The 69,296-nt window shown below is 44.6% G+C and overlaps 25 non-coding genes and 1 pseudogene across 25 annotated transcripts; 2 read left to right on the plus strand and 24 right to left on the minus strand.

Moving 5' to 3' along the window:
• Positions 1–21,118: 21,118 nt before the first annotated feature.
• Positions 21,119–21,297, minus strand: LOC135026600 (U1 spliceosomal RNA; annotated as a pseudogene).
• A 3,474-nt stretch (positions 21,298–24,771) lies between these two features.
• Positions 24,772–24,935, plus strand: LOC135026479 (U1 spliceosomal RNA). The gene has a single exon (XR_010223096.1). It is a non-coding gene; the product is annotated as a U1 spliceosomal RNA (small nuclear RNA).
• Positions 24,936–25,087: 152 nt separating this feature from the next.
• LOC135026535 (U1 spliceosomal RNA) lies at positions 25,088–25,250 on the plus strand. Its single transcript, XR_010223150.1, has one exon. It is a non-coding gene; the product is annotated as a U1 spliceosomal RNA (small nuclear RNA).
• An 824-nt stretch (positions 25,251–26,074) lies between these two features.
• On the minus strand, positions 26,075–26,237 carry LOC135026558 (U1 spliceosomal RNA). Its single transcript, XR_010223173.1, has one exon. It is a non-coding gene; the product is annotated as a U1 spliceosomal RNA (small nuclear RNA).
• A 152-nt stretch (positions 26,238–26,389) lies between these two features.
• On the minus strand, positions 26,390–26,553 carry LOC135026477 (U1 spliceosomal RNA). The gene has a single exon (XR_010223094.1). It is a non-coding gene; the product is annotated as a U1 spliceosomal RNA (small nuclear RNA).
• A 674-nt stretch (positions 26,554–27,227) lies between these two features.
• LOC135026585 (U1 spliceosomal RNA) lies at positions 27,228–27,388 on the minus strand. Its single transcript, XR_010223192.1, has one exon. It is a non-coding gene; the product is annotated as a U1 spliceosomal RNA (small nuclear RNA).
• Positions 27,389–27,540: 152 nt separating this feature from the next.
• Positions 27,541–27,704, minus strand: LOC135026663 (U1 spliceosomal RNA). Its single transcript, XR_010223260.1, has one exon. It is a non-coding gene; the product is annotated as a U1 spliceosomal RNA (small nuclear RNA).
• Positions 27,705–28,378: 674 nt separating this feature from the next.
• On the minus strand, positions 28,379–28,541 carry LOC135026531 (U1 spliceosomal RNA). Its single transcript, XR_010223148.1, has one exon. It is a non-coding gene; the product is annotated as a U1 spliceosomal RNA (small nuclear RNA).
• Positions 28,542–28,693: 152 nt separating this feature from the next.
• On the minus strand, positions 28,694–28,857 carry LOC135026459 (U1 spliceosomal RNA). Its single transcript, XR_010223076.1, has one exon. It is a non-coding gene; the product is annotated as a U1 spliceosomal RNA (small nuclear RNA).
• Positions 28,858–29,531: 674 nt separating this feature from the next.
• Positions 29,532–29,694, minus strand: LOC135026521 (U1 spliceosomal RNA). Its single transcript, XR_010223138.1, has one exon. It is a non-coding gene; the product is annotated as a U1 spliceosomal RNA (small nuclear RNA).
• A 152-nt stretch (positions 29,695–29,846) lies between these two features.
• Positions 29,847–30,010, minus strand: LOC135026485 (U1 spliceosomal RNA). Its single transcript, XR_010223102.1, has one exon. It is a non-coding gene; the product is annotated as a U1 spliceosomal RNA (small nuclear RNA).
• A 674-nt stretch (positions 30,011–30,684) lies between these two features.
• LOC135026530 (U1 spliceosomal RNA) lies at positions 30,685–30,847 on the minus strand. The gene has a single exon (XR_010223147.1). It is a non-coding gene; the product is annotated as a U1 spliceosomal RNA (small nuclear RNA).
• A 152-nt stretch (positions 30,848–30,999) lies between these two features.
• LOC135026474 (U1 spliceosomal RNA) lies at positions 31,000–31,163 on the minus strand. Its single transcript, XR_010223091.1, has one exon. It is a non-coding gene; the product is annotated as a U1 spliceosomal RNA (small nuclear RNA).
• Positions 31,164–31,837: 674 nt separating this feature from the next.
• On the minus strand, positions 31,838–32,000 carry LOC135026536 (U1 spliceosomal RNA). Its single transcript, XR_010223151.1, has one exon. It is a non-coding gene; the product is annotated as a U1 spliceosomal RNA (small nuclear RNA).
• A 152-nt stretch (positions 32,001–32,152) lies between these two features.
• On the minus strand, positions 32,153–32,316 carry LOC135026475 (U1 spliceosomal RNA). Its single transcript, XR_010223092.1, has one exon. It is a non-coding gene; the product is annotated as a U1 spliceosomal RNA (small nuclear RNA).
• Positions 32,317–32,990: 674 nt separating this feature from the next.
• LOC135026513 (U1 spliceosomal RNA) lies at positions 32,991–33,153 on the minus strand. Its single transcript, XR_010223130.1, has one exon. It is a non-coding gene; the product is annotated as a U1 spliceosomal RNA (small nuclear RNA).
• Positions 33,154–33,305: 152 nt separating this feature from the next.
• Positions 33,306–33,469, minus strand: LOC135026684 (U1 spliceosomal RNA). Its single transcript, XR_010223280.1, has one exon. It is a non-coding gene; the product is annotated as a U1 spliceosomal RNA (small nuclear RNA).
• Positions 33,470–34,143: 674 nt separating this feature from the next.
• LOC135026517 (U1 spliceosomal RNA) lies at positions 34,144–34,306 on the minus strand. The gene has a single exon (XR_010223134.1). It is a non-coding gene; the product is annotated as a U1 spliceosomal RNA (small nuclear RNA).
• Positions 34,307–34,458: 152 nt separating this feature from the next.
• On the minus strand, positions 34,459–34,623 carry LOC135026522 (U1 spliceosomal RNA). The gene has a single exon (XR_010223139.1). It is a non-coding gene; the product is annotated as a U1 spliceosomal RNA (small nuclear RNA).
• Positions 34,624–35,294: 671 nt separating this feature from the next.
• On the minus strand, positions 35,295–35,457 carry LOC135026549 (U1 spliceosomal RNA). Its single transcript, XR_010223164.1, has one exon. It is a non-coding gene; the product is annotated as a U1 spliceosomal RNA (small nuclear RNA).
• A 152-nt stretch (positions 35,458–35,609) lies between these two features.
• Positions 35,610–35,773, minus strand: LOC135026660 (U1 spliceosomal RNA). The gene has a single exon (XR_010223257.1). It is a non-coding gene; the product is annotated as a U1 spliceosomal RNA (small nuclear RNA).
• Positions 35,774–36,444: 671 nt separating this feature from the next.
• On the minus strand, positions 36,445–36,607 carry LOC135026514 (U1 spliceosomal RNA). The gene has a single exon (XR_010223131.1). It is a non-coding gene; the product is annotated as a U1 spliceosomal RNA (small nuclear RNA).
• A 152-nt stretch (positions 36,608–36,759) lies between these two features.
• On the minus strand, positions 36,760–36,925 carry LOC135026511 (U1 spliceosomal RNA). The gene has a single exon (XR_010223128.1). It is a non-coding gene; the product is annotated as a U1 spliceosomal RNA (small nuclear RNA).
• Positions 36,926–37,897: 972 nt separating this feature from the next.
• On the minus strand, positions 37,898–38,061 carry LOC135026662 (U1 spliceosomal RNA). The gene has a single exon (XR_010223259.1). It is a non-coding gene; the product is annotated as a U1 spliceosomal RNA (small nuclear RNA).
• A 674-nt stretch (positions 38,062–38,735) lies between these two features.
• LOC135026587 (U1 spliceosomal RNA) lies at positions 38,736–38,898 on the minus strand. Its single transcript, XR_010223193.1, has one exon. It is a non-coding gene; the product is annotated as a U1 spliceosomal RNA (small nuclear RNA).
• Positions 38,899–39,050: 152 nt separating this feature from the next.
• Positions 39,051–39,214, minus strand: LOC135026680 (U1 spliceosomal RNA). Its single transcript, XR_010223276.1, has one exon. It is a non-coding gene; the product is annotated as a U1 spliceosomal RNA (small nuclear RNA).
• Between the last annotated feature and the right edge of the window lie 30,082 nt (positions 39,215–69,296).

The raw sequence follows: 69,296 nt of genomic DNA on the forward strand, positions 1-69,296 counted from the left end.
ACACTAGAATGAAAATTTAAAAGCCTCCTGTTAGTGCTTCATCTACACGGTATAGCCCTGAATTTTCCAATGCCTAGCTCTTTGCAAAAGAGAGATATTGGCAAGGAAAAGCTGTATTGTACCTTTGCATTTTTCTCCCAAACGAAGGACACTAGAATGAAAATTTTAAAGCCTCCTGTTAGTGCTTCATCTGCACGTTATAGCCCTGAATTTTCCAATGCCTATCTCTTTGCAAAAGAGATATATTGGCAAGGAAAAACTGTATTGTACCTTTGCATTTTTCTCCTAAACGAAAGACACTAGAATGAAAATTTTAAAGCCTCCCGTTAGTGCTTCATCTACACGTTATAGCCCTGAATTTTCCAATGCCTAGCTCTTTGCAAAAGAGAGATATTGGCAAGGAAAAGCTGTATTGTACCTTTGCATTTTTCTCCCAAACGAAAGACACTAGAATGAAAATTTTAAAGCCTACTGTTAATGCTTCATCTACACGTTATAGCCCTAAATTTTCCAATGCCTATCTCTTTGCAAAAGAGAGATATCGGCAAGGAAAAGCTGTATTGTACCTTTGCATTTTTCTCCCAAACGAAGGACACTAGAATGAAAATTTTAAAGCCTCCTATTAGTGCTTCATCTACACGTTATAGCCCTGAATTTTCCAATTCCTATCTCTTTGCAAAAGAGAGATATCGGCAAGGAAAAGCTGTATTGTACCTTTGCATTTTTCTCCCAAACGAAGGACACTAGAATAAAAATTTTAAAGCCTCCTGTTAGTGCTTCATCTACACGTTATAGCCCTGAATTTTCCAATGCCTATCTCTTTGCAAAAGAGAGATATCGGCAAGGAAAAGCTGTATTGTACCTTTGCATTTTTCTCCCAAACGAAAGACACTAGAATGAAAATTTTAAAGCCTCCTGTTAGTGCTTCATCTACACGTTATAGCCCTGAATTTTCCAATGCCTATCTCTTTGCAAAAGAGAGATATCGGCAAGGAAATGCTGTATTATACCTTTGCATTTTTCTCCCAAACGAAAGACACTAGAATGAAAATTTTAAAGCCTCCTGTTAGTGCTTCATCTACACGTTATAGCCCTGCATTTTCCAATGCCTATCTCTTTGCAAAAGAGAGATATCGGCAAGGAAAAGCTGCATTGTACTTTTGCATTTTTCTCCCAAACGAAAGACACTAGAATGAAAATTTTAAAGCCTCCTGTTAGTGCTTCATCTACACGTAATAGCCCTGAATTTTCCAATGCCTATCTCTTTACAAAAGAGAGATATCGGCAAGGAAATGCTGTATTGTACCTTTGCATTTTTCTCCCAAACGAAAGACACTAGAATGAAAATTTTAAAGCCTCCTGTTAGTGCTTCATCTACACGTTATAGCCCTGAATTTTCCAATGCCTATCTCTTTGCAAAAGAGAGATATCGGCAAGGAAAAGCTGTATTGTACCTTTGCATTTTTCTCCCAAACGAAAGACACTAGAATGAAAATTTTAAAGCCTCCTGTTAGTGCTTCATCTACACGTTATAGCCCTGAATTTTCCAATGCCTATCTCTTTGCCAAAGAGAGATATCGGCAAGGAAAAACTGTATTGTACCTTTGCATTTTTCTCCCAAACGAAAGACACTAGAATTAAAATTTTAAAGCCTCCTGTTAGTGCTTCATCTACACGTAATAGCCCTGAATTTTCCAATGCCTATCTCTTTACAAAAGAGAGATATCGGCAAGGAAATGCTGTATTGTACCTTTGCATTTTTCTCCCAAACGAAAGACACTAGAATGAAAATTTTAAAGCCTCCTGTTAGTACTTCATCTACACGTTATAGCCCTGCATTTTCCAATGCCTATCTCTTTGCAAAAGAGAGATATCGGCAAGGAAAAGCTGCATTGTACTTTTGCATTTTTCTCCCAAACGAAAGACACTAGAATGAAAATTTTAAAGCCTCCTGTTAGTGCTTCATCTACACGTTATAGCCCTGAATTTTCCAATGCCTATCTCTTTGCCAAAGAGAGATATCGGCAAGGAAAAACTGTATTGTACCTTTGCATTTTTCTCCCAAACGAAAGACACTAGAATTAAAATTTTAAAGCCTCCTGTTAGTGCTTCATCTACACGTTATAGCCCTGAATTTTCCAATGCCTATCTCTTTGCAAAAGAGAGATATCGGCAAGGAAAAGCTGTATTGTACCTTTGCATTTTTCTCCCAAACGAAGGACACTAGAATGAAAATTTAAAAGCCTCCTGTTAGTGCTTCATCTACACGGTATAGCCCTGAATTTTCCAATGCCTAGCTCTTTGCAAAAGAGAGATATTGGCAAGGAAAAGCTGTATTGTACCTTTGCATTTTTCTCCCAAACGAAAGACACTAGAATGAAAATTTTAAAGCCTACTGTTAGTGCTTCATCTACACGTTATAGCCCTGAATTTTCCAATGCCTAGCTCTTTGCAAAAGAGAGATATCGGCAAGGAAAAGCTGTATTGTACCTTTGCATTTTTCTCCCAAACGAAAGACACTAGAATGAAAATTTTAAAGCCTCCTGTCAGTGCTTCATCTACACGTTATAGCCCTGAATTTTCCAATGCCTATCTCTTTGCAAAAGAGAGATATCGGCAAGGAAAAGCTGTATTGTAACTTTGCATTTTTCTCCCAAACGAAGGACACTAGAATGAAAATTTAAAAGCCTCCTGTTAGTGCTTCAACTACACGGTATAGCCCTGAATTTTCCAATGCCTAGCTCTTTGCAAAAGAGAGATATTGGCAAGGAAAAGCTGTATTGTACCTTTGCATTTTTCTCCCAAACGAAGGACACTAGAATGAAAATTTTAAAGCCTCCTGTTAGTGCTTCATCTACACGTTATAGCCCTGAATTTTCCAATGCCTAGCTCTTTGCAAAAGAGAGATATCGGCAAGGAAAATCTGTATTGTACCTTTGCATTTTTCTCCCAAACGAAAGACACTAGAATGAAAATTTTAAAGCCTCCTGTTAGTGCTTCATCTACACGTTATAGCCCTGCATTTTCCAATGCCTATCTCTTTGCAAAAGAGAGATATTGGCAAGGAAAAGCTGTATTGTACCTTTGCATTTTTCTCCCAAACGAAAGACACTAGAATGAAAATTTTAAAGCCTACTGTTAGTGCTTCATCTACACGTTATAGCTCTGAATTTTCCAATGCCTAGCTCTTTGCAAAAGAGAGATATCGGCAAGGAAAAGCTGTATTGTACCTTTGCATTTTTCTCCCAAACGAAAGACACTAGAATGAAAATTTTAAAGCCTCCTGTTAGTGCTTCGTCTACACGTTATAGCCCTGAATTTTCCAATGCCTATCTCTTTGCAAAAGAGAGATATCGGCAAGGAAAAGCTGTATTGTACCTTTGCATTTTTCTCCCAAACGAAGGACACTAGAATGAAAATTTTAAAGCCTCCTGTTAGTGCTTCATCTACACGTAATAGCCCTGAATTTTCCAATGCCTATCTCTTTGCAAAAGAGAGATATCGGCAAGGAAATGCTGTATTGTACCTTTGCATTTTTCTCCCAAACGAAAGACACTAGAATGAAAATTTTAAAGCCTCCTGTTAGTGCTTCATCTACACGTTATAGCCCTGCATTTTCCAATGCCTATCTCTTTGCAAAAGAGAGATATCGGCAAGGAAAAGCTGCATTGTACTTTTGCATTTTTCTCCCAAAAGAAAGACACTAGAATGAAAATTTTAAAGCCTCCTGTTAGTGCTTCATCTACACGTTATAGCCCTGAATTTTCCAATTCCTATCTCTTTGCAAAAGAGAGATATCGGCAAGGAAAAGCTGTATTGTACCTTTGCATTTTTCTCCCAAACGAAGGACACTAGAATGAAAATTTTAAAGCCTCCTATTAGTGCTTCATCTACACGTTATAGCCCTGAATTTTCCAATGCCTATCTCTTTGCAAAAGAGAGATATCGGCAAGGAAAAGCTGTATTGTACCTTTGCATTTTTCTCCCAAACGAAGGACACTAGAATGAAAATTTTAAAGCCTCCTATTAGTGCTTCAACTACACGTTATAGCCCTGAATTTTCCAATGCCTATCTCTTTGCAAAAGAGAGATATCGGCAAGGAAAAGCTGTATTGCACCTTTGCATTTTTCTCCCAAACGAAGGACACTAGAATGAAAATTTTAAAGCCTCCTGTTAGTGCTTAATCTACACGTTATAGCCCTGAATTTTCCAATGCCTATCTCTTTGCAAAAGAGAGATATCGGCAAGGAAATGCTGTATTGTACCTTTGCATTTTTCTCCCAAACGAAAGACACTAGAATGAAAATTTTAAAGCCTCCTGTTAGTGCTTCATCTACACGTTATAGCCCTGCATTTTCCAATGCCTATCTCTTTGCAAAAGAGAGATATCGGCAAGGAAAAGCTGCATTGTACTTTTGCATTTTTCTCCCAAACGAAAGACACTAGAATGAAAATTTTAAAGCCTCCTGTTAGTGCTTCATCTACACGTTATAGCCCTGAATTTTCCAATGCCTATCTCTTTGCAAAAGAGAGATATCGGCAAGGAAAAGCTGTATTGTACCTTTGCATTTTTCTCCCAAACGAAGGACACTAGAATAAAAATTTTAAAGCCTCCTGTTAGTGCTTCATCTACACGTTATAGCCCTGAATTTTCCAATGCCTATCTCTTTGCAAAAGAGAGATATCGGCAAGGAAAAGCTGTATTGTACCTTTGCATTTTTCTCCCAAACGAAGGACACTAGAATGAAAATTTTAAAGCCTCCTGTTAATGCTTCATCTACACGTTATAGCCCTGAATTTTCCAATGCCTATCTCTTTGCAAAAGAGAGATATCGGCAAGGAAAAGCTGTATTGTACCTTTGCATTTTTCTCCCAAACGAAAGACACTAGAATGAAAATTTTAAAGCCTCCTGTTAGTGCTTCATCTACTTGTTATAGCCCTGAATTTTCCAATGCCTATCTCTTTGTTATCATGCTGTTAACTGGGTTCAGATCACAAGTTGTACGGTGTGATTGGTGTGGCTGGTATGAGTCTTACCCGGGATTCAAAATCCTTCCTTATTGTGTACGCTCGTCCGGGCACAGTATCCTAACTGAGGCTTGGAGGAGGGTCATAGGGGGAGGAGCCAGTGCACACCAGCTAGTCCTAAAGCTTTTACTTTGTGCCCAGTCTCCTGCGGAGCCGCTATTCCCCATGGTCCTTTCGGAGTCCCCAGCATCCACTACGGACTATGAGAAATAGAATTATCGGTAAGTAAATTCTTATTTTCTGGACTGTGTCCAGGATCATCCTTAGGAATAGAAGACGTGTCGTCGGGATCAGCTGCGATTTTGGAATATTAAGAATCCAACCGTGCTGCCGCAACACTACCTGAGATAGTGCTACCCCGACTACCAACTGTTCCCTGGATCTTGCCCTTATCCGGAGATCGTCCAAGTAAGGGATAATTAAAACTCCCTTCCTTCGAAGGAGTATCATCATTTCGGCCATTACTTTGGTAAAGACCCGGGGTGCCGTGGACAAACCAAACGGCAGCGTCTGAAACTGATAGTGACAGTTCTGTACCACAAACCTGAGGTACCCTTGGTGAGAAGGGTAATTTGGGACATGGAGATAAGCATCCTTGATGTCCAGAGACACCATATAATCCCCTTCTTCCCGGTTTGCCATCACCGCTCTGAGTGACTCCATCTTGAATTTGAACCTTTGTATGTAAGTGTTCAAGGATTTCAGATTTAAATTAGGTCTCACCGAGCCGTCCGGCTTCGGTACCACAAACAGCGTGGAATAATACCCCTTTCCCTGTTGTAGGAGGGGTACCTTGATTATCACCTGCTGGGAATACAGCTTGTGAATGGCTTCCCATACCGCCTCCCTGTCGGAGGGAGACGTCGGTAAAGCAGACTTTAGGAAAACGGCGAAGGGGAGACGTCTCGAATTCCAATTTGTACCCCTGAGATACCACCTGAAGGATCCAGGGGTCCACCTGTGAGTGAGCCCACTGCACGCTGAAATTTATGAGACGGGCCCACACCGTTTCTGTTCCTGGGAACTGGCTGTTTGCTGCAGCCTTTTTCCTCTCCCTCTGCCACGGGGCAGAAATGAGGAGCCTTTTGCCTGCTTGCCCTTATGGGGCCCAAAGGACTGCGCCTGATAATACGGCGTCTTCTTATGTTGAGAGGCTACCTGGGGTAAAAATGTGGATTTCCCAGCCGTTGCCGTGGCCACCAGGTCTGTTAGACCTACCCCAAATAACTCCTCCCTTTTATAAGGCGATACTTCCATATGCCTTTTGGAATCAGCATCACCTGACCACTGTCTTGTCCATAACCCTCTTCTGGCAGAAATGGACAGCGCACTTACTCTTGATGCCAGTCGGCAAATATCCCTCTGTGCATCACTCATATATAGAAAGCATATTTTAAATGCTCTATAGTCAGTAATATACTGTCCCTATCTAGGGTATCAATATTGTCAGTCAGGGAATCCGACCAAGCCACCCCAGCACTGCACATCCAGGCTGAGGCGATTGCTGGTCGCAGTATCACACCCGTGTGAGTGTATATACATTTTAGGATATTTTACTGCTTTCTGTCAGCAGGTTCCTTAAGGGCGGCCGTATCCGGGGACGGTAGTGCCACCTGTTTAGACAAGCGTGTGAGCGCTTTATTCACCCTAGGGGGTGTTTCCCAATGTGCCCTATCCTCTGGCGGGAAGGGGTATGATGCTAATAACTTTTTAGGAATTAACAGTTTTTATCGGGGGAAACCCACGCATCATCACACACTTCATTTAATTCCTCAGATGCAGGAAAAACTACAGGCAGTTTTTTCTCACCCAACATAATACCCTTTTTAGTGGTACTGGTATTATCAGAAATGTGTAAAAACATTTTCCATAGCCTCAATCATGTAACGTGTGGCCCTACTGGAAGTCACATTCGTCTCTTAATCGTCGACACCGGAATCAGTATCCGTGTCGGCGTCTATATCTGCCATCTGCGGTAACGGGCGTTTTAGAGCCCCTGATGGCTTTTGAGACACCTGGACAGGCACAGGCTGAGTAGCCGGCTGTCTCATGTCATCAATCTTTTGTAAAGAGCTGACACTGTCACGTAATTCCTTCCATAAGCTCAGCCACTCAGGTGTTGACTCCCTAGGGGGTGACAACTCCATTACAGGCAATTGCTCCGCCTCCACACCATTTTCCTCCTCATACATGTCGACACAATCGTACCGACACACAGCACACACACAGGGAATGCTCTGATAGAGGACAGGACCCCACTAGCCCTTTGGGGAGACAGAGGGAGAGTATGCCAGCACACACCAGAGCGCTAATAATATATATACAGGGATAACCTTATATAAGTGTTTTTCCCCTTATAGCTGCTGTATTGTTATACTACGCCTAATTAGTGCCCCCCTCTCTTTTTTAACCCCTTTCTGTAGTGTAGTAACTGCAGGGGAGAGCCAGGGAGCTTCCCTCCAACGGAGCTGTGAGAGAAAATGGCGCCAGTGTGCTGAGGAGATAGGCTCCGCCCCCTTCTCGGCGGCCTTTTCTCCCGTTTTTCTGTGGAATCTGGCAGGGGTTAAAATTCATCCATATAGCCCTGGGGGCTATATGTGATGTATTTTCGCCAGCCAAGGTGTTTCTATTGCTGCTCAGGGCGCCCCCCCCTAGCGCCCTGCACCCTCAGTGACCGAAGTGTGAAGTGTGCTGAGGAGCAATGGCGCACAGCTGCAGTGCTGTGCGCTACCTTGGTGAAGACAGGATGTCTTCTGCCGCCGATTTTCCGGACCTCTTCTTGCTTCTGGCTCTGTAAGGGGGCCGGCGGCGCGGCTCTGGGACCGAGCTCCGAGGCTGGGCCTGTGTTCGGTCCCTCTGGAGCTAATGGTGTCCAGTAGCCTAAGAAGCCCAATCCACTCTGCACGCAGGTGAGTTCGCTTCTTCTCCCCTTAGTCCCTCGATGCAGTGAGCCTGTTGCCAGCAGGTCTCACTGAAAATAAAAAACCTAAAACTAAACTTTCACTAAGAAGCTCAGGAGAGCCCCTAGTGTGCACCCTTCTCGGCCGGGCACAAAAATCTAACTGAGGCTTGGAGGATTGTCATAGGGGGAGGAGCCAGTGCACACCAGGTAGTCCTAAAGCTTTACTTTTGTGCCCAGTCTCCAGCGGAGCCGCTAATCCCCATGGTCCTTATGGAGTTCCCAGCATCCACTAGGACGTCAGAGAAACACTGATAGAGTACATTATATTTATGAATTAATTGCTTCCAGATTCTGCAGCAGCATCATCAGCACCACCAGTGTTACTCACAGTCACTTCACACTGACTGCTGCACAACACATCACTTAATTTCCGGGCCGCCCGCCACCTGGTGAAGAGACATGGGAGATGAAGGACCAGCAGTGCCACGTTGAGCGGAAGTATTGTGAATTAGTTACCCACACACTCCTTGTGACACCTGCTCCCCGTCTGCCCTCCCACCCGCCGCCTGCCGTCCGGAACCCGCACTGACAAGTAAGTCTCAGCAGAATGTGTCTGCCAGCAGCTCCCAGTCCCTCCTAGAGGAACACTGCCAGTGGTGTGGCGGCCGCGGCACACTAGGACTGAGAGACCGCAGCAGGAGGAAAGCACAGGTGGGCGGGAGGAGAGCATGGGCGGACATCACCATGTCACATTGCAAGGTGACGCCAGTCCCCCCAGTGAGGCCGCCGACGAATGCACTCAGCATAGTATTAGCAGCAGGCAGAGGGGGGTCGGGTGCAGCGGTGGTGGGAGGTACGGAAATGAGCTGCAGGCTAGGCTCCACCGATCACACACTCAGCGATCACTGTGCTACAGCAAGCGTGGCGTGCAGCGGTGCTGGACATTAGGGAGTGCCTGTGCGCACCAGGCACCCCCTGTACGCACGCCTATGCGCTACCACCACCCATATGCCACACTACATCACTATGCTACAGCCCTCCCATATGCTGCACTTCATAATTACACTATACCCCCCATACAACATACTACATCACCACACTACACTACTCACAATAAAATTAAAACATCCCAGTTCCTCATTCTTAATGAGCTCACGTGAGTTCTCTCCCCAACGGAGCTCCAGACCAAGTAACAATGAAGACACCAGCAGCGTGTAGGGGGCAGGCCTGGTCCACTTGTCAGGAGAGAGCAGTCACAGGAGGGTAAGAAGGGGGCGGGGCCTAGTCCTACAGATGGGAGAGAGCACAGACAGGAGAGAGCAAGGTACAGGGGTAGAAGGGGACGGAGCCTATTCTTACACGCTTTCAAAATTCGACTTTAAAATTCGACATTTGACAAATTCGACTTTTCTGCAATGGTACAAATGCGGCAATTCGACAAAAGTATATTCAATTGAAGTTTGTAAATTCGACAACAGTGCTTTTAAACAGTAAATTCGTCATTTTCAATCCGCCACACTTTGCTGGCGGAATCTAATAAAAAAAATTTAAAAACATGTTTTTTTTTTGCATTTTTTTTTTTTCTGGTAATAGCATATCTATTTATATTAGAAGGGATTAGGTACTTGGTTTGTCTTTTTTGGAGGCACAAGTATTATTTATATATTTTTTAAAATATTATTTATTTTTTAAATGGAATGTGAAAAACCCGAAAAAAAATTGCGTGGGTCCCCCCTCCAAAGCATAACGAGCCTCGGGCTCTTCGAGCCGGTCCTGGTTCTAAAAATCTGGGGGAAAAACGGACAGGGGATCCCCCGTATTTTTAAAACCAGCACCGGGCTCTGCGCCTGGTGCTGGTGCAAAAAATACGGGGAACAAAAAGAGTAGGGGTCCCCCGTATTTTTTACACCAGCATCGGGCTCCACTAGCTGGACAGATAATGCCACAGCCGGGGGTCACTTTTATACAGTGCCCTGCGGCCGTGGCATTAAATATCCAACTAGTCACCCCTGGCCGGGGTACCCTTGGGGAGTGGGGACCCCTTCAATCAAGGGGTCCCCCCCAGCCACCCAAGGGCCAGGGGTGAAGCCCGAGGCTGTCCCCCCCATCCAAGGGCTGCGGATGGGAGGCTGATAGCCTTGAGAAAATTTAAATAATATTGTTTTTTCTAGTAGTACTACAAGTCCCAGCAAGCCTCCCCCGCAAGCTGGTACTTGGAGAACCACAAGTACCAGCATGCAGGAGAAAAACGGGCCCGCTGGTACCTGTAGTTCTACTGGGGAAAAAATACCCAAATAAAAACAGGACACAGACACCGTAAAAATTTAACTTTATTTCCCACCTGCCGACACACCCATACTTACCTATGTTGACATGAAGCAGTCGGTCCTCTTCTCCAAGTAGAATCCACGGGTACCTGAAAATAAAAGATAATTATACTCACCTGATCCAGGTTCCAGATTAAATCCACGTACTTGGCAAAACAACAAACCGAACACCCGGACCAGACGGACTGAAAGGGGTCCCATGTTTACACATGGGATCCCTTTCCACGAATGCAGACATCCGAATCTCGCGAGAATCCGACAGCGGGATGATGACGTTCGTGCGCGCTCGGGCTAGCCGAGCAAGGCGGGAAGGTTCGAACCTGCCTCGGACCCGTGTAAAATGGGTGAAGTTCGGGGGGTTCGGATTCCGACGAACCGAACCCACTCATCACTAGTATGTACGTGAGTGTCAGGTGCCGTGCGCGTACATACGTGTCAGTGCCGTGCGTGTACGTACGTGTGTGTCAAGTGTCGTGCGTGTACGTGTGTGTGTGTGTGTCAGGTGGCGCGTACCTACATGTGTGTATGTCAGGTGCTGTGCATGTGTGTACGTACAGGCGTGTGTCAGGTGCCGCGCGTGTACGTACGTGTGTGTGTGTGCCAGGAGCCGCGCGTGTACATGCGTGTGGGTGTCAGGAGCCGTGCGTATACGTACATACGTGTAGGTGTCAGGTGCCGTGCGTATACGTATATACGTGTGTGTGTCAGGAGCCGCGCGTGTTCGTACATGTGTGTGTGTGTCAGGAGCCACGCGTGTGTGTGTGTGTCAGGAGCCGCGCGTGTTCGTACATGTGTGTCAGGTGCCGCACGTGTATGTGTGTGTGTGTGTGTTAAATTCCGCGTGTGTACGTACGTATGTGTGTGCCTGGAGCCGCGCGTGTACATACATGTGTGTGTGTGTCAGGTGCTGTACGTGTATGTGTGTGTCTCAGGTGCTGCACGTGTATATGTGTGTATCTCAGGTGCTGCATTTGTATGCGTCAGCTGCCACGTGGGTGTCAGGTGTTGAGCGTGTATGTGTTTGTGTCGCATCTGTATGTGTGTGACTGTCAGGTGCTGCACGTGTATGTGTGTGTCAGGTGCTGCATGTATATATGTGTGTGTTAGGTGCTGTTCATGTATGTGGGAGTGGCAGGTGCTACATGTGTATATATGTGTGAGTGGCAGGTGCTGCGTGTGTATACGAGTGTGTGTGAGGTGCTGCGAGTGTATGTGTGTGTTAGGTGCTCTGAGTGTATATGATTGTGTGTCAGGTGCTGTGCGTGTGTGCGTTAAATGCCACATGTATGTATGTATGTGTGTCAGGTGCTGCGTGTGTGTGTGGGTGTGTCAGGTGCTGCATGTCTGTGTGTGTGGGTGTGTCAGGTGCTGCATGTGTGTGTGTGTGTGTGTGTGTCTGTCAGGTGCTGCATGTGTGTGTCAGGTGCTGCATGTCTGCGTGTGTGTCAGGCGCTGCATGTCTGTGTCAGGTGCTGCGTGTGTGTGTGTGTGTCAGGTGCTGTGTGTGTGTGTGTGTGTGTGTCAGGTGCTGCGTGTCTGCGTGTGTGTGTCAGGTGCTGCGTGTCTGCGTGTGTGTGTCAGGTGCTGCGTGTGTGTGTGTGTGTGTGTGTGTGTCAGGTGCTGCGTGTCTGCGTGTGTGTGTCAGGTGCTGCATGTCTGCGTGTGTGTGTCAGGCGCTGCATGTCTGTGTGTCAGGTGCTGCGTGTGTGTGTGTCAGGTGCTGTGTGTGTGTGTCAGGTGCTGCGTGCCGTGTGCGTGTGTCAGGTGCGTGAGTGTGCGTGTGTCAGGTGCGTGAGTGTGTGTGTGTCAGGTGCGTGAGTGTGTGTGTGTGTGTCAGGTGCGTGAGTGTGTGTGTCAGGTGCGTGAGTGTGTGTGTGTCAGGCGCTGCGTGTCTGTGTGTGTCAGGCGCTGCGTGTCTGTGTGTGTAAGGCGCTGCGTGTGAGTGTGTGCGTGTGTGTCAGGTCCGTGTGAGTGTCAGGTGCTGCGTCTGTGTGTGTGTGTCAGGTGCTGCGTGTGTGCGTGTGTGTCAGGCGCTGCGTGTGCGTGTGTCAGGCGCTGCAGGGAGGGCGGGAAGGACGGACAGCAGGGAGGGCGGGGGGGGGACGGACACACAGCAGGGAGGGCGGGGGGAGAACGGACACACAGCAGAGAGGAGGAGGGGGGGTGGCCGGACACAGCGGGAGGAGGGGGGGTGGCCGGACACAGCGGGAGGAGGGGGGTGGCCGGACACAGCGGGAGGAGGGGGGGTGGCCGGACACAGCGGGAGGAGAGGGGGTGGCCGGACACAGCGGGAGGGGGGGGTGGCCGGACACAGCGGGAGGGGGGGGTGGCCGGACACAGCGGGAGGGGGGGGTGGACGGACACAGCGGGAGGGGGGGTGGACGGACACAGCGGGAGGGGGGGGTGGCCGGACACAGCGGGAGGAGGGGAGGGTGGCCGGACACAGCGGGAGGGGGGGGTGGCCAGACACAGCGGGAGGGGGGGGTGGCCGGACACAGCGGGAGGGGGGGGTGGCCGGACACAGCGGGAGGGGGGGTGGACGGACACAGCGAGAGGGGGGGGTGGCCGGACACAGCGGGAGGGGGGGGTGGCCGGACACAGCGGGAGGAGGGGAGGGTGGCCGGACACAGCGGGAGGAGGAGAGGGTGGCCGGACACACAGCAGGGAGGGCGCGGTGGGGAACACACTGCAGGGAGGAGGGGGGGGGACACACAGCAGGGAGGGCAAGGGGGGGGCGACGGACACACAGCAGGGGGGGGGAGGGAGACGGACACACAGCAGGGAGGGCGAGAGGGGGAGGGGGGGGTGACTGGTGACCATAGAGACCTTGATAAATACCGCATACTGCACGGAGGGAGGGCCGGACACAGCGGGAGGAGGAGGAGGGAGGAGTGGCCGGACACAGCTGCCCGAGGCGCCTCCTACTGCCAGCCGCACTACAGACGCGGGGAGGAGACGCAGGCAGCCACCAGGGAAGGTCCGGCGGGCGGCCGGGCACACAGCGGGCGAGCGGGCGGGCGAGCGGGCGGGCGGGCGGGCGGGAGGGGAGGGTGGCCGGGCGGGCGGGAGGGGAGGGTGGCCGGACACGCGGGGGAGAAGTGGAAGCTGGGTACACAGCGGTGGGCTGCCTGACAGAACTCACCCAGTGCTACGCAGCTCCGGCGATCTCCTCCCGCTTCATGGACCTCAATGAACTCACACGCCGGGAACCGCTGGCTGTCCTCCTGCAGCTCCACGTGACTCCTTCCCGCTCTGTCTCCTCGTGCCCAAATGCCAGAGCTACTCTCTGTACACCCCCTGCTGGCGGTCACTGCGCAGGCGCAACAAATTGAAATGCCCTATCTCTATAATGGGGCATATTTCTCTTAATTAAAAAAACCCTATAACTTTCTGAAAAACCACAACCCCAAAAGGCACTACACTGGGGCATACTCTATCTAGTAAAACAAACCCCAAGTCTTAATTCGTCCTCTATCCTGACTTATGCCTTCCCGAAAAAATCTTCATTCACTCTATGGGAAAACGTTGTCAAAAAGCCACAGAGGGAGTGGCAGAAAAAAACTGACAGTTGGAAATTTAGCTTACTCCCAATTCCTCATTTTTTATTATTTTGCCCTGAAATTTGTCCTGCAGCAGCGGGTGACGATTCTACGCGTCCATACCAAATTTCAGCTCAGTACGTCCAATCAGTTTTGAGGTGTAGCCCCTCAAACACCATGCCCCCATCTCAGAAGTTCCCTATGGGAGAATTCCGTTTGTTCGATTCAGCCTTAATATAAGGGCACGACCGTGCCCTTATAATTGACTGTATTGTTTTCTTTCAAAAATCCACTTAATTTTCTTTACCCGATTATTAAAATGGTAATTGACAAAAACAAACTACATTGTCACCAGAAGAGCAATACAAAATGTACAAGTGATATATTAAAATCATCTTTCCAGCTTGAATTTCAATGATGCATTGGGGCAACGATTTTGTGAGAAACATCTTCACCCTTAAATAAAGATTTTCTTAATTCCTTACCTGTGTGCTAATTAGATATCACCTTGTTTTCACATTAAACAGACTTCCACATGAGAAAACAGCAAAGATGCAGTGGCGTTAATGTTTCCTGGTGTCAACCTGTATTATTTCCGTAGATATTGAAATGAGGATGCATCTTGCTGCCTTTCCAATGAAGCAAGTTTAATTTAGTAATAGGTGAAAAACCATCCCTACAAAGATGTTAATCAGATACTTGGCTTTGTGGACACTTTTCAGAGAACAAATTTGTTATCATAAAAATAAAGCCAGAAAATGAAGAGCTGTTTAATCACTCAATTGGATTTTTCTGCCAGCATTTTTCTTTTTCTCTGCAACCCACTGCTAAATTGTGCTTCCTTGCTGTTTTTTTATAAAATCACTTAATCAAATTTAACTCTGATTACATCAGAGAAGGCCAGGTACCCTACACCATAAGAGGGGGTTTGCAATTTTGACTTGTCTACTTAAATATCACCAAAATCTGATCACAAGGTCAATTACGTCCCTGGGTGGGATTGAACCACCAACCTTTTGATTAATAGCTGAACACACTAACCGATTGCGCCACAGAGACACTTTGCAAAAACTATATACTGACAAAGACTAATAAGCATTCATCTAGAACGTTTCCTAGAAAAACTTTAAAAAGTCAATAATCTGGAGAGTTTTTGTAAGATGTTTCTTCCAGCAACCAATGAAGAAACACATTGGTACTTTCGCATGATGAGTGAGTGCTTCAGGATCTCTTGCACTTACATGTGCAGTAGAGTACTGCAATGGAAGCATGCTGGGCCCATAACCCAGAGGTAGGCAGATTGAAACTATCCTTTGCTATATGCATTTTTTTTTGTTCATTAAAGTAATCCAAAACTGGGATTGATATTTTAGCTTTTATTTTTACTTAAAGTACAATAACTTTTACCATTTTAATTTGTTTTAATAGTATATTGACAGTATTGTTTTCTTTCAAAAATCCACTTAATTTTCTTTACCCTATTATTAAAATGGTAATTGACAAAAACAAACTACATTGTCACCAGAAGAGCAATACAAAATGTACAAGTGATATATTAAAATCATCTTTCCAGCTTGAATTTCAATGATGCATTGGGGCAACGATTTTGTGAGAAACATCTTCACCCTTAAATAAAGATTTTCTTAATTCCTTACCTGTGTGCTAATTAGATATCACCTTGTTTTCACATTAAACAGACTTCCACATGAGAAAGCAGCAAGGATGCAGTGGCGTTAATGTTTCCTGGTGTCAACCTGTATTATTTCAGTAGATATTGAAATGAGGATGCATCTTGCTGCCTTTCCAATGAAGCAAGTTTAATTTAGTAATAGGTGAAAAACCATCCCTACAAATATGTTAATCAGATACTTGGCTTTGTGGACACTTTTCAGAGAACAAATTAGTTAGCATAAAAATAAAGCCAGAAAATGAAGAGCTGTTTAATCACTCAATTGGATTTTTCTGCCAGCATATTTCTTTTTCTCTGCAACCCACTGCTAAATTGTGCTTCCTAGCTGTTTTTATAAAATCACTGAATCAAATCTAACTCTGATTACATCAGAGAAGGCCAGGTACCCTACACCATAACAGGGGGTTTGAAATTTTGACTTGTCTACTTAAAGATCACCAAAATCTGATAACAAGGTCAATTAAGTCCCTGGGTGGAATTGAACCACCAACCTTTTGGTTAATAGCCTTACACACTAACTGATTGCGCCACAGCAACACTTTGCAAAAGTATATACTGACAAAGGCTAATAAGCATTCATCTAGAACGATTCCTAGAAACATTTTAAAAAGTCAATAATGTGGAGAGTTTTTGTAAGATGTTTCTTCCATCAACCAATGAAGAAACACATTGGTACTTTCCCATGATGAGTGAGTGCTTCAGGATCTCTTGCACTTACATGTGCAGCAGAGTACTGTAATGGAAGCATGCTGGGTCCATAACCCAGAGGTAGGCAGATTGAAACTATCCTCTGCTATATGCATTTTTTTTTGTTAATTAAAGTAATCCAAAACTGGGATTGAAATTTTTGCTCTTTTATTTTTACTTAAAGTACAATAACTTTTACCATTTTAATTTGTTTTAATAGTATATTGACAGTATTGTTTTCTTTCAAAAATCCAATTAATTTTCTTTACCCGATTATTAAAATGGTAATTGACAAAAGCAAACTACATTGTCACCAGAAGAGCAATACAAAATGTACAAGTGATATATTAAAATCATCTTTCCAGCTTGAATTTCAATGATGCATTGGGGCAACGATTTTGTGAGAAACATCTTCACCCTTAAATAAAGATTTTCTTAATTCCTTACCTGTGTGCTAATTAGATATCTCCTTGTTTTCACATTAAACAGACTTCCACATGAGAAAGCAGCAAGGATGCAGTGGCGTTGATGTTTCCTGGTGTCAACCTGTATTATTTCAGTAGATATTGAAATGAGGATGCATCATGCTGCCTTTCCAATGAAGCAAGTTTAATTTAGTAATAGGTGAAAAACCATCCCTACAAAGATGTTAATCAGATACTTGGCTTTGTGGACACTTTTCAGAGAACAAATTTGTTAGCATAAAAATAAAGCCAGAAAATGAAGAGCTGTTTAATCACTCAATTGGATTTTTTTGCCAGCATATTTCTTTTTCTCTGCAACCCACTGCTAAATTGTGCTTCCTAGCTGTTTTTATAAAATCACTGAATCAAATCTAATTCTGATTCCATCAGAGAAGGCCAGGTACCCTACACCATAACAGGGGTATTCGAAATTTTGACTTGTCTACTTAAAGATCAACAAAATCTGATAACAAGGTCAATTACGTCCCTGGGTGGGATTGAACCACCAACCTTTTGGTTAATTGCCGTACACACTAACTGATTGCGCCACAGCAATACTTTTCAAAAGTACATACTGACAAAGGCTAATAAGCATTCATCTAGAACGTTTCCTATAAAAACTTTAAATAGTCAATAATCTGGAGAGTTTTTGTAAGATGTTTCTTCCATCAACCAATGAAGAAACACATTGGTACTTTCCCATGATGAGTGAGTGCTTCAGGATCTCTTGCACTTACATGTGCAGCAGAGTACTGTAATGGAAGCATGCTGGGTCCATAACCCAGAGGTAGGCAGATTGAAACTATCCTCTGCTATATGCATTTTTTTTTGTTAATTAAAGTAATCCAAAACTGAGATTGACATTTTTGCTCTTTTATTTTTACTTAAAGTACAATAACTTTTACCATTTTAATTTGTTTTAATAGTATATTGACAGTATTGTTTTCTTTCAAAAATCCAATTAATTTTCTTTACCCGATTATTAAAATGGTAATTGACAAAAACAAACTACATTGTCACCAGAAGAGCAATACAAAATGTACAAGTGATATATTAAAATCTTCTTTCCAGCTTGAATTTCAATGATGCATTGGGGCAACGATTTTGTGAGAAACATCTTCACCCTTAAATAAAGATGTTCTTAATTCCTTACCTGTGTGCTAATTAGATATCACCTTGTTTTCACATTAAACAGACTTCCACATGAGAAAACAGCAAAGATGCAGTGGCGTTAATGTTTCCTGGTGTCAACCTGTATTATTTCCGTAGATATTGAAATGAGGATGCATCTTGCTGCCTTTCCAATGAAGCATGTTTAATTTAGTAATAGGTGAAAAACCATCCCTACAAAGATGTTAATCAGATACTTGGCTTTGTGGACACTTTTCAGAGAACAAATTTGTTATAAAAATAAAGCCAGAAAATGAAGAGCTGTTTAATCACTCAATTGGATTTTTCTGCCAGCATTTTTCTTTTTCTCTGCAACCCACTGCTAAATTGTGCTTCCTAGCTGTTTTTTTATAAAATCACTTAATCAAATCTAACTCTGATTACATCAGAGAAGGCCAGGTACCCTACACCATAAGAGGGGGTTTGCAATTTTGACTTGTCTACTTAAATATCACCAAAATCTGATCACAAGGTCAATTACGTCCCTGGGTGGGATTGAACCACCAACCTTTTGATTAATAGCTGAACACACTAACCGATTGCGCCACAGAGACACTTTGCAAAAAGTACATACTGACAAAGACTAATAAGCATTCATCTAGAACGTTTCCTAGAAAAACTTTAAAAAGTCAATAATCTGGAGAGTTTTTGTAAGATGTTTCTTCCAGCAACCAATGAAGAAACACATTGGTACTTTCGCATGATGAGTGAGTGCTTCAGGATCTCTTGCACTTACATGTGTAGCAGAGTACTGCACTGGAAGCATGCTGGGCCCATAACCCAGAGGTAGGCAGATTGAAACTATCCTTTGCTATATGCATTTTTTTTTGTTCATTAAAGTAATCCAAAACTGGGATTGATATTTTAGCTTTTATTTTTACTTAAAGTACAATAACTTTTACCATTTTAATTTGTTTTAATAGTATATTGACAGTATTGTTTTCTTTCAAAAATCCAATTAATTTTCTTTACCCGATTATTAAAATGGTAATTGACAAAAACAAACTACATTGTCACCAGAAGAGCAATACAAAATGTACAAGTGATATATTAAAATCATCTTTCCAGCTTGAATTTCAATGATGCATTGGGGCAACGATTTTGTGAGAAACATCTTCACCCTTAAATAAAGATTTTCTTAATTCCTTACCTGTGTGCTAATTAGATATCACCTTGTTTTCACATTAAACAGACTTCCATATGAGAAAACAGCAAAGATGCAGTGGCTTGGATTTTTGAAAGAAAACAATACTGTCAATATACTATTAAAACAAATTAAAATGGTAAAAGTTATTGTACTTTAAGTAAAAATAAAAGCTAAAATATCAATCCCAGTTATGAATTACTTTAATGTACAAAAAAATAATGCATATAGCAAAGGATAGTTTCAATCTGCCTACCTCTGGGTTATGGGCCCAGCATGCTTCCATTGCAGTACTCTGCTGCACATGTAAGTGCAAGAGATCCTGAAGCACTCACTCATCATGCGAAAGTACCAATGTGTTTCTTCATTGGTTGCTGGAAGAAACATCTTACAAAAACTCTCCAGATTATTGACTTTTTAAAGTTTTTCTAGGAAACGTTCTAGATGAATGCTTATTAGTCTTTGTCAGTATGTATTTTCTGCAAAGTGTCTCTGTGGCGCAATCGGTTAGTGTGTTCAGTTATTTATCAAAAGGTTGGTGGTTCAATCCCACCCAGGGACGTAATTGACCTTGTGATCAGATTTTGGTGATATTTAAGTAGACAAGTCAAAATTGCAAACCCCCTCTTATGGTGTAGGGTACCTGGCCTTCTCTGATGTAATCAGAGTTAGATTTGATTAAGTGATTTTATAAAAAAAACAGCTAGGAAGCACAATTTAGCAGTGGGTTGCAGAGAAAAAGAAAAATGCTGGCAGAAAAATCCAATTGAGTGATTAAACAGCTCTTCATTTTCTGGCTTTATTTTTATGATAACAAATTTGTTCTCAGAAAAGTGTCCACAAAGCCAAGTATCTGATTAACATCTTTGTAGGGATGGTTTTTCACCTATTACTAAATTAAACTTGCTTCATTGGAAAGGCAGCAAGATGCATCCTCATTTCAATATCTACGGAAATAATACAGGTTGACACCAGGAAACATTAACGCCACTGCATCTTTGCTGTTTTCTCATGTGGAAGTCTGTTTAATATGAAAACAAGGTGATATCTAATTAGCACACAGGTAAGGAATTAAGAAAATCTTTATTTAAGGGTGAAGATGTTTCTCACAAAATCATTGCCCCAATGCATCATTGAAATTCAAGCTGGAAAGATGATTTTAATATATCACTTGTACATTTTGTATTGCTCTTCTGGTGACAATGTAGTTTGTTTTTGTCAATTACCATTTTAATAATCGGGTAAAGAAAATTAATTGGATTTTTGAAAGAAAACAATACTGTCAATATACTATTAAAACAAATTAAAATGGTAAAAGTTATTGTACTTTAAGTAAAAATAAAAGAGCAAAAATATCAATCCCAGTTTTGGATTACTTTAATTAACAAAAAAAAAATGCATATAGCAGAGGATAGTTTCAATCTGCCTACCTCTGGGTTATGGACCCAGCACTTCCATTACAGTACTCTGCTGCACATGTAAGTGCAAAAGATCCTGAAGCACTCACTCATCATGGGAAAGTACCAATGTGTTTCTTCATTGGTTGATGGAAGAAACATCTTACAAAAACTCTCCACATTATTGACTTTTTAAAATGTTTCTAGGAATCGTTCTAGATGAATGCTTATTAGCCTTTGTCAGTATGGACTTTTGCAAAGTGTTGCTGTGGCGCAATCAGTTAGTGTGTAAGGCTATTAACCAAAAGGTTGGTGGTTCAATCCCACCCAGAGACTTAATTGACCTTGTTATCAGATTTTGGTGATCTTTAAGTAGACAAGTCAAAATTTCAAACCCCCTGTTATGGTGTAGGGTACCTGGCCTTCTCTGATGTAATCAGAGTTAGATTTGATTCAGTGATTTTATAAAAACAGCTAGGAAGCACAATTTAGCAGTGGGTTGCAGAGAAAAAGAAATATGCTGGCAGAAAAATCCAATTGAGTGATTAAACAGCTCTTCATTTTCTGGCTTTATTTTATGCTAACAAATTTGTGCTCTGAAAAGTGTCCACAAAGCCAAGTATCTGATTAACACCTTTGTAGGGATGGTTTTTCACCTAATATTAAATTAAACTTGCTTCATTGGAAAGGCAGCAAGTGATGTCATCCAAGCAGTGGGTCAAAGTTGGCTTCAAACCTCGTCTGCTTATGAAAAGAGAAAAGGGGTATGCAGGGCATGGCGGCCTTTTGCGGTGCTTGGATGACCCCTAGTTCGCATTAAATAATGCAGTCGAGTTTCCCACATTTGGGGAAATCACAGGGGTCAGCATACCCAGAATGCAATGAATGAACCGCTCCCTGGGAGAACAGTCTTCATGACCATGGTATCTCCTATGCAAAATAAGTATGATTTGGGATAGGGCTGGGGAGGGCCGCTGCTCAGGCACATCTCTGTCAAGTAAAGGAGATTCAACTGAGGCAGCACAAGGGAACTCTCATCTGGGGACAACAACTGCAGGGAGAACACATATTTTCAGATGAACATGGGAGGGCAGAAGGCTGCCTAATACTGAAGCACCCCCAAACAACAAACCAAATGCAACAACTAGTGCAAGCATTCCTGGGGGAAGGCCTGCAGCAGATGGATTTGCATATGGCGATGTCATCCAAGCAGTGGGTCAAAGTTGGCTTCAACCCTCGTCTGCATATGAAAAGAGAAAAGGGGCGTGCAGGGCATGGCGGCCTTTTGCGGCACTTGGATGACACCTAGTTCACATTTCTTGCAGCAGCTGGGCACTGTAACAGCTCCAGAGCTGCTCTGTAAGGCAAGTAAAAGGGTGTGGGCCCTGCAGCACTACCTGTAGTTCGCATTGTGCGAGACCCCTAGTTCGCATTAAACACCCCCACCCTCCTTCGGTGTGGGGCTCATGTTGGCCATGCCCCAGCCCCTGAAGCATTCACGCTGATTTCTTGCAGCAGCTGGGCACTGTAACAGCTCAAGAGCTGCTCTGTAAGGCAAGTAAAAGGGTGTGGGCCCTGCAGCACTACCTGTAGTTTGCATTGTGCTTTGGAAGGCACAAAGTAAGCAGACGGGAAGAGAAGTCAGGATAGTGCACAAGGGTATAGACGGGAGGGGCTCAAGAAAAAAGAAGTGGAAACAGACAGCAAACTAGGCTTCCAATGCACAATGCAAACTACAGGTAGTGCTGCAGGGCCCACACCCTTTTACTTGCCTTACAGAGCAGCTCTGGAGCTGTTTAATCACTCAATTGGATTTTTCTGCCAGCATAATTTTTCTCTTACGTCCTAGAGGATGCTGGGGACTCCGTAAGGACCATGGGGGATAGACGGGCTCCGCAGGAGACATGGGCACTTTAAGAAAGACTTTAGATCTGGGTGTGCACTGGCTCCTCCCTCTATGCCCCTCCTCCAGACCTCAGTTTACTACTGTGCCCAGAGGAGACTGGGTGCTTTTCAGGGAGCTCTCCTGAGTTTCCTGACAGAAAGTATATTTGTTAGATTTTTTTATTTTCAGGGAGCCTGCTGGCAACAGACTCCCTGCATCGAGGGGCGGAGGGGAGAGATGCACACCTACTTCTGTGAGTTGATAGGCTCTGCTTCTTAGGCTACTGTACAGCATTAGCTCCAGAGGGATCGGTACGCAGGTCTCACCCTCGCCGTCCGTCCCAGCGCCGCGCCGCCGTCCCCCTCGCAGAGCCGGAAGATAGAAGCCGGGTGAGTATGAGAAGAAAAGAAGACTTCAGAGGCGGCGGAAGACTTCATGATCTTCACTGAGGTAACGCACAGCAGTAAAGCTGTGCTCCATTGCTCCCATACACCTCTCACACGGCAGTCAGTGTAAGGGTGAAGGGCGCAGGGGGGACGCCCTGGGCAGCAATATAGACCTCTCTTTGGCAAAATAAATATATATGCAGCTAGGCACTGTATATATATATAAGAGCCCCCGCCTTTTTTTTACTATATTTGAGGGGGTGGGGCTTCTCCCTCAGCACTCACCAGCGCCATTTTCTCCACAGCACCGCTGAGGGGAAGCTCCACGGACTCTCCCCTGCTTATACCACGGTAGAAAGAGGGTCTTAAAGAAGAGGGGGGCACATAATTAGGCGCATATATATATGGAAATACAGCGCTACTGGGTAAACATAAAATTATTGTGTTTTTTTCCTGGGTCATATAGCGCTGGGGTGTGTGCTGGCATACTCTCTCTCTCTGTCTCTCCAAAGGGCCTTGTTGGGGAACTGTCCTCAGATAAGAGGATTCCCTGAGTGTATGGTGTGTCGGTACACGTGTGTCGACATGTCTGAGGTAGAAGGCTCTCCTAGAGAGGAGCAGGAGCAAATTAATGTGGTGTCTCCATCGACAACGCCGACACCTGACTGGATGGATATGTGGAATGTTTTAAGTGCTAATGTAAACTTATTACACAAGAGATTAGACAAAGCTGAAGCTAGGGAACAGTCAGGGAGTCAACCCATGCCTGTCCCTATGTCGCAGGGACCTTCGGGGTCTCAAAAGCGCCCACTATCCCAAATAGTTGACACAGATACCGACACGGATTCTGACTCCAGTGTCGACTACGATGATGCAAAGTTACAGCCAAAATTGGCTAAATGTATTCGATATATGATTATTGCACTAAAAGATGTTTTGCACATCACAGAGTCCCCTGTCCCTGACACGAGGGTACACATGTATAAGGGAAAGAAACCTGAGATAACCTTTCCCCCCTCACATGAGTTGAACGAATTATGTGAAAAAGCTTGGGAATCTCCAGACAAAAAGCTGCAGATTCCCAAAAGGATTCTTATGGCGTATCCTTTCCCGCCAATGGACAGGATACGGTGGGAATCCTCCCCTAGGGTGGATAAAGCATTGACACGCTTATCCAAAAAGGTAGCGCTGCCATCCCAGGATACGGCTACCATCAGGGACCCTGCTGACCGCAAGCAGGAGGTTACCCTAAAGTCCATTTACACACATTCTGGTACCTTACTCAGACCGGCAATTGCGTCGGCCGGGGTTGTAGCGCGGTGGCAGCGGAATTGCAGACCCGTCCTCAATTCCTGCTAAAAGTGGAATCATCCTTTCATATGAACCAACCTATTGTGATGCCTGTGGCTACGCGTGACTTGGAGGATTCCGAGTCCCTTGATGTGGTCAGGGCTTTGAAAATTTACGTGGCCAGAACGGCTAGAGTCAGAAAAACAGAAGCACTGTTTGTCCTGTATGCAGCCAACAAGATTGGCACCCCTGCTTCAAAGCAGACTATTGCTCTCTGGATCTGTAACACGATTCAGCAGGCGCATTCTATGGCGGCAAATCCATCTGCGAACTACAGGTAGTGCTGCAGGGCCCACACCCTTTTACTTGCCTTACAGAGCAGCTCTGGAGCTGTTACAGTGCCCAGCTGCTGCAAGAATTCAGCTTGAATGCTTCAGGGGCTGGGGCATAGCCAACATGAGCCCCACACCAAAGGAGGGTGGAGGTGTTTAATGCAAACTAGGGGTCAGCCAAGCGCCGCAAAAGGCCACCATGCCCTGCACGCCCCTTTTCTCTTTTCATATGCAGACGAGGGTTGAAGCCAACTTTGACCAACTGCTTGGATGACATCACCATATGCAAATCCATCTGCGGCAGGCCTTCCCCCAGGAATGCTTGCACTAGTTGTTGCATTTGGTTTGTTGTTTGGGGGTGCTTCAGTATTAGGCAGCCTTCTGCCCTCCCATGTTCATCTGAAAATATATGTTCTCCCTGCAGTTGTTGTCCCAAGATGAGAGTTCCCTTGTGCTGCCTCAGTTGAATCTCCTTTACTTGACAGAGATGTGCATGAGCAGCGGCCCTCCCCAGCCCTATTCCAAATCATACTTATTTTGCATAGGAGATACCATGGTCATGAAGATTTTTCTCCCAGGGTGAGGTTCATTCATTGCATTTTGGGTATGCTGACCCCTGTGATTTCCCCAAATGTGGGAAACTCGACTGCATTATTTGTGGTAGTGGGAGGCTGTGTTTGTGATTTCTTCTGGTCAGCTCTGGTAAAAGTCAGATTTCTTTGTTTCAGATTTTCCTTTAGCCTTGTTCTTCTTTCGAGAGTTCCCTTGTGCTGCCTCAGTTGGATCTCCTTCACTTAACAGGGGGGTGCCCGAGCAGCGACCCTCCCCAGCTCTAGCCCAACTCCTACTTACCTGCCAGGTGAGATACTATGATCATGAAGGTGCTTCTCCCTGGGCAAAGCTCACCCATTGCACTCTGGGTGTGCTGCCCCTGCGATTTCCCCAAATGTGGGAAACTTGACTGCATAATTTGTGTTTCCCCTGGTCGGCTCTCGTATAATTCAGATCTCTTTGTCTCAGATCTCTCTCCAGCCTAGTTTGCTGTCTGTTTCCACTTCTCTTTTCTTCAGCCGCTCCCTTCTATACCCTTGTGCACTATCCTGACTTCTCCTCCCGTCTGCTTACTTTGTGCCTTCCAATGCACAATGCAAACTACAGGTAGTGCTGCAGGGCCCACACCCTTTTACTTGCCTTACAGAGCGTCTCTGGAGCTGTTACAGTGCCCAGCTGCTGCAAGAAATCTGCTTGAATGCTTCAGGGGATGGGACATGGCCAACATGAGCCCCACACCAAAGGAGGGTGGAGCAGAAGGCTGCCTAATACTGAAGCACCCCCAAACAACAAACCAAATGCAACAACTAGTGCAAGCATTCCTGGGGGAAGGCCTGCCGCAGATGGATTTGTGGTGATGTCATCCAAGCAGTTGGTCAAAGGTGGCTTCAACCCTCGTCTGCATATGAAAACAGAAAAGGGGCGTGCAGGGCATGGTGGCCTTTTGCGGCGCTTGACTGACCCCTAGTTTGCATTAAACACCTCCACCCTCCTTCGGTGTGGGGCTCATGTTGGCTATGCCCCAGCCCCTGAAGCATTCAAGCTGATTTCTTGCAGCAGCTGGCCACTGTAACAGCTCCAGAGCTGCTCTGTAAGGCAAGTAAAAGGGTGTGGGCCCTGCAGCACTACCTGTAGTTTGCATTGTGCATTGGAAGGCACAAAGTAAGCAGACGGGAGGAGAAGTCAGGATAGTGCACAAGGGTATAGAAGGGAGCGGCTGAAGAAAAGAGAAGTGGAAACAGACAGCAAACTAGGCTGGAGAGAGACCTGAGACAAAGAGATCTGAATTATACGAGAGCCGACCAGGGGAAACACAAATTATGCAGTCAAGTTTCCCACATTTGGGGAAATCGCAGGAGCAGCACACCCAGAGTACAATGGGTGAGCCTTGCCCAGGGAGAAGCACGTTCATGATCATAGTATCTCACCTGGCAGGTAAGTAGGAGTTGGGCTAGAGCTGGGGAGGGTCGCTGCTCGGGTACCCCCCTGTAAAGTGAAGGAGATCCAACTGAGGCAGCACAAGGGAACTCTCGAAAGAAGAACAAGGCTAAAGGAAAATCTGAGACAAAGAAATCTGACTTTTACCAGAGCTGACCAGAAGAAATCACAAACACAGCCTCCCACTACCACAAATAATGCAGTCAAGTTTCCCACATTTGGGGAAATCACAGGGGTCAGCATACCCAAAATGCAATGAATAAACCTCACCCTGGGAGAAAAATCTTCATGACCATGGTATCTCCTATGCAAAATAAGTATGATTTGGAATAGGGCTGGGGAGGGCCGCTACTCATGCACATCTCTGTCAAGTAAAGGAGATTTAACTGAGGCAACACAAGGGAACTCTCATCTGGGGACAACAACTGCAGGGAGAACATATATTTTCAGATGAACATGGGAGGGCAGAAGGCTGCCTAATACTGAAGCACCCCCAAACAACAAACCAAATGCAACAACTAGTGCAAGCATTCCTGGGGGAAGGCCTGCCGCAGATGGATTTGCATATGGTGATGTCATCCAAGCAGTGGGTCAAAGTTGGCTTCAACCCTCGTCTGCATATGAAAAGAGAAAAGGGGCGTGCAGGGCATGGTGGCCTTTTGCGGCGCTTGGCTGACCCCTAGTTTGCATTAAACACCTCCACCCTCCTTTGGTGTGGGGCTCATGTTGGCTATGCCCCAGCCCCTGAAGCATTCAAGCTGATTTCTTGCAGCAGCTGGGCACTGTAACAGCTCCAGAGCTGCTCTGTAAGGCAAGTAAAAGGGTGTGGGCCCTGCAGCACTACCTGTAGTTCGCATTGTGCGTTGGAAGGCACAAAGTAAGCAGACAGGAGGAGAAGTCAGGATAGTGCGCAAGGGCATAGAAGGGAGCGGCTCAAGAAAAGAGAAGTGGAAACAGACAGCAAACTAGGCTGGAGAGAGACCTGAGACAAAGAGATCTGAATTATACGAGAGCCGACCAGGGGAAACACAAATTATGCAGTCAAGTTTCCCACATTTGGGGAAATCGCAGGAGCAGCACACCCAGAGCAATGGGTGAGCCTTGCCCTGGGAGAAGCACCTTCATGATCATAGTATCTCACCTGGCAGGTAAGTAGGAGTTGGGCTAGAGCTGGGGAGGGTCGCTGCTCGGGTACCCCCCTGTAAAGTGAAGGAGATCCAACTGAGGCAGCACAAGGGAACTCTCGAAAGAAGAACAAGGCTAGAGGAAAATCTGAGACAAAGAAATCTGACTTTTACCAGAGCTGACCAGAGGAAAGCACAAACACAGTCCCCCACTACCACAAATAATGCAGTCAAGTTTCCCACATTTGGGGAAATCACAGGGGTCAGCATACCCAAAATGCAATGAATGAACCTCACCCTGGGAGAACAATCTTCATGACCATGGTATCTCCTATGCAAAATAAGTATGATTTGGAATAGGGCTGGGGAGGGCCGCTGCTCATGCACATCTCTGTCAAGTAAAGGAGATTCAACTGAGGCAGCACAAGGGAACTCTCATCTGGGGACAACAACTGCAGGGAGAACACATATTTTCAGATGAACATGGGAGGGCAGAAGGCTGCCTAATACTGAAGCACCCCCAAACAACAAACCAAATGCAACAACTAGTGCAAGCATTCCTGGGGGAAGTTCTGCAGAAGACGGATTTGCATACGGTGATGTCATCCAAGCAGTGGGTCAAAGTTGGCTTCAACCCTCATCTGCATATGAAAAGAGAAAAGGGGCGTGCAGGGCATGGCGGCCTTTTGCGGTGCTTGGATGACCCCTAGTTCGCATTAAACACCTCCACCCTCCTTTGGTGTGGGGCTCATGTTGGCCATGCCCCATCCCCTGAAGCATTCAAGCAGATTTCTTGCAGCAGCTGGGCACTGTAACAGCTCCAGAGCTGCTCTGTAAGGCAAGTAAAAGGGTGTGGGCCCTGCAGCACTACCTGTAGTTTGCATTGTGCATTGGAAGGCACAAAGTAAGCAGACGGGAGGAGAAGTCAGGATAGTGCACAAGGGTATAGAAGGGAGCGGCTGAAGAAAAGAGAAGTGGAAACAGACAGCAAACTAGGCTGGAGAGAGACCTGAGACAAAGAGATCTGAATTATACGAGAGCCGACCAGGGGAAACACAAATTATGCAGTCAAGTTTCCCACATTTGGGGAAATCGCAGGGGCAGCACACCCAGAGTGCAATGGGTGAGCCTTGCCCTGGGAGAAGCACCATCATGATCATAGTATCTCACCTGGCAGGTAAGTAGGAGTTGGGCTAGAGCTGGGGAGGGTCTCTGCTCGGGCACCCCCCTGTCAAGTGAAGGAGATCCAACTGAGGCAGCACAAGGGAACTCTCAAAAGAAGAACAAGGCTAGAGGAAGATCTGAAACAAAGAAATCTGACTTTTACCAGAGCTGACCAGAGGAAAACACAAACACAGTCCCCCACTACCACAAATAAAGCAGTCGAGTTTCCCACATTTGGGGAAATCACAGGGGTCAGCATACCCAGAATGCAATGAATGAACCTCACCCTGGGAGAATAATCTTCATGACCATGGTATCTCCTATGCAAAATAAGTATGATTTGGGATAGAGCTGGGGTGGGCCGCTGCTCAGGCACATCTCTGTCAAGTTAAGGAGATTCAACTGAGGCAGCACAAGGGAACTCTCATCTGGGGACAACAACTGCAGGGAGAACACATATTTTCAGATGAACATGGAAGGGCAGAAGGCTGCCTAATACTGAAGCACCCCCAAACAACAAACCAAATGCAACAACTAGTGCAAGCATTCCTGGGGGAAGGCCTGCCGCAGATGGATTTGCATATGGTGATGTCATCCAAGCAGTGGGTCAAAGTTGGCTTCAACCCTCGTCTGCATATGAAAACAGAAAAGGGGCGTGCAGGGCATGGTGGCCTTTTGCGGCGCTTGTCTGACCCCTAGTTTGCATTAAACACCTCCACCCTCCTTCGGTGTGGGGCTCATGTTGGCTATGCCCCAGCCCCTGAAGCATTCAAGCTGATTTCTTGCAGCAGCTGGGCACTGTAACAGCTCCAGAGCTGCTCTGTAAGGCAAGTAAAAGGGTGTGGGCCCTGCAGCACTACCTGTAGTTTGCATTGTGCATTGGAAGGCACAAAGTAAGCAGACGGGAGGAGAAGTCAGGATAGTGCACAAGAGTATAGAAGGGAGCGGCTGAAGAAAAGAGAAGTGGAAACAGACAGCAAACTAGGCTGGAGAGAGACCTGAGACAGAGAGATCTGAATTATACGAGAGCCGACCAGGGGAAACACAAATTATGCAGTCAAGTTTCCCACATTTGGGGAAATTGCAGGAGCAGCACACCCAGAGTACAATGGGTGAGCCTTGCCCAGGGAGAAGCACCTTCATGATCATAGTATCTCACCTGGCAGGTAAGTAGGAGTTGGGCTAGAGCTGGGGAGGGTCGCTGCTCGGGTACCCCCCTGTAAAGTGAAGGAGATCCAACTGAGGCAGCACAAGGGAACTCTCGAAAGAAGAACAAGGCTAAAGGAAAATGTGAGACAAAGAAATCTGACTTTTACCAGAGCTGACCAGAGGAAAGCACAAACACAGTCTCCCACTACCACAAATAATGCAGTCAAGTTTCCCACATTTGGGGAAATCACAGGGGTCAGCATACCCAAAATGCAATGAATGAACCTCACCCTGGGAGAAAAATCTTCATGACCATGGTATCTCCTATGCAAAATAAGCATGATTTGGAATAGGGCTGGGGAGGGCCGCTGCTCATGCACATCTCTGTCAAGTAAAGGAGATTCAACTGAGGCAGCACAAGGGAACTCTCATCTTGGGTCAACAACTGCAGGGAGAACACATATTTTCAGATGAACATGGGAGGGCAGAAGGCTGCCTAATACTGAAGCACCCCCAAACAACAAACCAAATGCAACAACTAGTGCAAGCATTCCTGGGGGAAGTTCTGCAGAAGACGGATTTGCATACGGTGATGTCATCCAAGCAGTGGGTCAAAGTTGGCTTCAACCCTCATCTGCATATGAAAAGAGAAAAGGGGCGTGCAGGGCATGGCGGCCTTTTGCGGTGCTTGGATGACCCGTAGTTCGCATTAAACACCTCCTCCCTCCTTTGGTGTGGGGCTCATGTTGGCCATGCCCCATCCCCTGAAGCATTCAAGCTGATTTCTTGCAGCAGCTGGGCACTGTAACAGCTCCAGAGCTGCTCTGTAAGGCAAGTAAAAGGGTGTGGGCCCTGCAGCACTACCTGTAGTTTGCATTGTGCATTGGAAGGCACAAAGTAAGCAGACGGGAGGAGAAGTCAGGATAGTGCACAAGGGTATAGAAGGGAGCGGCTGAAGAAAAGAGAAGTGGAAACAGACAGCAAACTAGGCTGGAGAGAGACCTGAGACAAAGAGATCTGAATTATACGAGAGCCGACCAGGGGAAACACAAATTATGCAGTCAAGTTTCCCACATTTGGGGAAATTGCAGGAGCAGCACACCCAGAGTACAATGGGTGAGCCTTGCCCTGGGAGAAGCACCTTCATGATCATAGTATCTCACCTGGCAGGTAAGTAGGAGTTGGGCTAGAGCTGGGGAGGGTCGCTGCTCGGGTACCCCCCTGTAAAGTGAAGGAGATCCAACTGAGGCAGCACAAGGGAACTCTCGAAAGAAGAACAAGGCTAAAGGAAAATCTGAGACAAAGAAATCTGACTTTTACCAGAGCTGACCAGAGGAAAGCACAAACACAGTCTCCCACTACCACAAATAATGCAGTCAAGTTTCCCACATTTGGGGAAATCACAGGGGTCAGCATACCCAAAATGCAATGAATGAACCTCACCCTGGGAGAAAAATCTTCATGACCATGGTATCTCCTATGCAAAATAAGTATGATTTGGAATAGGGCTGGGGAGGGCCGCTGCTCATGCACATCTCTGTCAAGTAAAGGAGATTCAACTGAGGCAGCACAAGGGAACTCTCATCTTGGGACAACAACTGCAGGGAGAACACATATTTTCAGATGAACATGGGAGGGCAGAAGGCTGCCTAATACTGAAGCACCCCCAAACAACAAACCAAATGCAACAACTAGTGCAAGCATTCCTGGGGGAAGTTCTGCAGAAGACGGATTTGCATACGGTGATGTCATCCAAGCAGTGGGTCAAAGTTGGCTTCAACCCTCATCTGCATATGAAAAGAGAAAAGGGGCGTGCAGGGCATGGCGGCCTTTTGCGGTGCTTGGATGACCCCTAGTTCGCATTAAACACCTCCACCCTCCTTTGGTGTGGGGCTCATGTTGGCCATGCCCCATCCCCTGAAGCATTCAAGCTGATTTCTTGCAGCAGCTGGGCACTGTAACAGCTCCAGAGCTGCTCTGTAAGGCAAGTAAAAGGGTGTGGGCCCTGCAGCACTACCTGTAGTTTGCATTGTGCATTGGAAGGCACAAAGTAAGCAGACGGGAGGAGAAGTCAGGATAGTGCACAAGGGTATAGAAGGGAGCGGCTGAAGAAAAGAGAAGTGGAAACAGACAGCAAACTAGGCTGGAGAGAGACCTGTGACAAAGAGATCTGAATTATACGAGAGCCGACCAGGGGAAACACAAATTATGCAGTCAAGTTTCCCACATTTGGGGAAATCGCAGGAGCAGCACACCCAGAGTACAATGGGTGAGCCTTGCCCTGGGAGAAGCACCTTCATGATCATAGTATCTCACCTGGCAGGTAAGTAGGAGTTGGGCTAGAGCTGGGGAGGGTCGCTGCTCGGGTACCCCCCTGTAAAGTGAAGGAGATCCAACTGAGGCAGCACAAGGGAACTCTCGAAAGAAGAACAAGGCTAAAGGAAAATCTGAGACAAAGAAATCTGACTTTTACCAGAGCTGACCAGAGGAAAGCACAAACACAGTCTCCCACTACCACAAATAATGCAGTCAAGTTTCCCACATTTGGGGAAATCACAGGGGTCAGCATACCCAAAATGCAATGAATGAACCTCACCCTGGGAGAAAAATCTTCATGACCATGGTATCTCCTATGCAAAATAAGTATGATTTGGAATAGGGCTGGGGAGGGCCGCTGCTCATGCACATCTCTGTCAAGTAAAGGAGATTCAACTGAGGCAGCACAAGGGAACTTTCATCTGGGGACAACAACTGCAGGGAGAACACATATTTTCAGATGAACATGGGAGGGCAGAAGGCTGCCTAATACTGAAGCACCCCCAAACAACAAACCAAATGCAACAACTAGTCCAAGCATTCCTGGGGGAAGTTCTGCAGAAGACGGATTTGCATACGGTGATGTCATCCAAGCAGTGGGTCAAAGTTGGCTTCAACCCTCATCTGCATATGAAAAGAGAAAAGGGGCGTGCAGGGCATGGTGGCCTTTTGCGGTGCTTGGATGACCCCTAGTTCGCATTAAACACCTCCACCCTCCTTTGGTGTGGGGCTCATGTTGGCCATGCCCCATCCCCTGAAGCATTCAAGCTGATTTCTTGCAGCAGCTGGGCACTGTAACAGCTCCAGAGCTGCTCTGTAAGGCAAGTAAAAGGGTGTGGGCCCTGCAGCACTACCTGTAGTTTGCATTGTGCATTGGAAGGCACAAAGTAAGCAGATGGGAGGAGAAGTCAGGATAGTGCACAAGGGTATAGAAGGGAGCGGCTGAAGAAAAGAGAAGTGGAAACAGACAGCAAACTAGGCTGGAGAGAGACCTGAGACAAAGAGATCTGAATTATACGAGAGCCGACCAGGGGAAACACAAATTATGCAGTCAAGTTTCCCACATTTGGGGAAATCGCAGGGGCAGCACACCCAGAGTGCAATGGGTGAGCCTTGCCCTGGGAGAAGCACCTTCATGATCATAGTATCTCACCTGGCAGGTAAGTAGGAGTTGGGCTAGAGCTGGGGAAAGTCGCTGTTCGGGCACCCCCCTGTCAAGTGAAAGAGATCCAACTGAGGCAGCACAAGGGAACTCTCGAAAGAAGAACAAGGCTAGAGGAAGATCTGAGACAAAGAAATCTGACTTTTTCCAGAGCTGACCAGAGGAAAGCACAAACACAGTCCCCCACTACCACAAATAATGCAGTCGAGTTTCCCACATTTGGGGAAATCACAGGGGTCAGCATACCCAAAATGCAATGAATGAACCTCACCCTGGGAGAACAATCTTCATGACCATGGTATCTCCTATGCAAAATAAGTATGATTTGGGATAGGGCTGGGGAGGGCCGCTGCTCATGCACATCTCTGTCAAGTAAAGGAGATTCAACTGAGGCAGCACAAGGAAACTCTCATCTGGGGACAACAACTGCAGGGAGAACACATATTTTCAGATGAACATGGGAGGGCAGAAGGCTGCCTAATACTGAAGCACCCCCAAACAACAAACCAAATGCAACAACTAGTACAAGCATTCCTGGGGGAAGTTCTGCAGAAGACGGAATTGCATACGGTGATGTCATCCAAGCAGTGGGCCAAAGTTGGCTGGAACCCTCATCTGCATATGAAAAGAGAAAAGGGGTATGCAGGGCATGGCGGCCTTTTGCGGCGCTTGGATGACCCTTAGTTCGCATTAAACACCCCCACCCTCCTTCGGTGTGGGGCTCATGTTGGCCATGCCCCATCCCCTGAAGCATTCAAGCTGATTTCTTGCAGCAGCTTGGCACTGTAACAGCTCCAGAGCTTTTCTGTTAGGCAAGTAAAAGGGTGTGGGCCCTGCAGCACTACCTGTAGTTTGCATTGCGCATTGGAAGGCACAAAGTAAGCAGACAGGAGGAGAAGTCAGGATAGTGCACAAGGGTATAAAAGGGAGCGGCTCAAGAAAAGAGAAGTTGAAACAGACAGCAAACTAGGCTGGAGAGAGACCTGAGACAAAGAGATCTGAATTATACGAGACCTGACCAGGGGAAACACAAATTATGCAGTCAAGTTTCCCACATTTGGGGAAATCGCAGGGGCAGCACACCCAGAGTGCAATGGGTGAGCCTTGCCCTGGGAGAAGCACCTTCATGATCATAGTATCTCACCTGGCAGGTAAGTAGGAGTTGGGCTAGAGCTGGGGAGGGTCGCTGCTCGGGCACCCCCCTGTCAAGTGAAGGAGATCCAACTGAGGCAGCACAAGGAAACTCTCGAAAGAAGAACAAGGCTAGAGGAAGATCTGAGACAAAGAAATTTGACTTTTACCAGAGCTGACCAGAGGAAAACACAAACACAGTCCCCCACTACCAACAAATAAAGCAGTCGCGTTTCCCACATTTGGGGAAATCACAGGGGTCAGCATACCCAGAATGCAATGAATGAACCTCACCCTGGGAGAGTAATCTTCATGACCATGGTATCTCCTATGCAAAATAAGTATGATTTGGGATAGGGCTGGGGAGGGCCGCTGCTCATGCACATCTCTGTCAAGTAAAGGAGATTCAACTGAGGCAGCACAAGGGAACTCTCATCTGGGGACAACAACTGCAGGGAGAACACATATTTTCAGATGAACATGGGAGGGCAGAAGGCTGCCTAATACTGAAGCACCCCCAAACAACAAACCAAATGCAACAACTAGTGCAAGCATTCCTGGGGTAAGTTCTGCAGAAGACGGATTTGCATACGGTGATGTCATCCAAGCAGTGGGTCAAAGTTGGCTTCAACCCTCATCTGCATATGAAAAGAGAAAAGGGGCGTGCAGGGCATGGCGGCCTTTTGCGATGCTTGGATGACCCCTAGTTCGCATTAAACACCCCCACCCTCCTTTGGTGTGGGGCTCATGTTGGCCATGCCCCATCCCCTGAAGCATTCAAGCTGATTTATTGCAGCAGCTGGGCACTGTAACAGCTCCAGAGCTGCTCTGAACGGCAAGTAAAAGGGTGTGGGCCCTGCAGCACTACCTGTAGTTTGCATTGTGCATTGGAAGGCACAAAGTAAGCAGACGGGAGAAGTCAGGATAGTGCGCAAGGGCATAGAAGGGAGCGGCTCAAGAAAAGAGAAGTTGAAACAGACAGCAAACTAGGCTGGAGAGAGACCTGAGACAAAGAGATCTGAATTATACGAGAGCCGACCAGGGGAAACACAAATTATGCAGTCAAGTTTCCCACATTTGGGGAAATCGCAGGAGCAGCACACCCAGAGTGCAATGGGTGAGCCTTGCCCTGGGAGAAGCACCTTCCTGATTATAGTATCTCACCTGGCAGGTAAGTAGGAGTTGGGCTAGAGCTTGGGAGGGTCGCTGCTCGGGCACCCCCCTGTCAAGTGAAGGAGATCCAACTGAGGCAGCACAAGGAAACTCTCGAAAGAAGAACAAGGCTAGAGGAAGATCTGAGACAAAGAAATCTGACTTTTACCAGAGCTGACCAGAGGAAAGCACAAACACAGTCCCCCACTACCACAAATAATGCAGTCGAGTTTCCCAAATTTGGGGAAATCACAGGGGTCAGCATACCCAGAATGCAATGAATGAACCTCACCCTGGGAGAACAATCTTCATGACCATGGTATCTCCTATGCAAAATAAGTATGATTTGGGATAGGGCTGGGGAGGGCCGCTGCTCAGGCACATCTCTGTCAAGTAAAGGAGATTCAACTGAGGCAGCACAAGGGAACTCTCATCTGGGGACAACAACTGCAGGGAGAACACATATTTTCAGATGAACATGGGAGGACAGAAGGCTGCCTAATACTGAAGCACCCCCAAACAACAAACCAAATGCAACAACTAGTAAAAGCATTCCTGGGTGAAGGTCTGCAGAAGACGGATTTGCATACGGTGATGTCATCCAAGCAGTGGGCCAAAGTTGGCTGGAACCCTCATCTGCATATGAAAAGAGAAAAGGGTTATGCAGGGCATGGCGGCCTTTTGCGGCGCTTGGATGACCCCTAGTTCGCATTAAACACCTCCACCCTCCTTCGGTGTGGGGCTCATGTTGGCTATGCCCCAGCCCCTGAAGCATTCAAGCTGATTTTTTGCAGCAGCTGGGCACTGTAACAGCTCCAGAGCTGCTCTGTAAGGCAACTAAAAGGGTGTGGGCCCTGCAGCACTACCTGTAGTTCGCATTGTGCGTAGGAAGGCACAAAGTAAGCAGACGGGAGAAGTCAGGATAGTGCGCAAGGGCATAGAAGGGAGCGGCTCAAGAAAAGAGAAGTGGAAACAGACAGCAAACTAGGCTGGAGAGAGACCTGAGACAAAGAGATCTGAATTATACGAGAGCCGACCAGGGGAAACACAAATTATGCAGTCAAGTTTCCCACATTTGGGGAAATCGCAGGGGCAGCACACCCAGAGTGCAATGGGTGAGCCTTGCCCTGGGAGAAGCACCTTCATGATCATAGTATCTCACCTGGCAGGTAAGTAGGAGTTGGGCAAGAGCTGGGGAGGGTCGCTGCTCGGGCACCCCCCTGTCAAGTGAAGGAGATCCAACTGAGGCAGCACAAAGGAACTCTCGAAAGAAGAACAAGGCTAGAGGAAGATCTGAGACAAAGAAATCTGACTTTTACCAGAGCTGACCAGAAGAAAGCACAAACACAGTCCCCCCACTACCAACAAATAAAGCAGTCGCGTTTCCCACATTTGGGGAAATCACAGGGGTCAGCATACCCAGAATGCAATGAATGAACCTCACCCTGGGAGAGTAATCTTCATGACCATGGTATCTCCTATGCAAAATAAGTATGATTTGGGATAGGGCTGGGGAGGGCCGCTGCTCATGCACATCTCTGTCAAGTAAAGGAGATTCAACTGAGGCAGCACAAGGGAACTCTCATCTGGGGACAACAACTGCAGGGAGAACACATATTTTCAGATGAACATGGGAGGGCAGAAGGCTGCCTAATACTGAAGCACCCCCAAACAACAAACCAAATGCAACAACTAGTGCAAGCATTCCTGGGGGAAGGCCTGCAGCAGATGGATTTGCATACGGTGATGTCATCCAAGCAGTGGGTCAAAGTTGGCTTCAACCCTCGTCTGCATATGAAAAGAGAAAAGGGGCGTGCAGGGCATGGCGGCCTTTTGCGACGCTTGGATGACCCCTAGTTCGCATTAAACACCTCCACCCTCCTTCGGTGTGGGGCTCATGTTGGCTATGCCCCAGCCCCTGAAGCATTCAAGCTGATTTCTTGCAGCAGCTGGGCACTGTAACAGCTCCAGAGCTGCTCTGTACGGCAAGTAAAAGGGTGTGGGCCCTGCAGCACTACCTGTAGTTTGCATTGTGCATTGGAAGGCACAAAGAAAGCAGACAGGAGGAGAAGTCAGGATAGTGCACAAGGGTATAAAAGGGAGGGGCTCATGAAAAAAGAAGTGGAAACAGACAGCAAATTAGGCTGGAGAGAGACCTGAGACAAAGAGATCTGAATTATACGAGAGCCGACCAGGGGAAACACAAATTATGCAGTCAAGCTTCCCACATTTGGGGAAATCAGAGTGCAATGGGTGAGCCTTGCCCTGGGAGAAGCACCTTCATGATCATAGTATCTCACCTGGCAGGTAAGTAGGAGTTGGGCTAGAGCTGGGGAGGGTCGCTGCTCGGGCACCCCCCTGTCAAGTGAAAGAGATCCAACTGAGGCAGCACAAGGGAACGCTCGAAAGAAGAACAAGGCTAGAGGAAGATCTGAGACAAAGAAATCTGACTTTTACCAGAGCTGACCAGAGGAAAGCACAAACACAGTCCCCCACTACCACAAATAATGCAGTCGAGTTTCCCACATTTGGGGAAATCACAGGGGTCAGCATACCCAGAATACAATGAATGAACCTCACCCTGGGAGAACAATCTTCATGACCATGGTATCTCCTATGCAAAATAAGTATGATTTGGGATAGGGCTGGGGAGGGCCGCTGCTCAGGCACATCTCTGTCAAGTAAAGGAGATTCAACTGAGGCAGCACAAGGGAACTCTCATCTGGGGACAACAACTGCAGGGAGAACACATATTTTCAGATGAACATGGGAGGGCAGAAGGCTGCTTAATACTGAAGCACCCCCAAACAACAAACCAAATGCAACAACTAGTGCAAGCATTCCTGGGGGAAGGCCTGCAGCAGATGGATTTGCATACGGTGATGTCATCCAAGCAGTGGGTCAAAGTTGGCTTCAACCCTCGTCTGCATATGAAAAGAGAAAAGGGGCGTGCAGGGCATGGCGGCCTTTTGCGGCGCTTGGATGACCCCTAGTTCACATTAAACACCTCCACCCTCCTTCGGTGTGGGGCTCATGTTGGCTATGCCCCAGCCCCTGAAGCATTCAAGCTGATTTCTTGCAGCAGCTGGGCACTGTAACAGCTCCAGAGCTGCTCTGTACGGCAAGTAAAAGGGTGTGGGCCCTGCAGCACTACCTGTAGTTTGCATTGTGCATTGGAAGGCACAAAGTAAGCAGACAGGAGGAGAAGTCAGGATAGTGCACAAGGGTATAAAAGGGAGGGGCTCATGAAAAAAGAAGTGGAAACAGACAGCAAACTAGGCTGGAGAGAGACCTGAGACAAAGAGATCTGAATTATACGAGAGCTGACCAGGGGAAACACAAATTATGCAGTCAAGCTTCCCACATTTGGGGAAATCGCAGGGGCACCACACCCAGAGTGCAATGGGTGAGCCTTGCCCTGGGAGAAGCACCTTCATGATCAAAGTATCTCACCTGGCAGGTAAGTAGGAGTTGGGCTAGAGCTGAGGAGGGTCGCTGCTCTGGCACCCCCCTGTCAAGTGAAAGAGATCCAACTGAGGCAGCACAAGGGAACTCTCGAAAGAAGAACAAGGCTAGAGGAAGATCTGAGACAAATAAATCTGACTTTTACCAGAGCTGTCCAGAGGAAAGCACAAACACAGTCCCCCACTACCACAAATAATGCAGTCGAGTTTCCCACATTTGGGGAAATCACAGGGGTCAGCATACCCAGAATGCAATGAATGAACCTCACCCTGGGAGAACAATCTTCATGACCATGGTATCGCCTATGCAAAATAAGTATGATTTTGGATAGGGCTGGGGAGGGCCGCTGCTCAGGCACATCTCTGTCAAGTAAAGGAGATTCAACTGAGGCAGCACAAGGGAACTCTCATCTGGGGACAACAACTGCAGGGAGAACACATATTTCCAGATAAACATGGGAGGGCAGAAGGCTGCCTAATACTGAAGCACCCCCAAACAACAAACCAAATGCAACAACTAGTACAAGCATTCCTGGGGGAAGGCCTGCAGCAGATGGATTTGCATATGGTGATGTCATCCAAGCAGTGGGTCAAAGTTGGCTTCAACCCTCGTCTGCATATGAAAAGAGAAAAGGGGCGTGCAGGGCATGGCGGCCTTTTGCGGCGCTTGGATGACCCCTAGTTCGCATTAAACACCTCCACCCTCCTTCGGTGTGGGGCTCATGTTGGCTATGCCCCAGCCCCTGAAGCATTCAAGCTGATTTCTTGCAGCAGCTGGGCACTGTAACAGCTCCAGAGCTGCTCTGAACGGCAAGTAAAAGGGTGTGGGCCCTGCAGCACTACCTGTAGTTTGCATTGTGCATTGGAAGGCACAAAGTAAGCAGGCAAGGTCCAGAGAACAGTTAGAGGTCGGAGTAGCACTATCTCAAGTAGTACTACGACAGCACGGATGGATTCTAAATATTCCAAAATCGCAGCTGATTCCGACGACACGTCTGCTGTTCCTAGGGATGATTCTGGACACAGTACAGAAAATGGTGTTTCTCCCGGAGGAGAAAGCCAAGGAGTTATCCGACATAGTCAGGAACCTCCTAAGACCAGGCCAAGTGTCAGTACAATGCACAATGGTCCTGGGAAAGATGGTGGCTTCTTACGAAGCGATTCCATTCGGCAGATTCCATGCAAGAACTTTTCAGTGGGATCTGCTGGACAAATGGTCCGGATCGCATCTTCAAATGCATCAGCGGATAACCCTGTCTCCAAGGACAAGGATGTCTCTCCTGTGGTGGTTACAGAGTGCTCATCTCCTAGAGGGCCGCAGATTCGGCATTCAGGATTGGGTCCTGGTGACCACGGATGCCAGCCTGAGAGGCTGGGGAGCAGTCACACAGGGAAGAAATTTCCTGGGCTTGTGGTCAAGCATGGAAACGTCACTTCACATAAATATCCTGGAACTAAGGGCCATTTACAATGCCCTAAGTCAGGCAAGACCTCTGCTTCAGGGTCAGCCGGTGTTGATCCAGTCGGACAACATCACGGCAGTCGCCCACGTAAACAGACAGGGCGGCACAAGAAGCAGGAGGGCAATGATGGAAGTGGCAAGGATTCTTCGCTGGGCGGAGAATCATGTGATAGCACTGTCAGCAGTGTTCATTCCGGGAGTGGACAACTGGGAAGCAGACTTCCTCAGCAGACACGATCTTCACCCGGGGGAGTGGGGACTTCACCCAGAAGTCTTCCACATGATTGTGAACCGTTGGGAAAAACCAAAGGGTGGACATGATGGCGTCCCGCCTCAACAAAAAGCTGGACAGATATTGCGCCAGGTCAAGGGACCCTCAGGCAATAGCTGTGGACTCTCTGGTAACACCGTGGGTGTACCAGTCAGTGTATGTGTTCCCTCCTCTTCCTCTCATACCAAAAGTACTGAGAATCATAAGAAGGAGAGGAGTAAAGACTATACTCGTGGCTCCGGATTGGCCAAGAAGGACTTGGTACCCGGAAATTCAAGAGATGCTCACGGAAGACCCGTGGCCTCTACCTCTAAGAAAGGACCTGCTCCAGCAGGGACCATGTCTGTTCCAAGACTTACCGCGGCTGCGTTTGACGGCATGGCGGTTGAACGCCGGATCCTGAAGGAAAAAGGCATTCCGGATGAAGTCATCCCTACCCTGATCAAAGCCAGGAAGGATGTAACCATACAACATTATCACCGTATTTGGCGTAAATATGTTGCGTGGTGCGAGGCCAGGAAGGCCCCTACAGAGGAATTTCAACTGGGTCGTTTCCTGCATTTCCTGCAAACAGGACTGTCTATGGGCCTCAAATTAGGGTCCATTAAGGTTCAAATTTCGGCCCTGTCAATATTCTTCCAAAAAGAACTGGCTTCTGTTCCTGAAGTTCAGACGTTTGTCAAGGGAGTACTGCATATACAGCCTCCTTTTGTGCCTCCAGTGGCACCTTGGGATCTCAATATAGTTTTGGGATTCCTAAAATCACATTGGTTTGAACCACTCACCACTGTGGACTTAAAATATCTCACATGGAAAGTGGTAATGCTGTTAGCCCTGGCTTCAGCCAGGCGTGTCTCAGAATTGACCAAAACAAAAAACTGCAACAAACGAGCGCCTAATCATCAAAATAAAAAGTGAAAACCAATACGTGTTTCATAGAATTAAATAATCACAATTTTATGTTCCTGATAGTCTGCGCTTGCCGGAATACTATGTGTAGTATTGTGGTGATAGCATAGAAAAAGAACAAACGGCTGCGCTGAATATCAGGAACGAAACATGATGTACAGAGAGCCAACGTAAAAAATAACAATGTTTATTAATAAAACATATAAAAAGATTAATTGTCAAATAACCGGTGAAAAATATATACAAATATATATAAGAACAGTCACTAGACGTGAACTAGTGGTATATTGTAATGACTCAGCTTATTGGGGTGAAAAGTTCAGTGATTCACTTGTTAGATAGTTGATAAATACCAGGTGTGTTGGTAGGATCCTAATGAATAAAAAAGTCCCTCAGTTGAAATTGATATTCAATACCTTTCCAAAATGGGCTGGTAAGAGCCGAGCGTCCTCGGCTTCAATGTCCTGCAATGCCCATATACGCTGTGCAGCGGAAAGGAATGGACCGTCTCTCTCACAACCCGGTCGTGGCGGCGTGTGCGCTGAAGCCGCTGATGTCGGATGCTGTAGAAGGAGGGTGCAGCGGGGACCAAGGAACACCTGGAAGATTTCACCTGAGCTGAGTGTGGATAGGGGCGGGTCCTGACGCGTTTCGTCACGTTCACGTGACTTTCTCAAAGGTAGAATGTTCTTATATATATTTATATATATTTTTCACCGGTTATTTGACAATTAATCTTTTTATATGTTTTATTAATAAACATTGTTATTTTTTACGTTGGCTCTCTGTACATCGTGTCTCAGAATTGGCGGCTTTATCCTATAAAAGCCCTTACCTAATTTTTCATATGTGGTGCCTGCGGCTACTAGGGACTTGGAGGATTCCAAGTTGCTGGACGTAGTCAGGGCCCTGAAAATATATGTTTCCAGGACGGCTGGAGTCAGAAAATCTGATTCGCTGTTTATCCTGTATGCACCCAGCAAGCTGGGTGCTCCTGCTTCTAAGCAGACGATTGCTCGTTGGATTTGTAGTACAATTCAGCTTGCACATTCTGTGGCAGGCCTGCCACAGCCAAAATCTGTAAAAGCCCATTCCACACGGAAAGTGGGCTCATCTTGGGCGGCTGCCCGAGGGGTCTCGGCTTTACAACTTTGCCGAGCAGCTACTTGGTCAGGGGAAAACATGTTTGCTAAATTCTACAAATTTGATACCCTGGCTGAGGAGGACCTGGAGTTCTCTCATTCGGTGCTGCAGAGTCATCCGCACTCTCCCACCCGGTTGGGAGCTTTGGTATAATCCCCATGGTCCTTTCGGAGTCCCCAGCATCCACTAGGACGTTAGAGAAAATAAGAATTTACTTACCGATAATTCTATTTCTCATAGTCCATAGTGGATGCTGGGCGCCCATCCCAAGTGCGGATTGTCTGCATTACTTGTACATAGTTATTGTTACAAAAATCGGGTTATTGTTGTTGTGAGCCATCTTTTCAGAGGCTCCTTCTGTTATCATGCTGTTAACTGGGTTCAGATCACAAGTTGTACGGTGTGATTGGTGTGGCTGGTATGAGTCTTACCCGGGATTCAAAATCCTTCCTTATTTTGTACGCTCGTCCGGGCACAGTATCCTAACTGAGGCTTGGAGGAGGGTCATAGGGGGAGGAGCCAGTGCACACCAGCTAGTCCTAAAGCTTTTACTTTGTGCCCAGTCTCCTGCGGAGCCGCTATTCCCCATGGTCCTTTCGGAGTCCCCAGCATCCACTACGGACTATGAGAAATAGAATTATCGGTAAGTAAATTCTTATTTTCTGGACTGTGTCCAGGATCATCCTTAGGAATAGAAGACGTGTCGTCGGAATCAGCTGCGATTTTGGAATATTAAGAATCCAACCGTGCTGCCGCAACACTACTTGAGATAGTGCTACCCCGACTACCAACTGTTCCCTGGATCTTGCCCTTATCCGGAGATCGTCCAAGTAAGGGATAATTAAAACTCCCTTCCTTCGAAGGAGTATCATCATTTCGGCCATTACTTTGGTAAAGACCCGGGGTGCCGTGGACAAACCAAACGGCAGCGTCTGAAACTGATAGTGACAGTTCTGTACCACAAACCTGAGGTACCCTTGGTGAGAAGGGTAATTTGGGACATGGAGATAAGCATCCTTGATGTCCAGAGACACCATATAATCCCCTTCTTCCCGGTTTGCCATCACCGCTCTGAGTGACTCCATCTTGAATTTGAACCTTTGTATGTAAGTGTTCAAGGATTTCAGATTTAAATTAGGTCTCACCGAGCCGTCCGGCTTCGGTACCACAAACAGCGTGGAATAATACCCCTTTCCCTGTTGTAGGAGGGGTACCTTGATTATCACCTGCTGGGAATACAGCTTGTGAATGGCTTCCCATACCGCCTCCCTGTCGGAGGGAGACGTCGGTAAAGCAGACTTTAGGAAAACGGCGAAGGGGAGACGTCTCGAATTCCAATTTGTACCCCTGAGATACCACCTGAAGGATCCAGGGGTCCACCTGTGAGTGAGCCCACTGCACGCTGAAATTTATGAGACGGGCCCCCACCGTTTCTGTTCCTGGGAACTGGCTGTTTGCTGCAGCCTTTTTCCTCTCCCTCTGCCACGGGGCAGAAATGAGGAGCCTTTTGCCCGCTTGCCCTTATGGGGCCCAAAGGACTGCGCCTGATAATACGGCGTCTTCTTATGTTGAGAGGCTACCTGGGGTAAAAATGTGGATTTCCCAGCCGTTGCCGTGGCCACCAGGTCTGTTAGACCTACCCCAAATAACTCCTCCCTTTTATAAGGCGATACTTCCATATGCCTTTTGGAATCAGCATCACCTGACCACTGTCTTGTCCATAACCCTCTTCTGGCAGAAATGGACAGCGCACTTACTCTTGATGCCAGTCGGCAAATATCCCTCTGTGCATCACGCATATATAGAAAGCATCTTTTAAATGCTCTATAGTCAGTAATATACTGTCCCTATCTAGGGTATCAATATTGTCAGTCAGGGAATCCGACCAAGCCACCCCAGCACTGCACATCCAGGCTGAGGCGATTGCTGGTCGCAGTATCACACCCGTGTGAGTGTATATACATTTTAGGATATTTTACTGCTTTCTGTCAGCAGGTTCCTTAAGGGCGGCCGTATCCGGGGACGGTAGTGCCACCTGTTTAGACAAGCGTGTGAGCGCTTTATTCACCCTAGGGGGTGTTTCCCAATGTGCCCTATCCTCTGGCGGGAAGGGGTATGATGCTAATAACTTTTTAGGAATTAACAGTTTTTATCGGGGGAAACCCACGCATCATCACACACTTCATTTAATTCCTCAGATGCAGGAAAAACTACAGGCAGTTTTTTCTCACCCAACATAATACCCTTTTTAGTGGTACTGGTATTATCAGAAATGTGTAAAAACATTTTCCATAGCCTCAATCATGTAACGTGTGGCCCTACTGGAAGTCACATTCGTCTCTTAATCGTCGACACTGGAATCAGTATCCGTGTCGGCGTCTGTATCTGCCATCTGCGGTAACGGGCGTTTTAGAGCCCCTGATGGCTTTTGAGACACCTGGACAGGCACAGGCTGAGTAGCCGGCTGTCTCATGTCATCAATCTTTTGTAAAGAGCTGACACTGTCACGTAATTCCTTCCATAAGCTCAGCCACTCAGGTGTCGACTCCCTAGGGGGTGACAACTCCATTACAGGCAATTGCTCCGCCTCCACACCATTTTCCTCCTCATACATGTCGACACAATCGTACCGACACACAGCACACACACAGTGAATGCTCTGATAGAGGACAGGACCCCACTAGCCCTTTGGGGAGACAGAGGGAGAGTATGCCAGCACACACCAGAGCGCTATATATATATATATATATATACAGGGATAACCTTATATAAGTGTTTATCCCCTTATAGCTGCTGTATTGTTATACTACGCCTAATTAGTGCCCCCCTCTCTTTTTTAACCCCTTTCTGTAGTGTAGTAACTGCAGGGGAGAGCCAGGGAGTTTCCCTCCAACGGAGCTGTGAGAGAAAATGGCGCCAGTGTGCTGAGGAGATAGGCTCCGCCCCCTTCTCGGCGGCCTTTTCTCCCGTTTTTCTGTGGAATCTGCCAGGGGTTAAAATTCATCCATATAGCCCTGGGGGCTATATATGATGTATTTTCGCCAGCCAAGGTGTTTCTATTGCTGCTCAGGGTGCCCCCCCCTAGCGCCCTGCACCCTCAGTGACCGAAGTGTGAAGTGTGCTGAGGCGCAATGGCGCACAGCTGCAGTGCTGTGCGCTACCTTGGTGAAGACAGGATGTCTTCTGCCGCCGATTTTCCGGACCTCTTCTTGCTTCTGGCTCTGTAAGGGGGCCGGCGGCGCGGCTCTGGGACCGAGCTCCGAGGCTGGGCCTGTGTTCGGTCCCTCTGGAGCTAATGGTGTCCAGTAGCCTAAGAAGCCCAATCCACTCTGCACGCAGGTGAGTTCGCTTCTTCTCCCCTTAGTCCCTCGATGCAGTGAGCCTGTTGCCAGCAGGTCTCACTGAAAATAAAAAACCTAAAACTAAACTTTCACTAAGAAGCTCAGGAGAGCCCCTAGTGTGCACCCTTCTCGGCCGGGCACAAAAATCTAACTGAGGCTTGGAGGATTGTCATAGGGGGAGGAGCCAGTGCACACCAGGTAGTCCTAAAGCTTTACTTTTGTGCCCAGTATCCTGCGGAGCCGCTAATCCCCATGGTCCTTACGGAGTTCCCAGCATCCACTAGGACGTCAGAGAAACACTGATAGAGTACATTATATTTATGAATTAATTGCTTCCAGATTCTGCAGCAGCATCATCAGCACCACCAGTGTTACTCACAGTCACTTCACACTGACTGCTGCACAACACATCACTTAATTTCCGGGCCGCCCGCCACCTGGTGAAGAGACATGGGAGATGAAGGACCAGCAGTGCCACGTTGAGCGGAAGTATTGTGAATTAGTTACCCACACACTCCTTGTGACACCTGCTCCCCGTCTGCCCTCCCACCCGCCGCCTGCCGTCCGGAACCCGCACTGACAAGTAAGTCTCAGCAGAATGTGTCTGCCAGCAGCTCCCAGTCCCTCCTAGAGGAACACTGCCAGTGGTGTGGCGGCCGCGGCACACTAGGACTGAGAGACCGCAGCAGGAGGAAAGCACAGGTGGGCGGGAGGAGAGCATGGGCGGACATCACCATGTCACATTGCAAGGTGACGCCAGTCCCCCCAGTGAGGCCGCCGACGAATGCACTCAGCATAGTATTAGCAGCAGGCAGAGGGGGGTCGGGTGCAGCGGTGGTGGGAGGTACGGAAATGAGCTGCAGGCTAGGCTCCACCGATCACACAGTCAGCGATCACTGTGCTACAGCAAGCGTGGCGTGCAGCGGTGCTGAACATTAGGGAGTGCCTGTGCGCACCAGGCACCCCCTGTACGCACGCCTATGCGCTACCACCCCCCATATGCCACACTACATCACTATGCTACAGCCCTCCCATATGCTGCACTTCATAATTACACTATACCCCCCATACAACATACTACATCACCACACTACACTACTCACAATAAAATTAAAACATCCCAGTTCCTCATTCTTAATGAGCTCACGTGAGTTCTCTCCCCAACGGAGCTCCAGACCAAGTAACAATGAAGACACCAGCAGCGTGTAGGGGGCAGGCCTGGTCCACTTGTCAGGAGAGAGCAGTCACAGGAGGGTAAGAAGGGGGCGGGGCCTAGTCCTACAGACGGGAGAGAGCACAGACAGGAGAGAGCAAGGTACAGGGGTAGAAGGGGACGGAGCCTATTCTTACAGGCTTTCAAAATTCGACTTTAAAATTCGACATTTGACAAATTCGACTTTTCTGCAATGGTACAAATGCGGCAATTCGACAAAAGTATATTCAATTGAAGTTTGTAAATTCGACAACAGTGCTTTTAAACAGTAAATTCGTCATTTTCAATCCGCCACACTTTGCTGGCGGAATCTAATAAAAAAAATTTAAAAACATGTTTTTTTTTTGCAGTTTTTTTTTTTTGGTAATAGCATATCTATTTATATTAGAAGGGATTAGGTACTTGGTTTGTCTTTTTTGGAGGCACAAGTATTATTTATATATTTTTTAAAATATTATTTATTTTTTAAATGGAATGTGAAAAACCCGAAAAAAAAATTGCGTGGGTCCCCCCTCCAAAGCATAACCAGCCTCGGGCTCTTCGAGCCGGTCCTGGTTCTAAAAATCCGGGGGAAAAACGGACAGGGGATCCCCCGTAATTTTAAAACCAGCACCGGGCTCTGCGCCTGGTGCTGGTGCAAAAAATACGGGGGACAAAAAGAGTAGGGGTCCCCCGTATTTTTTACACCAGCATCGGGCTCCACTAGCTGGACAGATAATGCCACAGCCGGGGGTCACTTTTATACAGTGCCCTGCGGCCGTGGCATTAAATATCCAACTAGTCACCCCTGGCCGGGGTACCCTGGGGGAGTGGGGACCCCTTCAATCAAGGGGTCCCCCCCAGCCACCTAAGGGCCAGGGGTGAAGCCCGAGGCTGTCCCCCCCATCCAAGGGCTGCGGATGGGAGGCTGATAGCCTTGAGAAAATTTAAAGAATATTGTTTTTTCTAGTAGTACTACAAGTCCCAGCAAGCCTCCCCCGCAAGCTGGTACTTGGAGAACCACAAGTACCAGCATGCAGGAGAAAAACGGGCCCGCTGGTACCTGTAGTTCTACTGGGGAAAAAATACCCAAATAAAAACAGGACACAGACACCGTGAAAGTATAACTTTATTTCCCACCTGCCGACACACACATACTTACCTATGTTGACATGAAGCAGTCGGTCCTCTTCTCCAAGTAGAATCCACGGGTACCTGAAAATAAAAGATAATTATACTCACCTGATCCAGGTTCCAGATTAAATCCACGTACTTGGCAAAACAACAAACCGAACACCCGGACCAGACGGACTGAAAGGGGTCCCATGTTTACACATGGGATCCCTTTCCACGAATGCAGACATCCGAATCTTGCGAGAATCCGACAGCGGGATGATGACGTTCGTGCGCGCTCAGGCTAGCCGAGCAAGGCGGGAAGGTTCGAACCTGCCTCGGACCCGTGTAAAATGGGTGAAGTTCGGGGGGTTCGGATTCCGACGAACCGAACCCACTCATCACTAGTATGTACGTGAGTGTCAGGTGCCGTGCGCGTACATACGTGTCAGTGCCGTGCGTGTACGTACGTGTGTGTCAAGTGTCGTACGTGTACGTGTGTGTGTGTGTGTGTGTCAGGTGGCGCGTACCTACATGTGTGTATGTCAGGTGCTGTGCATGTGTGTACGTACAGGCGTGTGTCAGGTGCCGCGCGTGTACGTACGTGTGTGTGTGTGTGTGTGCCAGGAGCCGCGCGTGTACATGCGTGTGGGTGTCAGGAGCCGTGCGTATACGTACATACGTGTAGGTGTCAGGTGCCGTGCGTATACGTATATACGTGTGTGTGTCAGGAGCCGCGCGTGTTCGTACATGTGTGTGTGTGTGTGTCAGGAGCCACGCGTGTGTGTGTGTCAGGAGCCACGCGTGTTCGTACATGTGTGTCAGGTGCCGCACGTGTATGTGTGTGTGTGTGTTAAATTCCGCGTGTGTACGTACGTATGTGTGTGCCTGGAGCCGCGCGTGTACATACATGTGTGTGTGTGTCAGGTGCTGTACGTGTATGTGTGTGTCTCAGGTGCTGCACGTGTATATGTGTGTATCTCAGGTGCTGCATTTGTATGCGTCAGCTGCCACGTGGGTGTCAGGTGTTGAGCGTGTATGTGTTTGTGTCGCATCTGTATGTGTGTGACTGTCAGGTGCTGCACGTGTATGTGTGTGTCAGGTGCTGCATGTATATATGTGTGTGTTAGGTGCTGTTCATGTATGTGGGAGTGGCAGGTGCTACATGTGTATATATGTGTGAGTGGCAGGTGCTGCGTGTGTATACGAGTGTGTGTGAGGTGCTGCGAGTGTATGTGTGTGTTAGGTGCTCTGAGTGTATATGATTGTGTGTCAGGTGCTGTGCGTGTGTGCGTTAAATGCCACATGTATGTATGTGTGTCAGGTGCTGCGTGTGTGTGTGGGTGTGTCAGGTGCTGCATGTCTGTGTGTGTGGGTGTGTCAGGTGCTGCATGTGTGTGTGTGTGTGTGTGTGTGTCTGTCAGGTGCTGCATGTGTGTGTCAGGTGCTGCATGTCTGCGTGTGTGTGTCAGGCGCTGCATGTCTGTGTCAGGTGCTGCGTGTGTATGTGTCAGGTGCTGTGTGTGTGTGTGTGTCAGGTGCTGCGTATGTGTGTGTGTGTCAGGTGCTGCGTGTCTGTGTCAGGTGCTGCGTGTCTGCGTGTGTGTGTCAGGTGCTGCGTGTCTGCGTGTGTGTGTCAGGTGCTGCATGTCTGCGTGTGTGTGTCAGGTGCTGCGTGTGTGTGTGTGTGTCAGGTGCTGCGTGTCTGCGTGTGTGTGTCAGGTGCTGCGTGTCTGTGTGTGTGTGTCAGGCGCTGCATGTCTGTGTGTCAGGTGCTGCGTGTGTGTGTGTGTGTCAGGTGCTGTGTGTGTGTGTCAGGTGCTGCGTGCCGTGTGCGTGTGTCAGGTGCGTGAGTGTGCGTGTGTCAGGTGCGTGAGTATGTGTGTGTCAGGTGCGTGAGTGTGTGTGTGTGTGTCAGGTGCGTGAGTGTGTGTGTCAGGTGCGTGAGTGTGTGTGTGTCAGGCGCTGCGTGTCTGTGTGTGTCAGGCGCTGCGTGTCTGTGTGTGTCAGGCGCTGCGTGTGAGTGTGTGCGTGTGTGTCAGGTCCGTGTGAGTGTCAGGTGCTGCGTCTGTGTGTGTGTGTCAGGTGCTGCGTGTGTGCGTGTGTGTCAGGCGCTGCATGTGCGTGTGTCAGGCGCTGCAGGGAGGGCGGGGGGGGACGGACACACAGCAGGGAGGGCGGGGGGAGAACGGACACACAGCAGAGAGGAGGAGGGGGGGTGGACAGACACAGCGGGAGGAGGGGGGGTGGCCTGACACAGCGGGAGGAGGGGGGGTGGCCGGACACAGCGGGAGGAGGGGGGGGGTGGCCGGACACAGCGGGAGGGGGAGGGTGGACGGACACAGCGGGAGGGGGGGTGGACGGACACAGCGGGAGGGGGGGTGGCCGGACACAGCGGGAGGGGGGGGTGGCCGGACACAGCGGGAGGAGGGGAGGGTGGCCGGACACAGCGGGAGGAGGGGAGGGTGGCCGGACACAGAGGGAGGGGGGGGTGGCCAGACACAGCGGGAGTGGGGGGGTGGCCGGTCACAGCGGGAGGGGGGGGTGGCCGGACACAGCGGGAGGGGGGGGGGTGGACGGACACAGCGAGAGGGGGGGGGTGGCCGGACACAGCGGGAGGGGGGGTGGCCGGACACAGCGGGAGGAGGGGAGGGTGGCCGGACACACAGCAGGGAGGGCACGGGGGGGAACACACTGCAGGGAGGAGGGGGGGACACACAGCAGGGAGGGCAAGGGGGGGGGGCGACGGACACACAGCAGGGGGGGGGAGACGGACACACAGCAGGGAGGGCGAGAGGGGGAAGGGGGGGTGACTGGTGACCATAGAGACCTTGATAAATACCGCATACTGCACGGAGGGAGGGCCGGACACAGCGGGAGGAGGAGGAGGGAGGAGTGGCCGGACACAGCTGCCCGAGACGCCTCCTACTGCCAGCCGCACCACAGACGCGGGGAGGAGACGCAGGCAGCCACCAGGGAAGGTCCGGCGGGCGGCCGGGCACACAGCGGGCAAGCGGGCGGGCGAGCGGGCGGGCGGGCGGGCGGGAGGGGAGGGTGGCCGGGCAGGCGGGAAGGGAGGGTGGCCGGACACGCGGGGGAGAAGTGGAAGCTGGGTACACAGCGGTGGGCTGCCTGACAGAACTCACCCAGTGCTACGCAGCTCCGGCGATCTCCTCCCGCTTCATGGACCTCAATGAACTCACACGCCGGGAACCGCTGGCTGTCCTCCTGCAGCTCCACGTGACTCCTTCCCGCTCTGTCTCCTCGTGCCCAACTGCCAGAGCTACTCTCTGTACACCCCCTGCTGGCGGTCACTGCGCAGGCGCAACAAATTGAAATGCCCTATCTCTATAATGGGGCATATTTCTCTTAATTAAAAAACCCCTATAACTTTCTGAAAAACCACAACCCCAAAAGGCACTACACTGGGGCATACTCTATCTAGTAAAACAAACCCCAAGTCTTAATTCGTCCTCTATCCTGAGTTATGCCTTCCCAAAAAAATCTTCATTCACTCTATAGGAAAACGTTGTCAAAAAGCCACAGAGGGAGTGGCAGAAAAAAACTGACAGTTGGAATTTAGCTTACTCCCAATTCCTCATTTTTTATTATTTTGCCCTGAAATTTGGCCTGCAGCAGCGGGTGACGATTCTACGCGTCCATGCCAAATTTCAGCTCAGTACGTCCTATCAGTTTTGAGGTGTAGCCCCTCAAACACCATGCCCCCATCTCAGAAGTTCCCTATGGGAGAATTCCGTTTGTTCGATTCAGCCTTAATATAAGGGCACGACCGTGCCCTTATAATTGACAGTATTGTTTTCTTTCAAAAATCCACTTAATTTTCTTTACCCGATTATTAAAATGGTAATTGACAAAAACAAACTACATTGTCACCAGAAGAGCAATACAAAATGTACTAGTGATATATTAAAATCATCTTTCCAGCTTGAATTTCAATGATGCATTGGCGCAACGATTTTGTGAGAAACATCTTCACCCTTAAATAAAGATTTTCTTAATTCCTTACCTGTGTGCTAATTAGATATCACCTTGTTTTCACATTAAACAGACTTCCACATGAGAAAACAGCAAAGATGCAGTGGCGTTAATGTTTCCTGGTGTCAACCTGTATTATTTCCGTAGACATTGAAATGAGGATGCATCTTGCTGCCTTTCCAATGAAGCAAGTTTAATTTAGTAATAGGTGAAAAACCATCCCTACAAAGATGTTAATCAGATACTTGGCTTTGTGGACACTTTTCAGAGAACAAATTAGTTAGCATAAAAATAAAGCCAGAAAATGAAGAGCTGTTTAATCACTCAATTGGATTTTTCTGCCAGCATTTTTCTTTTTCTCTGCAACCCACTGCTAAATTGTGCTTCCTAGCTGTTTTTTTATAAAATCACTGAATCAAATCTAACTCTGATTACATCAGAGAAGGCCAGGTACCCTACACCATAAGAGGGGGTTTGCAATTTTGACTTGTCTACTTAAATATCACCAAAATCTGATCACAAGGTCAATTACGTCCCTGGGTGGGATTGAACCACCAACCTTTTGATTAATAGCTGAACACACTAACCGATTGCGCCACAGAGACACTTTGCAAAAAGTATATACTGACAAAGACTAATAAGCATTCATCTAGAACGTTTCCTAGAAAAACTTTAAAAAGTCAATAATCTGGAGAGTGTTTGTAAGATGTTTCTTCCAGCAACCAATGAAGAAACACATTGGTACTTTCGCATGATGAGTGAGTGCTTCAGGATCTCTTGCACTTACATGTGCAGCAGAGTACTGCAATGGAAGCATGCTGGGTCCATAACCCAGAGGTAGGCAGATTGAAACTATCCTTTGCTATATGCATTTTTTTTTTTTGTTCATTAAAGTAATCCAAAACTGGGATTGATATTTTAGCTTTTATTTTTACTTAAAGTACAATAACTTTTACCATTTTAATTTGTTTTAATAGTATATTGACAGTATTGTTTTCTTTCAAAAATCCACTTAATTTTCTTTACCCTATTATTAAAATGGTAATTGACAAAAACAAACTACATTGTCACCAGAAGGGCAATACAAAATGTACAAGTGATATATTAAAATCATCTTTCCAGCTTGAATTTCAATGATGCATTGGGGCAACGATTTTGTGAGAAACATCTTCACCCTTAAATAAAGATTTTCTTAATTCCTTACCTGTGTGCTAATTAGATATCACCTTGTTTTCACATTAAACAGACTTCCACATGAGAAAGCAGCAAGGATGCAGTGGCGTTAATGTTTCCTGGTGTCAACCTGTATTATTTCAGTAGATATTGAAATGAGGATGCATCTTGCTGCCTTTCCAATGAAGCAAGTTTAATTTAGTAATAGGTGAAAAACCATCCCTACAAATATGTTAATCAGATACTTGGCTTTGTGGACACTTTTCAGAGAACAAATTAGTTAGCATAAAAATAAAGCCAGAAAATGAAGAGCTGTTTAATCACTCAATTGGATTTTTCTGCCAGCATTTTTCTTTTTCTCTGCAACCCACTGCTAAATTGTGCTTCCTAGCTGTTTTTTTATAAAATCACTGAATCAAATCTAACTCTGATTACATCAGAGAAGGCCAGGTACCCTACACCATAAGAGGGGGTTTGCAATTTTGACTTGTCTACTTAAATATCACCAAAATCTGATCACAAGGTCAATTACGTCCCTGGGTGGGATTGAACCACCAACCTTTTGATTAATAGCTGAACACACTAACCGATTGCGCCACAGAGACACTTTGCAAAAAGTATATACTGACAAAGACTAATAAGCATTCATCTAGAACGTTTCCTAGAAAAACTTTAAAAAGTCAATAATCTGGAGAGTGTTTGTAAGATGTTTCTTCCAGCAACCAATGAAGAAACACATTGGTACTTTCGCATGATGAGTGAGTGCTTCAGGATCTCTTGCACTTACATGTGCAGCAGAGTACTGCAATGGAAGCATGCTGGGTCCATAACCCAGAGGTAGGCAGATTGAAACTATCCTTTGCTATATGCATTTTTTTTTTTGTTCATTAAAGTAATCCAAAACTGGGATTGATATTTTAGCTTTTATTTTTACTTAAAGTACAATAACTTTTACCATTTTAATTTGTTTTAATAGTATATTGACAGTATTGTTTTCTTTCAAAAATCCACTTAATTTTCTTTACCCTATTATTAAAATGGTAATTGACAAAAACAAACTACATTGTCACCAGAAGGGCAATACAAAATGTACAAGTGATATATTAAAATCATCTTTCCAGCTTGAATTTCAATGATGCATTGGGGCAACGATTTTGTGAGAAACATCTTCACCCTTAAATAAAGATTTTCTTAATTCCTTACCTGTGTGCTAATTAGATATCACCTTGTTTTCACATTAAACAGACTTCCACATGAGAAAGCAGCAAGGATGCAGTGGCGTTAATGTTTCCTGGTGTCAACCTGTATTATTTCAGTAGATATTGAAATGAGGATGCATCTTGCTGCCTTTCCAATGAAGCAAGTTTAATTTAGTAATAGGTGAAAAACCATCCCTACAAATATGTTAATCAGATACTTGGCTTTGTGGACACTTTTCAGAGAACAAATTAGTTAGCATAAAAATAAAGCCAGAAAATGAAGAGCTGTTTAATCACTCAATTGGATTTTTCTGCCAGCATTTTTCTTTTTCTCTGCAACCCACTGCTAAATTGTGCTTCCTAGCTGTTTTTATAAAATCACTGAATCAAATCTAACTCTGATTACATCAGAGAAGGCCAGGTACCCTACACCATAACAGGGGGTTTGAAATTTTGACTTGTCTACTTAAAGATCACCAAAATCTGATAACAAGGTCAATTAAGTCCCTGGGTGGGATTGAACCACCAACCTTTTGGTTAATAGCCTTACACACTAACTGATTGCGCCACCGCGACACTTTGCAAAAGTACATACTGACAAAGGCTAATAAGCATTCATCTAGAACGATTCCTAGAAACATTTTAAAAAGTCAATAATGTGGAGAGTTTTTGTATGATGTTTCTTCCATCAACCAATGAAGAAACACATTGGTACTTTCCCATGATGAGTGAGTGCTTCAGGATCTCTTGCACTTACATGTGCAGCAGAGTACTGTAATGGAAGCATGCTGGGTCCATAACCCAGAGGTAGGCAGATTGAAACTATCCTCTGCTATATGCATTTTTTTTTTGTTAATTAAAGTAATCCAAAACTGGGATTGATATTTTTGCTCTTTTATTTTTACTTAAAGTACAATAACTTTTACCATTTTAATTTGTTTTAATAGTATATTGACAGTATTGTTTTCTTTCAAAAATCCAATTAATTTTCTTTACCCGATTATTAAAATGGTAATTGACAAAAGCAAACTACATTGTCACCAGAAGAGCAATACAAAATGTACAAGTGATATATTAAAATCATCTTTCCAGCTTGAATTTCAATGATGCATTGGGGCAACGATTTTGTGAGAAACATCTTCACCCTTAAATAAAGATTTTCTTAATTCCTTACCTGTGTGCTAATTAGATATCACCTTGTTTTCACATTAAACAGACTTCCACATGAGAAAGCAGCAAGGATGCAGTGGCGTTAATGTTTCCTGGTGTCAACCTGTATTATTTCAGTAGATATTGAAATGAGGATGCATCTTGCTGCCTTTCCAATGAAGCAAGTTTAATTTAGTAATAGGTGAAAAACCATCCCTACAAAGATGTTAATCAGATACTTGGCTTTGTGGACACTTTTCAGAGAACAAATTTGTTAGCATAAAAATAAAGCCAGAAAATGAAGAGCTGTTTAATCAGTCAATTGGATTTTTTTGCCAGCATATTTCTTTTTCTCTGCAACCCACTGCTAAATTGTGCTTCCTAGCTGTTTTTATAAAATCACTGAATCAAATCTAACTCTGATTACATCAGAGAAGGCCAGGTACCCTACACCATAACAGGGGTTTTCGAAATTTTGACTTGTCTACTTAAAGATCACCAAAATCTGATAACAAGGTCAATTAAGTCCCTGGGTGGGATTGAACCACCAACCTTTTGGTTAATAGCCTTACACACTAACTGATTGCGCCACCGCGACACTTTGCAAAAGTACATACTGACAAAGGCTAATAAGCATTCATCTAGAACGATTCCTAGAAACATTTTAAAAAGTCAATAATGTGGAGAGTTTTTGTATGATGTTTCTTCCATCAACCAATGAAGAAACACATTGGTACTTTCCCATGATAAGTGAGTGCTTCAGGATCTCTTGCACTTACATGTGCAGCAGAGTACTGTAATGGAAGCATGCTGGGTCCATAACCCAGAGGTAGGCAGATTGAAACTATCCTCTGCTATATGCATTTTTTTTTTTGTTAATTAAAGTAATCCAAAACTGGGATTGATATTTTTGCTCTTTTATTTTTACTTAAAGTACAATAACTTTTACCATTTTAATTTGTTTTAATAGTATATTGACAGTATTGTTTTCTTTCAAAAATCCAATTAATTTTCTTTACCCGATTATTAAAATGGTAATTGACAAAAGCAAACTACATTGTCACCAGAAGAGCAATACAAAATGTACAAGTGATATATTAAAATCATCTTTCCAGCTTGAATTTCAATGATGCATTGGGGCAACGATTTTGTGAGAAACATCTTCACCCTTAAATAAAGATTTTCTTAATTCCTTACCTGTGTGCTAATTAGATATCACCTTGTTTTCACATTAAACAGACTTCCACATGAGAAAGCAGCAAGGATGCAGTGGCGTTAATGTTTCCTGGTGTCAACCTGTATTATTTCAGTAGATATTGAAATGAGGATGCATCTTGCTGCCTTTCCAATGAAGCAAGTTTAATTTAGTAATAGGTGAAAAACCATCCCTACAAAGATGTTAATCAGATACTTGGCTTTGTGGACACTTTTCAGAGAACAAATTTGTTAGCATAAAAATAAAGCCAGAAAATGAAGAGCTGTTTAATCAGTCATATGGATTTTTTTGCCAGCATATTTCTTTTTCTCTGCAACCCACTGCTAAATTGTGCTTCCTAGCTGTTTTTATAAAATCACTGAATCAAATCTAACTCTGATTACATCAGAGAAGGCCAGGTACCCTACACCATAACAGGGGTTTTCGAAATTTTGACTTGTCTACTTAAATATCACCAAAATCTGATCACAAGGTCAATTACATCCCTGGGTGGGATTGAACCACCAACCTTTTGATTAATAGCTGAACACACTAACCGATTGCGCCACAGAGACACTTTGCAAAAAGTACATACTGACAAAGACTAATAAGCATTCATCTAGAACGTTTCCTAGAAAAACTTTAAAAAGTCAATAATCTGGAGAGTTTTTGTAAGATGTTTCTTCCAGCAACCAATGAAGAAACACATTGGTACTTTCGCATGATGAGTGAGTGCTTCAGGATCTCTTGCACTTAAATGTGCAGCAGAGTACTGCACTGGAAGCATGCTGGGCCCATAACCCAGAGGTAGGCAGATTGAAACTATCCTTTGCTATATGCATTTTTTTTTTGTTCATTAAAGTAATCCAAAACTGGGATTGATATTTTAGCTTTTATTTTTACTTAAAGTACAATAACTTTTACCATTTTAATTTTTTTTAATAGTATATTGACAGTATTGTTTTCTTTCAAAAATCCAATTAATTTTCTTTACCCGATTATTAAAATGGTAATTGACAAAAGCAAACTACATTGTCACCAGAAGAGCAATACAAAATGTACAAGTGATATATTAAAATCATCTTTCCAGCTTGAATTTCAATGATGCATTGGGGCAACGATTTTGTGAGAAACATCTTCACCCTTAAATAAAGATTTTCTTAATTCCTTACCTGTGTGCTAATTAGATATCACCTTGTTTTCACATTAAACAGACTTCCACATGAGAAAGCAGCAAGGATGCAGTGGCGTTAATGTTTCCTGGTGTCAACCTGTATTATTTCAGTAGATATTGAAATGAGGATGCATCTTGCTGCCTTTCCAATGAAGCAAGTTTAATTTAGTAATAGGTGAAAAACCATCCCTACAAAGATGTTAATCAGATACTTGGCTTTGTGGACACTTTTCAGAGAACAAATTTGTTAGCATAAAAATAAAGCCAGAAAATGAAGAGCTGTTTAATCAGTCAATTGGATTTTTTTGCCAGCATATTTCTTTTTCTCTGCAACCCACTGCTAAATTGTGCTTCCTAGCTGTTTTTATAAAATCACTGAATCAAATCTAACTCTGATTACATCAGAGAAGGCCAGGTACCCTACACCATAACAGGGGTTTTCGAAATTTTGACTTGTCTACTTAAATATCACCAAAATCTGATCACAAGGTCAATTACGTCCCTGGGTGGGATTGAACCACCAACCTTTTGATTAATAGCTGAACACACTAACCGATTGCGCCACAGAGACACTTTGCAAAAAGTACATACTGACAAAGACTAATAAGCATTCATCTAGAACGTTTCCTAGAAAAACTTTAAAAAGTCAATAATCTGGAGAGTTTTTGTAAGATGTTTCTTCCAGCAACCAATGAAGAAACACATTGGTACTTTCGCATGATGAGTGAGTGCTTCAGGATCTCTTGCACTTACATGTGCAGCAGAGTACTGCACTGGAAGCATGCTGGGCCCATAACCCAGAGGTAGGCAGATTGAAACTATCCTTTGCTATATGCATTTTTTTTTTGTTCATTAAAGTAATCCAAAACTGGGATTGATATTTTAGCTTTTATTTTTACTTAAAGTACAATAACTTTTACCATTTTAATTTGTTTTAATAGTATATTGACAGTATTGTTTTCTTTCAAAAATCCAATTAATTTTCTTTACCCGAGTATTAAAATGGTAATTGACAAAAACAAACTACATTGTCACCAGAAGAGCAATACAAAATGTACAAGTGATATATTAAAATCATCTTTCCAGCTTGAATTTCAATGATGCATTGGGGCAACGATTTTGTGAGAAACATCTTCACCCTTAAATAAAGATTTTCTTAATTCCTTACCTGTGTGCTAATTAGATATCACCTTGTTTTCACATTAAACAGACTTCCACATGAGAAAGCAGCAAGGATGCAGTGGCGTTAATGTTTCCTGGTGTCAACCTGTATTATTTCAGTAGATATTGAAATGAGGATGCATCTTGCTGCCTTTCCAATGAAGCAAGTTTAATTTAGTAATAGGTGAAAAACCATCCCTACAAAGATGTTAATCAGATACTTGGCTTTGTGGACACTTTTCAGAGAACAAATTTGTTAGCATAAAAATAAAGCCAGAAAATGAAGAGCTGTTTAATCAGTCAATTGGATTTTTTTGCCAGCATATTTCTTTTTCTCTGCAACCCACTGCTAAATTGTGCTTCCTAGCTGTTTTTATAAAATCACTGAATCAAATCTAACTCTGATTACATCAGAGAAGGCCAGGTACCCTACACCATAACAGGGGTTTTCGAAATTTTGACTTGTCTACTTAAATATCACCAAAATCTGATCACAAGGTCAATTACGTCCCTGGGTGGGATTGAACCACCAACCTTTTGATTAATAGCTGAACACACTAACCGATTGCGCCACAGAGACACTTTGCAAAAAGTACATACTGACAAAGACTAATAAGCATTCATCTAGAACGTTTCCTAGAAAAACTTTAAAAAGTCAATAATCTGGAGAGTTTTTGTAAGATGTTTCTTCCAGCAACCAATGAAGAAACACATTGGTACTTTCGCATGATGAGTGAGTGCTTCAGGATCTCTTGCACTTACATGTGCAGCAGAGTACTGCACTGGAAGCATGCTGGGTCCATAACCCAGAGGTAGGCAGATTGAAACTATCCTTTGCTATATGCATTTTTTTTTGTTCATTAAAGTAATCCAAAACTGGGATTGATATTTTAGCTTTTATTTTTACTTAAAGTACAATAACTTTTACCATTTTAATTTGTTTTAATAGTATATTGACAGTATTGTTTTCTTTCAAAAATCCAATTAATTTTCTTTACCCGATTATTAAAATGGTAATTGACAAAAACAAACTACATTGTCACCAGAAGAGCAATACAAAATGTACAAGTGATATATTAAAATCATCTTTCCAGCTTGAATTTCAATGATGCATTGGGGCAACGATTATGTGAGAAACATCTTCACCCTTAAATAAAGATTTTCTTAATTCCTTACCTGTGTGCTAATTAGATATCACCTTGTTTTCACATTAAACAGACTTCCACATGAGAAAGCAGCAAGGATGCAGTGGCGTTAATGTTTCCTGGTGTCAACCTGTATTATTTCAGTAGATATTGAAATGAGGATGCATCTTGCTGCCTTTCCAATGAAGCAAGTTTAATTTAGTAATAGGTGAAAAACCATCACTACAAATATGTTAATCAGATACTTGGCTTTGTGGACACTTTTCAGAGAACAAATTAGTTAGCATAAAAATAAAGCCAGAAAATGAAGAGCTGTTTAATCACTCAATTGGATTTTTCTGCCAGCATATTTCTTTTTCTCTGCAACCCACTGCTAAATTGTGCTTCCTAGCTGTTTTTATAAAATCACTGAATCAAATCTAACTCTGATTACATCAGAGAAGGCCAGGTACCCTACACCATAACAGGGGGTTTGAAATTTTGACTTGTCTACTTAAAGATCACCAAAATCTGATAACAAGGTCAATTAAGTCCCTGGGTGGGATTGAACCACCAACCTTTTGGTTAATAGCCTTACACACTAACTGATTGCGCCACAGCGACACTTTGCAAAACTATATACTGACAAAGGCTAATAAGCATTCATCTAGAACGATTCCTAGAAACATTTTAAAAAGTCAATAATGTGGAGAGTTTTTGTAAGATGTTTCTTCCATCAACCAATGAAGAAACACATTGGTACTTTCCCATGATGAGTGAGTGCTTCAGGATCTCTTGCACTTACATGTGCAGCAGAGTACTGTAATGGAAGCATGCTGGGTCCATAACCCAGAGGTAGGCAGATTGAAACTATCCTCTGCTATATGCATTTTTTTTGTTAATTAAAGTAATCCAAAACTGGGATTGATATTTTTGCTCTTTTATTTTTACTTAAAGTACAATAACTTTTACCATTTTAATTTGTTTTAATAGTATATTGACAGTATTGTTTTCTTTCAAAAATCCAATTAATTTTCTTTACCCGATTATTAAAATGGTAATTGACAAAAACAAACTACATTGTCACCAGAAGAGCAATACAAAATGTACAAGTGATATATTAAAATCATCTTTCCAGCTTGAATTTCAATGATGCATTGGGGCAACGATTTTGTGAGAAACATCTTCACCCTTAAATAAAGATTTTCTTAATTCCTTACCTGTGTGCTAATTAGATATCACCTTGTTTTCACATTAAACAGACTTCCACATGAGAAAGCAGCAAGGATGCAGTGGCGTTAATGTTTCCTGGTGTCAACCTGTATTATTTCAGTAGATATTGAAATGAGGATGCATCTTGCTGCCTTTCCAATGAAGCAAGTTTAATTTAGTAATAGGTGAAAAACCATCCCTACAAAGATGTTAATCAGATACTTGGCTTTGTGGACACTTTTCAGAGAACAAATTTGTTAGCATAAAAATAAAGCCAGAAAATGAAGAGCTGTTTAATCAGTCAATTGGATTTTTTTGCCAGCATATTTCTTTTTCTCTGCAACCCACTGCTAAATTGTGCTTCCTAGCTGTTTTTATAAAATCACTGAATCAAATCTAACTCTGATTACATCAGAGAAGGCCAGGTACCCTACACCATAACAGGGGTTTTCGAAATTTTGACTTGTCTACTTAAATATCACCAAAATCTGATCACAAGGTCAATTACGTCCCTGGGTGGGATTGAACCACCAACCTTTTGATTAATAGCTGAACGCACTAACCGATTGCGCCACAGAGACACTTTGCAAAAAGTACATACTGACAAAGACTAATAAGCATTCATCTAGAACGTTTCCTAGAAAAACTTTAAAAAGTCAATAATCTGGAGAGTTTTTGTAAGATGTTTCTTCCAGCAACCAATGAAGAAACACATTGGTACTTTCGCATGATGAGTGAGTGCTTCAGGATCTCTTGCACTTACATGTGCAGCAGAGTACTGCACTGGAAGCATGCTGGGCCCATAACCCAGAGGTAGGCAGATTGAAACTATCCTTTGCTATATGCATTTTTTTTTTGTTCATTAAAGTAATCCAAAACTGGGATTGATATTTTAGCTTTTATTTTTACTTAAAGAACAATAACTTTTACCATTTTAATTTGTTTTAATAGTATATTGACAGTATTGTTTTCTTTCAAAAATCCAATTAATTTTCTTTACCCGAGTATTAAAATGGTAATTGACAAAAACAAACTACATTGTCACCAGAAGAGCAATACAAAATGTACAAGTGATATATTAAAATCATCTTTCCAGCTTGAATTTCAATGATGCATTGGGGCAACGATTTTGTGAGAAACATCTTCACCCTTAAATAAAGATTTTCTTAATTCCTTACCTGTGTGCTAATTAGATATCACCTTGTTTTCACATTAAACAGACTTCCACATGAGAAAGCAGCAAGGATGCAGTGGCGTTAATGTTTCCTGGTGTCAACCTGTATTATTTCAGTAGATATTGAAATGAGGATGCATCTTGCTGCCTTTCCAATGAAGCAAGTTTAATTTAGTAATAGGTGAAAAACCATCCCTACAAAGATGTTAATCAGATACTTGGCTTTGTGGACACTTTTCAGAGAACAAATTTGTTAGCATAAAAATAAACCCAGAAAATGAAGAGCTGTTTAATCAGTCAATTGGATTTTTTTGCCAGCATATTTCTTTTTCTCTGCAACCCACTGCTAAATTGTGCTTCCTAGCTGTTTTTATAAAATCACTGAATCAAATCTAACTCTGATTACATCAGAGAAGGCCAGGTACCCTACACCATAACAGGGGTTTTCGAAATTTTGACTTGTCTACTTAAATATCACCAAAATCTGATCACAAGGTCAATTACGTCCCTGGGTGGGATTGAACCACCAACCTTTTGATTAATAGCTGAACACACTAACCGATTGCGCCACAGAGACACTTTGCAAAAAGTACATACTGACAAAGACTAATAAGCATTCATCTAGAACGTTTCCTAGAAAAACTTTAAAAAGTCAATAATCTGGAGAGTTTTTGTAAGATGTTTCTTCCAGCAACCAATGAAGAAACACATTGGTACTTTCGCATGATGAGTGAGTGCTTCAGGATCTCTTGCACTTACATGTGCAGCAGAGTACTGCACTGGAAGCATGCTGGGCCCATAACCCAGAGGTAGGCAGATTGAAACTATCCTTTGCTATATGCATTTTTTTTTTGTTCATTAAAGTAATCCAAAACTGGGATTGATATTTTAGCTTTTATTTTTACTTAAAGTACAATAACTTTTACCATTTTAATTTGTTTTAATAGTATATTGACAGTATTGTTTTCTTTCAAAAATCCAATTAATTTTCTTTACCCGATTATTAAAATGGTAATTGACAAAAACAAACTACATTGTCACCAGAAGAGCAATACAAAATGTACAAGTGATATATTAAAATCATCTTTCCAGCTTGAATTTCAATGATGCATTGGGGCAACGATTTTGTGAGAAACATCTTCACCCTTAAATAAAGATTTTCTTAATTCCTTACCTGTGTGCTAATTAGATATCACCTTGTTTTCACATTAAACAGACTTCCACATGAGAAAGCAGCAAGGATGCAGTGGCGTTAATGTTTCCTGGTGTCAACCTGTATTATTTCAGTAGATATTGAAATGAGGATGCATCTTGCTTCCTTTCCAATGAAGCAAGTTTAATTTAGTAATAGGTGAAAAACCATCACTACAAATATGTTAATCAGATACTTGGCTTTGTGGACACTTTTCAGAGAACAAATTAGTTAGCATAAAAATAAAGCCAGAAAATGAAGAGCTGTTTAATCACTCAATTGGATTTTTCTGCCAGCATATTTCTTTTTCTCTGCAACCCACTGCTAAATTGTGCTTCCTAGCTGTTTTTATAAAATCACTGAATCAAATCTAACTCTGATTACATCAGAGAAGGCCAGGTACCCTACACCATAACAGGGGGTTTGAAATTTTGACTTGTCTACTTAAAGATCACCAAAATCTGATAACAAGGTCAATTAAGTCCCTGGGTGGGATTGAACCACCAACCTTTTGGTTAATAGCCTTACACACTAACTGATTGCGCCACAGCGACACTTTGCAAAACTATATACTGACAAAGGCTAATAAGCATTCATCTAGAACGATTCCTAGAAACATTTTAAAAAGTCAATAATGTGGAGAGTTTTTGTAAGATGTTTCTTCCATCAACCAATGAAGAAACACATTGGTACTTTCCCATGATGAGTGAGTGCTTCAGGATCTCTTGCACTTACATGTGCAGCAGAGTACTGTAATGGAAGCATGCTGGGTCCATAACCCAGAGGTAGGCAGATTGAAACTATCCTCTGCTATATGCATTTTTTTTGTTAATTAAAGTAATCCAAAACTGGGATTGATATTTTTGCTCTTTTATTTTTACTTAAAGTACAATAACTTTTACCATTTTAATTTGTTTTAATAGTATATTGACAGTATTGTTTTCTTTCAAAAATCCAATTAATTTTCTTTACCCGATTATTAAAATGGTAATTGACAAAAACAAACTACATTGTCACCAGAAGAGCAATACAAAATGTACAAGTGATATATTAAAATCATCTTTCCAGCTTGAATTTCAATGATGCATTGGGGCAACGATTTTGTGAGAAACATCTTCACCCTTAAATAAAGATTTTCTTAATTCCTTACCTGTGTGCTAATTAGATATCACCTTGTTTTCACATTAAACAGACTTCCACATGAGAAAACAGCAAAGATGCAGTGGCGTTAATGTTTCCTGGTGTCAACCTGTATTATTTCCGTAGATATTGAAATGAGGATGCATCTTGCTGCCTTTCCAATGAAGCAAGTTTAATTTAGTAATAGGTGAAAAACCATCCCTACAAAGATGTTAATCAGATACTTGGCTTTGTGGACACTTTTCAGAGAACAAATTTGTTATCATAAAAATAAAGCCAGAAAATGAAGAGCTGTTTAATCACTCAATTGGATTTTTCTGCCAGCATTTTTCTTTTTCTCTGCAACCCACTGCTAAATTGTGCTTCCTAGCTGATTTTTTATAAAATCACTTAATCAAATCTAACTCTGATTACATCAGAGAAGGCCAGGTACCCTACACCATAAGAGGGGGTTTGCAATTTTGACTTGTCTACTTAAATATCACCAAAATCTGATCACAAGGTCAATTACGTCCCTGGGTGGGATTGAACCACCAACCTTTTGACTAATAGCTGAACACACTAACCGATTGCGCCACAGAGACACTTTGCAAAAAGTCCATACTGACAAAGACTAATAAGCATTCATCTAGAACGTTTCCTAGAAAAACTTTAAAAAGTCAATAATCTGGAGAGTTTTTGTAAGATGTTTCTTCCAGCAACCAATGAAGAAACACATTGGTACTTTCCCATGATGAGTGAGTGCTTCAGGATCTCTTGCACTTACATGTGCAGCAGAGTACTGTAATGGAAGCATGCTGGGTCCATAACCCAGAGGTAGGCAGATTGAAACTATCCTCTGCTATATGCATTTTTTTTTTGTTAATTAAAGTAATCCAAAACTGGGATTGATATTTTTGCTCTTTTATTTTTACTTAAAGTACAATAACTTTTACCATTTTAATTTGTTTTAATAGTATATTGACAGTATTGTTTTCTTTCAAAAATCCAATTAATTTTCTTTACCCGATTATTAAAATGGTAATTGACAAAAGCAAACTACATTGTCACCAGAAGAGCAATACAAAATGTACAAGTGATATATTAAAATCATCTTTCCAGCTTGAATTTCAATGATGCATTGGGGCAACGATTTTGTGAGAAACATCTTCACCCTTAAATAAAGATTTTCTTAATTCCTTACCTGTGTGCTAATTAGATATCACCTTGTTTTCACATTAAACAGACTTCCACATGAGAAAGCAGCAAGGATGCAGTGGCGTTAATGTTTCCTGGTGTCAACCTGTATTATTTCAGTAGATATTGAAATGAGGATGCATCTTGCTGCCTTTCCAATGAAGCAAGTTTAATTTAGTAATAGGTGAAAAACCATCCCTACAAAGATGTTAATCAGATACTTGGCTTTGTGGACACTTTTCAGAGAACAAATTTGTTAGCATAAAAATAAAGCCAGAAAATGAAGAGCTGTTTAATCAGTCAATTGGATTTTTTTGCCAGCATATTTCTTTTTCTCTGCAACCCACTGCTAAATTGTGCTTCCTAGCTGTTTTTATAAAATCACTGAATCAAATCTAACTCTGATTACATCAGAGAAGGCCAGGTACCCTACACCATAACAGGGGTTTTCGAAATTTTGACTTGTCTACTTAAATATCACCAAAATCTGATCACAAGGTCAATTACGTCCCTGGGTGGGATTGAACCACCAACCTTTTGATTAATAGCTGAACACACTAACCGATTGCGCCACAGAGACACTTTGCAAAAAGTACATACTGACAAAGACTAATTAGCATTCATCTAGAACGTTTCCTAGAAAAACTTTAAAAAGTCAATAATCTGGAGAGTTTTTGTAAGATGTTTCTTCCAGCAACCAATGAAGAAACACATTGGTACTTTCGCATGATGAGTGAGTGCTTCAGGACCTCTTGCACTTACATGTGCAGCAGAGTACTGCACTGGAAGCATGCTGGGCCCATAACCCAGAGGTAGGCAGATTGAAACTATCCTTTGCTATATGCATTTTTTTTGTTCATTAAAGTAATCCAAAACTGGGATTGATATTTTAGCTTTTATTTTTACTTAAAGTACAATAACTTTTACCATTTTAATTTTTTTTAATAGTATATTGACAGTATTGTTTTCTTTCAAAAATCCAATTAATTTTCTTTACCCGATTATTAAAATGGTAATTGACAAAAACAAACTACATTGTCACCAGAAGAGCAATACAAAATGTACAAGTGATATATTAAAATCATCTTTCCAGCTTGAATTTCAATGATGCATTGGGGCAACGATTTTGTGAGAAACATCTTCACCCTTAAATAAAGATTTTCTTAATTCCTTACCTGTGTGCTAATTAGATATCACCTTGTTTTCACATTAAACAGACTTCCACATGAGAAAGCAGCAAGGATGCAGTGGCGTTAATGTTTCCTGGTGTCAACCTGTATTATTTCAGTAGATATTGAAATGAGGATGCATCTTGCTGCCTTTCCAATGAAGCAAGTTTAATTTAGTAATAGGTGAAAAACCATCACTACAAATATGTTAATCAGATACTTGGCTTTGTGGACACTTTTCAGAGAACAAATTAGTTAGCATAAAAATAAAGCCAGAAAATGAAGAGCTGTTTAATCACTCAATTGGATTTTTCTGCCAGCATATTTCTTTTTCTCTGCAACCCACTGCTAAATTGTGCTTCCTAGCTGTTTTTATAAAATCACTGAATCAAATCTAACTCTGATTACATCAGAGAAGGCCAGGTACCCTACACCATAAGAGGGGGTTTGCAATTTTGACTTGTCTACTTAAATATCACCAAAATCTGATCACAAGGTCAATTACGTCCCTGGGTGGGATTGAACCACCAACCTTTTGATTAATAGCTGAACACACTAACCGATTGCGCCACAGAGACACTTTGCAAAAAGTACATACTGACAAAGACTAATAAGCATTCATCTAGAACGTTTCCTAGAAAAACTTTAAAAAGTCAATAATCTGGAGAGTTTTTGTAAGATGTTTCTTCCAGCAACCAATGAAGAAACACATTGGTACTTTCGCATGATGAGTGAGTGCTTCAGGATCTCTTGCACTTACATGTGCAGCAGAGTACTGCACTGGAAGCATGCTGGGCCCATAACCCAGAGGTAGGCAGATTGAAACTATCCTTTGCTATATGCATTTTTTTTGTTCATTAAAGTAATCCAAAACTGGGATTGATATTTTAGCTTTTATTTTTACTTAAAGTACAATAACTTTTACCATTTTAATTTGTTTTAATAGTATATTGACAGTATTGTTTTCTTTCAAAAATCCACTTAATTTTCTTTACCCTATTATTAAAATGGTAATTGACAAAAACAAACTACATTGTCACCAGAAGAGCAATACAAAATGTACAAGTGATATATTAAAATCATCTTTCCAGCTTGAATTTCAATGATGCATTGGGGCAACGATTTTGTGAGAAACATCTTCACCCTTAAATAAAGATTTTCTTAATTCCTTACCTGTGTGCTAATTAGATATCACCTTGTTTTCACATTAAACAGACTTCCACATGAGAAAGCAGCAAGGATGCAGTGGCGTTAATGTTTCCTGGTGTCAACCTGTATTATTTCAGTAGATATTGAAATGAAGATGCATCTTGCTGCCTTTCCAATGAAGCAAGTTTAATTTAGTAATAGGTGAAAAACCATCCCTACAAATATGTTAATCAGATACTTGGCTTTGTGGACACTTTTCAGAGAACAAATTAGTTAGCATAAAAATAAAGCCAGAAAATGAAGAGCTGTTTAATCACTCAATTGGATTTTTCTGCCAGCATTTTTCTTTTTCTCTGCAACCCACTGCTAAATTGTGCTTCCTAGCTGTTTTTATAAAATCACTGAATCAAATCTAACTCTGATTACATCAGAGAAGGCCAGGTATCCTACACCATAACAGGGGGTTTGAAATTTTGACTTGTCTACTTAAAGATCACCAAAATCTGATAACAAGGTCAATTAAGTCCCTGGGTGGGATTGAACCACCAACCTTTTGGTTAATAGCCTTACACACTAACTGATTGCGCC

The sequence above is a fragment of the Pseudophryne corroboree genome, unplaced genomic scaffold (assembly GCF_028390025.1).
Source record: "Pseudophryne corroboree isolate aPseCor3 unplaced genomic scaffold, aPseCor3.hap2 scaffold_445, whole genome shotgun sequence".
In the NCBI taxonomy this organism is placed as follows: Eukaryota; Metazoa; Chordata; class Amphibia; order Anura; family Myobatrachidae; genus Pseudophryne; species Pseudophryne corroboree.